Below are 53710 nucleotides of genomic sequence, written 5' to 3' on the forward strand. Positions count from 1 at the left end.
GTTCAGCCAAAGATATTCCACAACGATGAGCACTACGCAGGAGTACCGGCGGATGACACATAGAAAACATCATGATCTTGTCCTTTTTGATACGATGGAGAACGGAAAAGAGGCTGCGGCGGTCTAGGAGCCACAGTAGTTCTGTTCAGAACCGGCGCCACAAATCGATTTTGAGAAACATGGTTCTGTTGTGCACGGTATGCTCAAGAACCTCTTGTAGACCCAGGCACAAATTCTACATTATAAAGAGATCGCCAGATCGCCGTGTCCAGTTCGCTCCAAAGATGCTCTCAGACCCAAAACGCAAAGGGTCTCCATAACGTAGGAGACAAGCAAATTTTGGACGAAAATGACGACAAACGCCTTGAGGACACTCGGCGTTGAAAGACAGTTCAGGCGAGAAATGACATTTCGGAGAATGTGGCACAGTGACAGATGGAGACAGATTCCGTGCGAGGTTCACCGAGGGATGAACTCCAGGATGGACTCAGATATATTCTAGCACGACACATCTCAGCGAAGATGCGGATAACTGCGTTCGAATCCAAGATCCGTCCAAGATCCAAGACGTTTCAATCAAGAGTAAATTACATACGCACGTTAAAGCATTCCTTTGTTCGTAGGGGACCTTGTTTTCGCAGTAACTCCTTTTCATTAACATTTCTGGTGCTATCAAATTCTAGTTCCTTTAGTATTTTATCCATGGTTCTGTTTTCTGCGAGGCTCTTCTGTATAAAATCCTATTCTATGTTTAAGCTTTCACGGAGATGATTTGATTAAATTCATAAAGTCCTTTATTTAGGTTTTTAGTGCAAGCAAAGGAACATATACACAGTAAAAATAGTTATTATGTAGTTATTCTCTGGGTTTTCGTAGGAAATCCGGAAATAAATCTGAAAATAATGTTATGAGTTTAATGTAAAGATCTTTCTTTTTAGCAAGAATATGACATTTCCCAGAGTACACTAGCTCCCTAACTTGTGAAAGAATTACAAGAATAATGATAACTGATCATGCGGTTCTCATTAAAGGCATCACACCACGAATTTGAAGTGGTACGAATTTCAAGTGGAGTATTCGTATACGGGATCGTAGATTATGGAGAGGTGGGTGATTCCGTCCATTTCTTCCTAATTGCTGTAGAAGACGGCCCGGAAGATGCGGTGCGTGCACAAGGCTGACGCGCTCCAATCGAACTCGTAGTGGGAAATAGCGCGCCGAAACGCTCGAAGCCGTATCTTCCGGCAATTAGGAAGAAATCGACGGAATCACCCCCTTCTCCGGAATCTACGATCCCGTATACGAATACTCCACCGGAAATCCGTACCAGTCCAGATTCGTGGGGTGATTCCTTCAAATATTTGGGTCCCCAGTAGGACCAATAGGTCCCGCCTTCGAATGAAGACAGGTAGAGGGTGTTTAAAAAAACGTTGGAAGGCGACCAACTAAACAACATACGACAGAAATATCATATCAGCTTAGAATCTCTTAGTTAGGGAATGATGGACATGTAGCTCAAGTTTGTCAAACGGTTATTGGATTTTTTCTTTGAAAGAAAAATGGAACGCACTCGTATATGAACCCGTAACCTGTGCAGCGAACGGCCACGTCATGCGATCGCATACTGGGAGACCATGAACTCTTAATGATCCAGAATAAATTTCTAGTGGTTATCATGGATTCCCTGCATGATTACAAGCTCGCCCCAGTTCCTGCGTCCATAAAGTGTCTACTCTCAACTTCAAGTCTTACTGTAGTCGGGTCCAAAACGCGATTTCAAACTCGCTGCTTTCAAACTTCTGTAAGCGGCTGCGGTCGAAGCAGCGCGAGCCCGTTTGCGATTCGTCCGAATGGGTTTTCGACGAATCGCAGGAGGGGCGGGGCGCAAAGGTTGCGCACTGCAACAGAAGCCGTCGTAAGGAACAGCGTTCGTTTCCACTGATACCAGGAGAAATGGACGAAATCACCCTCCTCCCCACAATCTACAACCCCGTACAGGCATTACCCGCCTGAAACCCGTACCACTAAGGATTCGTGGGGTGATACCTTTAACTCGAATCGCGGCGATTAGGGAGCTTTTCTTGATCCGAACTGCTACGCTCCATTGCTCCGCTTTGAGCGCAACCGCCTACGCAACGGCATCGAGCTTCAGCTCGTTTTGATCCGACAATAAGATTTAGAAAATTGCACCGTTTCTTTTACGACAGTCGTATTTCCTCACCTTTCTTTACTGGTTTTGAGGTGGGTTTCTTCGCAGGATCTTCTGAATAAGAAGTTGTGTTACACAAACTTCCTCAATCTCCCATTTTGACTTTTTTCATCAAAATTTGTAAGTTTAGCAGTGTGAAAGTTGTAGTTCTAGATTTATTTTGTGTAACTCATGTTAAAAGGCCAGAAGTTGTAGACGTTTGGAAGTTGTGTGTACCACTCACCAGCGAGTGGGGTTAATGTCTGTGTTTTCTTCGGGTCGAATTCACCTTTGTTATCATCCTCCTTCTTGTCGTTCTTCTTCTCCTCTTTCTTCTCCTCCTTCTTTTCCTCCTTCTTGTCTTCCTTATTTTCCTCCTTCTTTTCCTCCTTCTTTTCCTCCTTCTTTTCCTCCTTCTTTTCCTCCTTCTTCTCTTCCTTCTTCTCCTCTTTCTTGTCCTCTTTCTTGTCATTCTTTTTCTCCTCTTTCTTCTCTTCTTTCTTCTCCTCCTTCTTCTCATCCTTCTTCTCCTCCTTCTTTTCTACTTCCTTTTTCTCATCCTTCTTTTCGTCCTTTTTTTCCTCTGCCTCTTTCTCCTCGCCTTTCACCTCCTTCTTATCTGAGTCCTTTAGGGAGTCTTTCTTCTCCTTATCTTTGTCTTCTTTCTGAAAAGGGGGTATTAGCCTGAATTAATGTCGTTTTCCTAGTCCAATACAGTAACCTTATCCTTTGCAGAGTCCCAATCACTTTCAACATCATTGAAAGTAGGATAGTCTCCTTTATTTCGGACTTCCTTTCCTTGGGCGATCCGCTCCTGTAAAAAAAAAATTTTTCTGGATACGTAGGACACGTAGACAAGTAAATCAAGATTGGTTGCTAATAAATAAACAACTAAATAGATGCTAGAAATTCACCTCTTTTTCATTTCTTTTGATTTGTTTTGGTTTAAGGTCAATTTTCCTCCTCTCTTCTTTTTTTTCTTCCTCTTTCTCGGATTTCTTCTCCTCATCCTTCTTTTCATCCTTGTCTTTTTTGTCGTCCTTCTTGTCATCCTCCTTCTTCTCTTCGTCTTTTTTATCAATCTTTTCATCCTTTTTGTCACCTTTGCTCTACAATGGTGATTTTTGGTCGTATCAAGATGTATTTCATAGTTAGTTAAATAGTTAGTTGATCCTTAATAGTAGGGATGTGAACATTAAAACTTTTGTGACCAAGACCGTTGATACTATTGGAAATAACAAAAATCCTAGAAAAAAGTCGCATTAATATTAGTAATCCATGCAAATGCCGTACAAATTTGGCTGGGATACTGTAACTTTCCGATTTTTATCAAACGATGAGGTATGTCGCCTTGAAAAGTACAGTAACTCCTCAAAAGTGATGGTAACATCGTTATTAGTTAACTCATCTCGCGATACAGTTCCATGGGGACTCAGAGGGTGAAAAAAAAACGAAAATATTCGTTCAGTGAGTGATGGACAGAAGGTGATCGTATACTTTTTAGTTTTTAGGGACGATGATTTTATTTTTCTTGGAAATCGTCACTTTTACTTCTACTTCTCAGACAACGAATCTTCTTCTTCTTCTTCTTAGCGTTTGTCCCGCATTGTTGCAGGGTCCGCCTTTCTGCTTCTTGTCTTCCATTTGGTTCTATCCATTGCATCAGCCGCACATAAACGCGCATCTATCATACCCAGCTTCACACGGTCTAACCAGCGAATCTTTGGCCTCCCACGCAGCCTCACTCCTGAAACGTCGAGCTTCAGTGCGGTTTTGGCAACAGAATCTTCCTCTCCCCGCAAGACGTGACCGAACTATCTCAGTCGGGCCTCCATCTTCTCAGTTATCGAAAGCCGAAGATGGAGCGCACAGTGTCGTTGGATACTTTCTCTTTTAGCGTTACACCTATCGTCCACCTTAACATCCGCATCTCCATAGCGTGCAAAACTCTTTCCAAGGCTTTCGTCGTCGGCCAGCACTCGCATCCCTAAAGGGCAACAGGACGCACAACCGTCCTGTAGATCCTCGACTTCAGTCGAAGAGGGACTTTCTTGTCGCACAGTACGCCTGTTGCCATTTTCCATTTCATCCATGCCGCATTAACACGTGCTCGACCTTCTTAATCAATGTCACCTGTGGAAGTCACTTTGGATCCAAGGTACTTGAAACAGTTCACCTTGTTTAATTCGGTGCCATCAACACGAATTGAACCATCCTCTATCCTTGGTCCGCACTCCATATACTCAGTTTTTGATGTGTTGAGGCGCAATCCATATTTCTGCAGCCGAATCCTTCCAAGACTGTACTTGTTTCTGAAGATCACCTCGAGATTCCGACGCAAGCATGCATCATCGGCAAAGAGTAGAGTCCACGGATGCTGCTTCTGGATTTCCTTCGTTATCGTGTCCATGCACAGTATGAACAGCAGGGGTGAGAAGGATGAACCCTGGTGAACCCCTACATGTACAGGGATTGGCCTGCTTGTTCCAGCAGCACATCGGACAACACTGGTAGGCTTCGCATAAAGCAGCTTTGCCCACCGCACATATCCCTCTGGTACTCTATGCGACCTCATGGACATCCATCACAGCTCATGTGGGACACGGTCGAAAGCTTTCTCGAGATCGAGAAAAGCAAGATGCACACTGCGGTTCTTCTCTCGATGTTTCTCCAGAAGGATACGGACAGCATGGATAGCATCTATAGTGCTGCAGTCCTTCACAAAACCGCACTGGTTGAGTGAAACGCTGACAATTTTCCTCAGACGAGCCTCCAGGACACGCTCAAAAACCTTCATCGTATGGCACAGTAGTCGTATAGGCCTGTACGAAGTGGTCGCAATGTCTCCTTTCCCTTCAGACGGCACGGTCACGAAGTTTGCCAACGTTGAGTCCGTCCTTCTGCAAGATCTTGTTAAATAGAGTTGCGAGCCACGGACCCTGATCTCTTAGCAGCTTCGACATCGCAGGTATTAATCAGGACCGGTTGCCTTGTTCGACTTCATTTTTGCGCGCACTGACATCACGCAGTAATTGTAGGACGGACCCTCGACGCTGGAACATTGGATCAGATGACGAACTCTTCGTTACAAAGTGTTGTAGACCTCCACCTCCGATCTGACCAGGGCGGCGCAAACGCCCAGCTCCTTAACGATCTTGGTGTGCTCCATATCCAACGTTGAGCGATGACCCGCTCTGACTAAACGATACACTGCCGCTGCTTTTGTATCAGATTCGACACAGCCTTTGCGGTCCACTTCGCCTTGAAGACTGCCTTCTTACCTCCTCTTCGCCGCTAGGTAGCACCCGATCTTCGCTGACGCGTCCTCCACCGAGCTTATACTTGGACTTCTTCTCACAATTGCCGCCTGAACTTCCTCGTTCCAAAACCACGTAGCTTTGTGTTTGGTTATAGTCGTCTTTCCGTGTGCTCCGCGTCAGCGTATAACGCTGAAATACGACCACTTTCTCCACACTACAGTAGGTAAAGTGCAGATAAGCACGGACGCAAAAATACCTCCTTTCGATCCTCATCCACCATTTGATGCGCTGTTTCGTTTTTTTTTACGAGATTTTAGTCGTAAAAGGATGGTTGGGACGTTTGTGATTTAATCCTGAGAAGTCGGGTCCATGAAATCTATTTGTGTTTCACGACCGCCGTTGTGTACGGATCAAATGGATTTTCTTTCCGATACTGCGGTTAATGATCGCACTTGCAAGATACCATCATCGTCGTCGTTCGAGCTCCAAACCGTATCCACTGACAACCTCAACCCGTCTTTCCAGAACCGACATGTCCGTTAAGTTCCTCATTAAGTACTACTCGCCTTCTGGATTGACGTACTGCTCCGATCTTCCCAAAGACGCCTTTTTTCTTCACTACAGCCATCTTCCAAGCAGACGACTGCAATCCACTCCTGTATTACTTTTACGCATCGCGATCCGATAGTCGATCCACCGCTGTGACGTATTTCTAAACGACTCGTTCAATATGATATCAACGCCATTGCGATTTGATATGCCGGGTAGATGAGCTTCCACCATCTCTCACTTAGCCTTCGCGAGCTCCTGACCAACATATGTCAACACGGTGTTTTCTGGGACCTCTCCTTTCCTTCTTCCAAAAACCCCCATTTAAGGTTTCCCCACCCCCCGGGGGTTTTGGGGGGGGGGGAAAACCTTTTTGGGCCCCCCCCCCCCTCCACCGGCCCCCCCTCTTTTTTCCCCCCCCCCCCGCGGGGGAAGACCCCCCCCCTCCCGGGGGGCCCCCCCCTTCTAAAAAAAAAAAAAAAAAAAAAAAAAGTATAAGGCGGGGGGGGTTTCCCCCTGCTCGCCTTCCCCCCCACCAACCCACCACCCCCCCCCCCACCACCCCCCAACCCCCCCCCCCCCCCTCCCCCCCCCCCCCCCCCCCCCACCCCCAAACCACCGATACAACCTTGTTGGATTTTTGGAAGGGGGGAGCCCCCCCCGCCCCCCCCCCCCCCCCAATGCCAGCAGAAATTGGAATTGTCTTTACAACCTGACGGTGCAGCATTCCGAGAGCGTATGCGGTACTTCGGTACAAAAAAGTGAAGTAGGACTTCACGATATCTACGATATTCTCTACGATGATGATGAGGTTGATTAGGGATTGCCCATAAATGGGTTAGTCGGCATGCCAGATCGGTATCCTTACCCTCGCAGACAGGTTGTCTCCTATCTATTTCAAACCATCGATGGTGGAGACGGTCTGGAACCTGTTACCACTGAGCTAAACCACTCTAGTACATATATTGCCACAAAATCATCCACGAAATTCACGTTCCTACTCCTGAACTCTGTTTTTCATTGGCCTTAGTTAGACCTGGTAACTTCTTGCCATCGAAATTTTGAAAATTTCGATGTTCTGCTTGCCCCACGCGACACTGCGTGACTCTGGCAGGCGATCAGGACAAAGGATTTGGATTAGTGGCGCCTGCTCGGCCAGTTCGAACATCAGCGGGAGTCAAGGTGATGAAGTCAAGGTGAAGGTGAAAATTTTTTGGACTTGCATTTTTGTCGGTTCCCCTTACCACTTAAAAGATTATTGCAAAAACGAATCCGCGGCATTTTAGTGAATATAATATATCCTCAGGAGAGGTAAAATGTCCTTTAAAAAAACCGATGGTACTGCTAAAAGGTAGCATTGTTTACTAGTTACTCATAATTCTTAACAACTCTCACCTCCTCTTTCTCTCCATCCTTTTTGCCGCTTTTTTGAGCTAAAGCACCTGTTGCCGTAGAACCTGGAGCAGGTGATGGAGCCCCCTTCTGAAGTAATGTGAATGATTAGCGGGGTCATCTTTTCATCTATTCCCCGTGAGTGACAAATGATTACGCTCATTGATGAATTTTTATTCATTTGATACTGATGCTCGACGTGGTTGTTGTAAATCCACTACAGAACGTCTTTGTTTTTATGAATATTTAGCTTGATCCACTTGCCTTATCTTTTCCTTTTCCCACGCTCTTCTCAGCACTTTTCTTCCACAATTTTTTCCGTTTTATTTTCCCACATTGTTCGAGTAGGTAAGCTAAGAAGAATTGGTTTACTTTTGAATTTGTTGAATAAGTAAGCATTGTCACTATTTAGGGTACATTCCACTGTCCTTGGCAAAGAGTATCTACATTGGCGAGTTTATTTACAATACAAAGGTACTTTATATACAGTTTGGGTACATGAGATCTACAGAACTCGCAAGGCTGCGTGACAGGAGCTACTGTAAAAAAAGCACAAAGGTGTCCTAGTCCTTCATTTCAGCCAAAACCTGCATCAAATAGATAAAATGCTTAGAGGCATCACTATAGAGGCCGCGTATACGAGTCTGACTGTTACCTGCACGTGGTGGCCCTGCTTTAACTAAACGCAATCAGGCGTTCGAGTGTACGCTTTGGGAACGTATAACAATAACGTATAACATGCACTGTCATATGGCGGAAGATTCCCATAAATTGCAAAAAGGTGATGTCGTCCAGCACACCGCCAAAACCCATAACCTGAAAGGTCAACTACCTGAAGGGAGCATGGAATCTTTGGCAACAACCATTCGTTTCGTCACGCTGAACTGCCGAACACTACCGAGAGAACTCCAACAAGCCGCTCTATCCAGACTTCTGCGATATCTCTGTGTGCCTCTTGCTGTTCTGCAGGAAACACGCATGAAAGGTCGGCCTGTCATCAGCATCGAAAATTACACCATATACTGCGGCGATGCTGATGAGAACAAAGTAGATGGCTGTACGATAGCTGTGAGGATCGATTACAAGAACCTGGCGGAGCAATTTGGCTCAACAACGTCTAGATGCGCCTTTCTAGGACTGCGGGATCGCAGAGGACGTAAACTCTGGATCGTAAGTGCTAACGCACCTACGGAAATCGCTGAGGACAACAGTGAGGACACCTTCTATGACGAACTCAATGCGTTGATGTCTAAAATACCAAGCCAGCAGGTGGTCATTGTCGGAATCGACGCAAATACGAAGATGGGGCTTGAACAGCAATCCGATGCTAGGAAAATGGTATTGTAGCATAGCAGAGCGCACGTTGGACAACGGTGACCGCCTGGTCGACTTGTGCGAACAGACGGGCCTCATCATCGCTTCCACGTTTAAGAGGAATCATCGACGGAGTCAATCCTTTTAACGCCTAAAAAGCACCGCAAGCGGAAGATGAGGACTCTTAAGCTTCAGCTCGATTACGTTCTGGCGAGGAACATTCTTTGGTCAGATATCCGAAAATCTAAAGCTGTTTCGGACGTCGCGTTCGACTCTGACCACCGTCCAGTTCTCCTCAGCTTCAACATACGGTTCCACAAGAGAAACCGAGGAGTTCCTCTTCAACCGAAAATCGACATGGCAGGTCTGAAAGACGATGATTGAAGAACGAAATTCCGCCAACGTGTGTCTATTCATGTTGGAGTACGGACCAGAAAGAAGCTTAGCGATGCGGATTTATTCACAAAGTGCATCCAGGACGCTGGAATGGAAACGCTCCCGGTTCTATTGTCGCGGAAGAAGTTTGCCATTGCATCTGCGGAAACAAAATCCATATACAATTCTGTATGTGTCGCGCGCAGCGCTGGCGACTTCAACCAGGAAAAGCGTCTTAGAAGGAAGCTGCGTCGTCAATTGCAACAAGACCGCGATAACGAGTGGACGTCAAGAGCGATGGAGTTTGAGAAGGCGTGGGAGGACAGGAACCCACGGAAAGTCTATGCTCTACTGAAACAGTATAGCAGCAAAATGAAAAGATATTCTCCTGTTCTCAACACTGCCAATGGAGTAGCTGTCGATAAAGCAACCCTTCCAATTCGGATGAATCACTTCAAGACTTTGGTGAACCAGGAAGCGCCGACAGCTCTTGATCTCAAACACGTTCATAGGCCGACATATGCGGTTAACGAAGACCCACCGACCGAGTCGGTGGTTTTGGTCTGTATTCAAAAAGTGAAGAATGGAAAATCTAGTGGAGACGACGGGATTATCGCAGAAATGCTAAAATATCTTCCTCCGTCTGGGATTTCTGAGACGACAAAGATCATCCGTTCAATGCGGATAGACAAAAGGATACCTGGTTCGTGGAGACACGCTATCATAATTCCCCTCCACAAGAAGTTATCCGTCACGGACCCAAGGAATTATCGAGGAATCTCTTTGCTGCGTGTTATGTACAAGGTACTGGAGCGCATTATCCTGAACCGACTCATTAAACATCGCGGAGAAGCAACGCGCGACGAGCAAGCTGGCTTTCGTCCTGACCTATCTACGATTGACCAAGTGTTCATCCTCAGGAGAGTGACCGAAATCTGGCAGTGGTATTCGAAGCCAATGCAACTAGCGTTTCTGGACTTTGAAGCCGCGTTCGACTCTCCTCACCGAGGCCGTCTTCTCAACGCGCTCCGCGCCGACTGAGTACCAGGAAAATTCCTTCGCTTGCTTGATGACATGAATCAACGAACAACTGCTGCAGTTCGAACACCAACCGGTTGTACAATACCGTTTGAAATGGTAGCTGGAGTAAGACAAGGGGCAGCGGCAGGACCCTTCGTGTTCAATTTCGCCATCGACGACATTATGCAAAGAACAGTCGACTAGTGTCCTGCCGACATTGTCTTAGCACTATCTGCCCCTTGACTGATCTCGAGTAAGCCGACGATGTTGTTATATTCGCGGAAAGCAGTACAAAACTTCAACATGTTGTCAACCTTGTATCGATGCTGGCTGCAGCCTATGGACTACGTCTACGCCCTTATAAATGCAAGCAGATGTGGATATCTTTGAGACCTTGAACGGGAATCAGGGTGAACGGAAAACCGATAGAACTCGTCGCTGAGTTCTGGTACCTGGTCTGTACGCTGAAGAACAACGGCAGCTATGAGAGAGATGTTCAGCAAAGATGCGCTAAGGCCAATTCTGCACTGGTTTATCTCCTCAACGAAATGCTTGTAGTCTACTCCCATCACAAACGAAATCAAGCTGCGAGTCTACCTATCCGCAATTCGCCCCATCATAATGTAGGGATCGGAGACTTGGGCAGCACCATCAACGGTTATGGAGAGGCTTGTCTGCACGGAACGAAAGCTGCTTAGACGGCTGCTTGGCTACTTTTGGCCTAGGGTATACCGCAATGAAGATCTCTATGCAGAAATTGATGTGGTATACCGGCGGATGAAACGTGGAAGGCATCAACATCTTGCACCGCCATCGAAAGTGGCTAAAGTAAATCGACTTCGCTTCTTTGGTCATATATTAAGGAGACCGGTAGATCGCCTTGTTCAACGAGTTCTGAGGAGTTCGTCGGGTTCGAGCTGGAAGAAGCCACCTGGCCGAAAACGGAAGTTCTGGACTGAGGCGGTGAAAGAGGACCTGAGGACGCTCGGCGTGGATAGGCAGTTCAGGCAAGACGTAAGGTTTAAGGTTTAAGAATATGGAATAGCGACGAATGGATTGATTCTGTGCAAACTCTCGCAGAAGATCGAGAAGGTTGGGCAGAGCTGTGTTCAAGGACGGCACACCTCGGCGAGGATGCGGGTAATCGCGTCAGGCGATGACATCAGCCCGCCGATTAAGTCAAGTAAGTCAGAGGCATCACTTCACGAATCTGGGGTGATACGGGTTTCAGTCAAAATGGGTTTCCGACGAATCGCAGGCGGGGCGGGTTGCGCATGGCAACAGAAGCCGTTGTAAGAAACAGCGTTTCGGGATCGTCTGTTTACACAGATACAGGGAGAGATAAACGGAATCACCCTCTTTGATCCCGTACAGGTATGAACCACGACCAAACCCGTATCCAAATCTGGATCACCCCAGATTCGTGGGGTGGTGTCTTCAAACGATCATACAGTCGTTGGCAACAACTCTCCATTTCATCTGAAATTCACGGAAAATGTTGATACATGAAAACGCTCAACGTCAGTAAGTTGTGACGTCGGCCTGAGCAGAATAGCTAAGGACAAACAAATGGATTAAGTGCCAGATCTTGTTGTAGAACTAAAAGATTGGGGAGAGCCAGGTTCACGGGCGAAGCACCTTAGCGAAGATGCGAGCAACAGTAGTGGGTGGCAGTACCAGTCAGAACCGATTGAATGAGGTAGGTCATTTACACATTGTACAGGCGATGAGGAATTGAGCGACAGTTGCGACCGCCCGGTTCCAAACATTGTTTATTAGAAATGATCCCGGTATCGCCAGTATTGATCGTCTTTCCAAACAACAGTTATATACAATCAGTTGTTATTGTCAAGTCAAGACAACATGAAGCTCGGTGCAGTTGCGTAAACGGCTGCGCCCGAAGCGGTTCGGTGGAGCGCAGCGGTTAGGATAGAGGGCGTGGAGGTGGGACCTTTGCTAGCACCTCTCACTCAGTGTACTTCTGGATGCTCCCACCTCGACCCCATCCGCTTGCTCCACCGCGCTGCTTCGAGTGTAGCCGCTTGCGCAACTGCACTGTACTTCTTGCAGTGTTCACCCGACTATAGTTGTTGCGTTGCTCTCCCTTTCATTAATAGTGATAACTTCATGTTTCAGTAGTACTTATTCGCCAGCTAGTAGTCGCCGGAGGCGATCACATTAATCATATCAATCTATTGGAAATGAAATCGTGACGCTCTGTATTCTGTGATTCAAATGATCCAGAGAGTAACTGTGACCTATTTCTTGAAAAACCCTGATATTATTCAGGTTAAGGATATTCTTTTTTGAACTCTCGCCTGGAAATCTATCAGTTCCTATTAGACCGTATGCAAACTAGTAACTTACTTGATATTCCCAGTGATAATAGTTGCAAAAAGTAAATTGACAGTGTTTTCGTTATATTCTGAATATCCTAAGGAAAACGTATTAGTTTTTAAAAGGATTTAACTAGTAAAACACAGTGCGACAGTACCCCTTCGTTTAGAATAGATTCGGTGAGCATAGCACTCCCGACGGCACTAAAAGCTGAGAAATGAAACCTTACTCCATCCACTGCTTATATAGGGATTTTTTTCTGATGATCACAATCAACTATCAACCTACCGTACCTACCGTAGTGCTTCACATTGACTTTCAGAAAGCAGAGAGTGGTTGTATAAAATAAAAATAAAAGAGGAATACACTTATACGAGTGATATAGTAAAAATAAATCCTAGAAAAATGAAATGTTTCAGCAACATCAAAAAAAAATGAAAAGAAAAGCCATATGAAAGCTCAAAAAGTGCTTCAATAAGTCGGCCGCTAGCTCATTCATTCCGGATTGGTAGAGTATGGGTCTTCACAGTGGAATACTGTCACTTTTTTTCTAGTCGTGGTGTATTCAGAAATTATATCAAATAAGAAGAAATTGAATTAAGAGATTAAAAACCTCCTATTGCAAAACTCATAGAAAACTCAACATCAAAGTCTTTGCCGATTACGTCAACAGCTAAAGAAAAATGATAAAAATGAAAATGATAAATGATAGAAATGAGAAAAACCATACGAATGAATGTTTGGAACCATTTCGGGTCTGGTAAAGTTCAATGTTCTGATAGGGTTCAATGTTCTAAAAATGCGGCTATCTTTCTAGATCAAGAGTGGCACTTCTTGGAGATGGTCTAATACACCAATTTCTAACAACAATAACAATAATAATTAAAAGTAACAATTTCGAAGTTGCAACGCGACGAATCATGCAGAAATATGATCGTGAGCTCGAATTGAGGAGGAATTTGGGAATTGGGAAAGTGGGCGGCTCCTAGCAGCAATCCCGTTGAAGTGCTCGAGTTTAAAAGCAGCATACCACGGATCTGGGGTGGTACGGATTTCAGGTGGAGTATCCGTATACGGACGGGGTCGTTCATTATGGAGACGGGGGTAGTTCCGCTCATCTCTCCCTGAATCACTCAAGCAGCAGGCTCCTGAATGCTGTTTTGTACGATCCCTTCTATTGCAGCGCGCCACCCTTGCACGCGTGGCGTCCCCTACTGCCTATCGGGGCAGTTCGAATTGATTTTCGACGAATCGCAGGGCGGAGGCGGCGCAAGGGGTGGAGCGTTGCAATAGATGGCGTTGTACAAAACAGCATTCTGGAGGCGCGTGTTTGCAGTGATGCAGGGAGAGATGAGCGGAACTACCCCCGTCCACATAATCTACGACACCGGTACGGATACTCCACCTGAACTCCGCACCACCTCAGATCCGTGGAATGCTGCCTTTGAGCTACTCGTAATCTTTGAGTGGCAGAGGTGCGGGTAAGCGTAGGACAGACGCTTACCCGTACCTCTGCCAATCAAAGATATTGGACGGATGGAAATATTTTTGCTTTATATTATGGAATGATATTTTGGTTGGGTGGATCTAGATGGGGATGAAGATGAAAAACGACCTAACTCTCTTCGGCTCCGCAGTAGAATTCCAGCAGCTTACATTATAGGGGATATAGTGATGAAGAGCGAGAACCTCTCTTTGAGCGCTACGCTTTCGACAGCACCTTTCTTGGGACCTTCAATGGTTTCTAAGCAAGAGAGAAAATATGTAAGCATCATTGAACGCTCTATCGAAAAAAAGATGGTGCGAGGAAATATCTGCCTTTTGTAAGGGAAAGAAGAGATTTGAAGTTTTATTCCACGGTAACGACCAAAGATTAGAAACGCTCCCACATTTGGAAACGGAACTAAAACAAGTTGGGACGGATAAGTGATGAGTTTCAGCTGTAGCCCTTGGACAAGCCCCGTAGGATCCACGAGAAAGAAAACGGACGGCAGAAACACCACTTGGAGTACTCTGTCACGTGATCGAAACAAATGAAAGGATTTCTGACGTTGAAACAGACAATGCGCTAATTGTGCCTTGAGCATGGTTACGCTTTAGGAACAGTGAGTATAGTCGGGTCAAAACGACATGAAGCAGGGACAGTTCCGTAAATGGCTGCGCTCGAAGCGGTGCGGTGCGGAGGTAGCGGTTGGAATCGATGTGGTACCCCGGCGCACTGCAGAGATGGGTGGCGGTAGTGAGTATCCTTACACTATCCCAAACGCTACGCTCGGTTTCGCGTTGATCTCTTTTTCACCACTTTTACATCTTAAAGTTCATTTGTGTGCGGTTCTCCTTGACGACTTGAGTAACGAACATTTTTATTCTTTGTTGCATCAATACGACAAAGAAAATTTGAAACAAATTGAGGTCAGAAGTAGTTAAACATTTACCAAATGCAATATTTTTTATACCAGTATTTCGATAAAGTCAACAAATCACTTATTAGCGTATACATTTTTCCAGATTTCTGCTAGACAGACAGAACTATGAAACCTATAGAAAATTGTGAGAGGAGAAAAGCTTCGCACCAAAAATACCCACGATCGTTTTCCGTAGAAATCTGAAAAATGTTGTATGTGCTCACTAACAGCTCACACATCCACAATATCAAGCTGGAATTATTTTACGTACCTATGATACTCTCAGAGATCCCTGGTTTTTCACTTTCGAATAAGTTCATTAAGAATATGGAGAGATTAGCCGCAAGCAGAAACGTTATCGCTTGCTTTCCTGGTTGTTTCTCTTTGCTTGAACTTCCTACCCTCACTTTTGCTGCCAAATAAATAAGGAACGTCTGTGTTCCAACCTAAAACTAGGAAATTACATCTTTTACAGATTTCTAAACAAAATTCTCGACTCGAAAATTAACGGTTCCCAGTTTAATGTATTTTACTTCCAGACAAACATATAGTCGGGTAACAACGACATGAAGCTCGGTGCAGTTGCGTGGGCGACTGTGCGTGAAGCGGCGCGGAGAAGCGTAGCGGCCAGGATCGAGGGCGGACGCTTGCTAGAACCAATCATTGTTGCAGCTTTGCATGGTCCCACCACGATCCCACCCTTTAGCTTCACCGCCCCACTTACGCCATTGCACCAATATTAATGTCGTTCTGACTTCTCTACACAGTTTTATGATAGTTAGCTTAATCCTACTCTTAAGAAGAAATTCTTGCTCACCTGTATCAACCTGATTATGTGCACGAAAAATAAAATAAAAGCAAGTGGTTGCCATGGTCTGTCGCCAGTCAAACCCACAATTCCTGCCACAGAATATATCAGTTCACCCACAAGACCGACCCACAACAAGATTTGATCCAAAAGTTCCTGAAATTTTTCGACTAATCACCCAACTAGATTTTAGCCAAGAAAGCTAATAATCAGTAAATCGATGAAAAACATTGAAAGTAAAGCAACGTAATTAGATATAAGTAACTGAAACAAGGGGGGGGGGAATCAGAATCAACCTTTTGGCGAGGCCAACCCGAGTTCCAAAACCACAACTATTAGGAATTGCGGGGAAACGAGTTGGCTCATCCCAAATGAATTGATACGCCGGTGACTTTATCTTTTATTTTCAACTAGAACAACGTCAAAAACAAGAAAGGAAAAGCGAGTTAAACTAGGTACTTACTGTAATTCTGAAAACCAAGGGAAATCTTGCAACCGACACTGAAAGACAGTTGCAGACTCTACTATTTATAAGTTCTGGCTTCTTTGATATGGATTAGGTTTGTACTTAAGTCCCATGGGTTTTTAAGAAAAATTTTGAGAAGTTGTCAAGTATAGGCAAAAACAAATGAGAAATCAAATAAAAATGATGGATGCAATACCTGATCTTTAGAAACATGGTTATTCCGTTTGTGGATGTATATCAAACCCCTTATTTGATACAAGGCCATGACGCATCCTATCGTTGAAATGATGTACTGAAAAATCACAATGAGTTTGGAATTAAATTTGGCTCAAAAAGTGTGTAACCGTATCTTCAACCATTAAGTAACCTAAATGAATCTGGAAGCTGTCACAAAGAAATATTTGTTGCGGCGGTTAAAAACGACATGAAGAACGGTGCAGTTGCGTAAGCGGCTGCACTAGAAGCGGCGCGGTGGAGATAGCGGTTAGAATCGAGGTGGGACGACCGTGGATTATAGCGAGGAATGGTGTCAGTGAAGGTCCTCTTTAGATTTTAACCGCTACGTACAGCAGCTTCGAATACAACCGCTTACGCAACTACACGTGTTTCATGTCGTTTTGACCCTACTATGTAATCCTAAGAATCACTATCGTAACTCGCAACCATAAACGTTATGGTACCACACCTAAATTCTCCCCGATAAGGATATTTATGGGATTTCCACCTTGCTGATCACAAATCAAACATCCATTTTATAGGAGAACCGTTCTATAGTCGGGTCAAACTGAAATGAATCACGAGCTCAGCTGCGGTGCATTTGCGTACGCGCTCAAAACGGCGTGGTGGAGGCAGCAAGATGGAACCGAGGTGGGACCATCACAAACTGCAGCCTTGGTGGTCCTAGCAGGGGTTTCACCACGCTCCTAGCCGCTACGCTCCACTGAAGCGCCTCGAAAGAACCCGCGTACGCAATTGCGTACACGTGCTTCATATCGTTTTGACCCTACCATAGGTGCTGGAAATCAATGTCACAGCGGTTGTGGTTAGCACGTCCCACTGACGCGTCGCGTACCCATGCGGTTCTCGTTTGACACGAACCTAGAGCCGAGCTTGGCGTGTTATTTGCTTCGGCTTTGTTCACGTCGAACACTCATTGTTTACGTTGTTTACGTGTGATTCCTGTTTATTTCGTTCTGTTGTTGATTGTTCTGTTACTACAATAACTGCTATCGACCGATAATTTTCTTGCGATTTGGGTTTTGCCAATTTCTGGTACTTGGAGTGGTTTTTCCTTGAAATTAATGTTCTATTCACGATCGACGGCGTCAGAAGACGCCTCCGGAAAAAAATTTGGAGGCGCTACCATGAGTTGGATAGTATCCGTGTTTCTACATTACTATAGAATATGGGACCCTACCAATCTCTTAACTCTTAGGGAATTTTCAATGAAACCACGTGTGGATACATTGTCCAAAGCTTTGTCCTCACCTGCGAAATGTCCGTGAGTGCGTAGGCGAATGCAGCATTTTTACTCTTACCAAGGATTGAATAGCCGTAATAAACAATCATAGATGTAAAAGTTGCAGCAAGGAAAGCTAATCCCAGAAATAGACCTGAACGAGGAGGAGTCAGTCTGGAAAGTTCTGATGTAGTTTCTTCTTTCGCTTACCTGTTGTCGTTTTTGAGCAATCCACACGGATTCGATGTTTTCTTTTCACGTACTCGGATCCGTGTCCTGCTTTTCCGATATTTCGCCAGACGATATACATTACAGCGGCCGCTATCAACGAGTATTCGACGATTGCCGTGAACATCACCTCAGAGAGGCTGCCTACGAGCGCCGAATTTCGAAAGTTTTAAAAAATCAGAAAAAAATTGATATGGGATCCTACCGAGGATACATTCAGCCGCTTGGCAACCTCCAGTGAGTTCAATGTCCCGATGTTCGAACGCCTCCGTTGATTCCTCGTCCATCGAAGACATACTGCGATTGTTGATCGCTTGGAATACCTCTCTAAACCATCGTTCCACAGTACTTTACGTCATAGAACTGAATAACCCCTACAACTCTTAAAAAACCCTCTTCAACTCTTAAAAAATGGATATTTTGGCACATATAGTGTTTGGTTCCTTTATTCAGTTATTATGGAACAAGGATGCAAACCCGTTACTGCTAATAACTGATGTATTGTATGATCAAAATGACCTAAAGTTCGATAAGTCGCGTAAACCGCTGTGTCCGAAACGGTGCGGTGGAGTTGAAATTTAGGTGGGACCCTCATTAGCTCCACTCACGTCCGAGTGGAGCTAGCGAGTCCCATCTCGGTTGGAACCGCTAGCTCCACCGTTTTGTTACGAAAGTAGTCGCTTACGGAACTGTACCGAGCTTCAAGTCGTCTTCACCAACTGATTGTCTTTTTCACTTTTCCCGATAATTTAACCAGCTTGTAAACTTCGAAACAAAGAAAATAGTAATGATGCGAAGCTTTCTTTCTGTTTCGAATTGTTTTGGAGATCTGATCCTAGTATAGTCAGGTTAGAATGACATGAAGCTTAGCTCAGCTACGCAAGCGGGGCGCTCGAAGAGGTACGGCGGAGCGTAGCGGTCGGATTATCGAGAGAGATCTTTACTAACCCCACCCATTCATCGCATTTCGCACTGTTCTTACTACCTCGATCTGAACCGCCAATTTCATCGCTCCGCTTCGAACGCAGTCGCTTGCGTGACTGCGCGCTTGCGCGCACTTCATGTCGTTTTGATCCGACTGTATATGTACAAGAGAGTGAAGTAACTTTTCTATTGAAATTCAGCACCTTATTTCCTTCTCCATAACTCCTTCCTCCATCAATACATATCTTATCCACGTCCATAAATTTGCTGCTATCAGATGCATTGTGCCAAATCGTGCAGCAGTATGATGGCCAGTTATTGAGAGCTGAAAAATTCTAAGCTGATCTCCGAAAGTCCAAAAATATGAGCCGCAAAAGGGCGATAAGCTTTTTTTTTATGAAATATGGTCGGGGTTTTTAAACCTAACCGCTTTTTCAAATGAGGAAATGTCATAGTTCTTTAAGTATCCATTGTATTTTAAAAAAAAATATTCTTCTGCCCCTATCTAATCGCATACATCAGCGTCAATAGCTTCCAGCCAAATATTTTACATGGCAATTAATACGTTTATCTAGAGACGAACCAGATGTTGCTTTAAGATTTTTTTCTACACACGCATGAAAGAAGAGTGAGAATTAGAATTCTGAGAACAATCTGGATTATTCCACATTGGTTTTTGGTAAACTGATAATTTCACAAAGCTTGTAAGCTATAGAGAATCTTTGATTTTCTTATTTGCTCATTTTCAACTGTGCTGACTGACAGGCAACTACAGTCGGGTCGGGACGATTTGAGTTGCGGTACCACTGCGTTAACGGTTGCTTTCGTGCTTTCAACCGGACTGCGATGCTGAGTGAGGGTCCCATCACCCCTCTTCGGCTGGAACCGTTTCAATCACATCAACACAGGTTATTTTGACGTCACCGTACATACATTCAACTGCATACAGTCGACACAGAACGCTTTTAAAGGCATCACTTCTACGAATTTGAGGTGGTGCAGATTTCAGGTGGGGTACTCTTATAAGGGATAGTAGATTATGGAGAAGAGTGTGATTCCGTCCATTTATTCCTAATTGTCGTATAAAACGGCCCGGAATATGCGGCTGGCGTGCACAAGGCTGGCGCGCTCCAGTCGAACTCCTTGTGGAAAATAGTGCGCCATAAGGCCCGAAGCCGTATCTTCCGGGCCGTTTTTTACTGCAATTAAGAAGAAATGGACGGAATCACCACCTCTCCATAATCTACTATCCCGTATACGAACAATCCACCTGAAATCCGTACCACCTCAGATTCGTGGAGTGATGCCTTTAATTGAGTGAGCGCGGTGAGGTTTCGATTGGCCCAAAACAAAAGGAAGAGTGGGAGTGTGTCGAGTAAAGGAAGAACGTGGTTATGGTTGAATTATTCGATTGAACACACGTTCTAGTACTGTATGATTTTTGATGTGCCAATATTTTTGATATCAAGAAAACAATGTCGATAAAACCGACCTTGGAATTACAGAATATAAAATGCATCTGAGTAAATATAAATACGATAGCACAGATATCAAGTGCGGTGGAGAAGGTCGGACACATCTTGTCAGCGGTGCACAGAAAAACAAGAAACGCATAGTATACAACACCTGTGACGCCGAACACTGGAATCTAAGGAAAATCAGCGGGATATAAAGGAATTAAGTCTTTGCGTACTCACCAACACATCCTAGTCTCAGGAAAAGACTACCGGCCGAGGAACCACAATGCGTAACTTTCCTTACCGTTGCTGCAGTGGAACAAACTGATGATTCGTTGGATTTGAAACGTTTCACGTATTTCTGAAATTATAAACTAAATAACCGTGGCCGGGATAAAGTTCTTGTTCTTCGTGTAAGGGCATTAAATGCGGCGCTTAACACGAAATTGAGGATCTGGGCAACATGCCGCGTCTGCGTGCGACCGGACGATTAATGTCCCGCTGACGTCGTCTCTCCCGCTCGCCCGCAGATGCGGCGCGTGTGCTTCACCTCACTGACGTGGCATGTTGTTAGTTGCTTCGTTGGGGTTTTTCGATGCAACAAAGCCGTTTCCCACGACGTTCTTCTGGATAATTGGGGAGAATTGAGGGTGATTGCGCGCTGAACTACACTGTTGGACCTATTCGTTCGTGGAAAGATCCTCACCTTCAGTTTGATGGATTTAAAATATAATCTACACCTCTATGGATGTCTAAGGCAATTGAAGGCGATATATCACAAAAGGGCTGCGCCACGTGCCGTGTCTGCGACTGAGCGTACGACTAATGTTGACGCTGTCTCACTCGCTCGCTCGCAGAAGCGGCGCGTGTGCCTGTTAACAGATACGTCACATGTTGTTAGGTGTCTCGTCAGGGAATTCGAATTCGCTTTCCGTTTTTCCGGATAATTGGTGGGAATTGGGAGTGAAAGCCCTCATACTCACTAATTACTCCGTTGAACCTGTCTGTTCGCGAAGAGATCTCAATATCCTCAATTTCGTGGTATTCCTTCAAAATGATTACTTCAAAGAACAACACAAAGTTCAATTTCTGCATGTGTTTCATGTACACGACAAAATTACTGATGTAGAACATTTAGAGTATCGTCAGGTCAACACGAAGTGAAGTTCTTCACAGTTAGGAAAACGGCCGCGCTCGAAGTCGGTATCGAAGTGAAACCATCGCAAACTGCAGTGATTAGTGAAGCTAGCAAAGGTCTTCTCGATCCTAACCGCTACGCTCCATCGCAGCGCTTTGAGCGCAGCTGCTTACGCAGTTGAAAGGAGCTTCATGTCGTTTTCACTCGACTATAACTCCATAATAGATAAGACCTTTCAAATAGTTGAATCACTCAAAATGCGCTATGACGTAGACCTAGACGTAACGGAACGCAGACGTACGTACCGTTTGAAGCAATTACTTGAGCTACGAACTTTTAGCAATTATTTCATCGAAAGTGGACTATCTGAAAAATAGGGCTGCTCAGGCTCACCTATCCTCTTTTCAAAAATATTCACTGAGGAAATCAATGCAACTGCTGTTAAAGGCATCATCCCACGAATCTGAGGTGGTGCAGATTTCAGGTAGAGTATTCGTATACGGGATGGGAGACTACGGAGAGGGGGGTGATTCTGTCCATTTCTTCTTAATTGCCGTAAAAAACGGCCCGGAAGACACGGCTTCCGGAGGCGTTTTGGCGCACTATTTTCTACAAGGACCACGACTGGAGCGCGCCAGCCTTGTGCGGCGCCGCATCTTCCAGGCCGTTTTTTACGGCATTTAGGAAAAAAGGAAGGAAACCCCCCCCCCCCCCTTTTTTTCCATCCCGTATACAAATACTCCACCTGAAATCTGCACCACCTCAGATTCGTGGGGTGATGCCTTTAACATCATATCATGCGTAAGTGATGATCACTTTTTAATTAACGTTACACTTTAATTTCTATGAATGAGTGATATGAGGTGAAGCAAAAGGTTCGGCTGCGACTACACAGTCGGTGGTTTGGAACTACTCTGAAGCCAACTAATCTTTTTATCGTTTAGGCTTCAATAAATTGCTATTAGATTCCTCCGGGAAGGAGAAAATATATCGGGTGAGTTTCGGAAATCATTCTATACGCCACAACGTGATCATCAACCTTGAAAAATTCTGAATTGAGGTCAAACACGTCGTCGAATCCCACAGGAATAAATCGTTCCTAAGCACTTTATCTTTTATCCCATATAATTTCTGTAGGTTAACCGTGCTCCCTCGCCCAGCTCACTGCATCAATTAGCTATACGCCGGTTTGTGAAGTAGTCACGGTTGCCGGTAACGACGAAAAGCGTTAATCCACTCGCTTGTTCGTTGACTTAGTGGTCGAAAGACGTCGGCGCAAAATGTCTTGCTTTGTTGATACGGTATTATACGCAGAGGAACGAAGAACAGAATGAACGTGATGATTTAGTTGCGAGTTTAGCTTTTTTTTCTAAGTTTTGATTGAATTCTGTTCAACTGTTCCTTACCACGTCCTTCCGAGGTCTCTTAACAAACCTATAATATCCTTTCAGTAGGTTCTAATGTTGTCTTTCTATTTTTATAACATTCAATCAATTAAAACAAATAAAATGATGGTTGTTGAGCGAGAAAATAGGACTGTTTTTCCTGAGTTTTTCAAAAGTTGTCAGTTTGATTTGGTCAGCTATTTTCATCGTTTTAAATAAGAAAGCAAAATTATATCACTTACAATACAATATAATCAAATTACAGTAATCTTTTACAAAACGTTATGTATTTAATAACACTTTTATCATACAATGAGAATCAACCTGAGAACGGCTGGTTAATATTAATGATTAATTAATTAAAAGTTAGCTAATTACGTAATTGGATTTCGTCAAATTATTATTTATTTTATTTATTTTATTTCAATTAATCATTTTTTTATTAAATTCAGTTAATTAAATACTATCCCCTATGTTTAACTACCTATGGGCTCCAATGTTTCCTTTCTATTTTTATAACATTCAATTAACAGTTAAAAGAAATGAAATGATGGTTGTTGCGTAGGGAAATTTGACACTTCTCCTAAGTTTCCCAAGAGTTGTTCAGCCTAACTTGGTTAGCTATTTTCGTTCAATAAGAATTTCTGTACTTAATAACACCTGTCGTTTTATTACACAAAAATTTGTTTGGATACTCAGGGAATCAACCTGTGAACAGCTGATCATTTGTTTATTTTGTAATGCATTATATTTAATGCACGTTGTTTTCAGTCCGGTCAATATGGCTTGGTTTATAGCGCAGTGTGACGTAAGCGCTTGAGTACGAAACAACGCAGTTTGCAACCGCTGGCGGCAAGATAATCGGGAAAGAAGGCCCGGAACTCTGGTGCAGTTTCGTAAACGGTTACGACTAACGAGGGGTCCACGCTAGCTCCACCCGTCTATGCAGCCCAAATAGAGCAAGCGAAGGTCCCTTCTCGATCGCAACAGTTGTTGGCTCTATCGCGCTGCTTCGGGCGCAACTACTTCCACAACTCTTCAGATCATTCTGACTGGACTAAGTTACCGCATTTAGTCAGAAGCTCGCAGCCCGAAAACCGTCTGAAACTGGGTCCCACAACGCAAGCGTTTGCTGTAGGCCAGCTGTAGACACAATTTTCCATCCGATCTCGAGCTTCCGTTAAATGTTCGTGGCGTCCGTGAAGACTTCCGTTAAGATGTGAACTTATTTCTCTATTACTTTCCTATGCACCCCTTATGAAAATAAGTTCTTACCTCAACAATTTGAATGGACCAGTACCAACGTGGATTTAACAACAACACAACGTACATGTAGACAAAGAACAGAATTGACACACCGTACATATAAGCACCAAAAATCTGCAAATTAAAGCCGATAATCCGAAAAACACAAGCAACACACACAACACAAGAAAAACATGAAAGAATGGAAGAAAAATGGTTTACCAGATCTTTTGTGTTGATTTCCCTTAGCTCCTCTCCAGAAAGCAAATGAGAAAGTTCGAGCACCAAGGCAAAAATGGTCAGGAACAGACTATAGAATGCGGTTAGGGCCGTTAGAAGAACAGCTCTGGAATAGGGCGTAAAATGGGTGGTCTATAACTTTCTTTTAGTTATTGTCGTCCTGTTCAGTTCCTATTTTTTGTGAAAATGTTAGAAAACCTTGTTGTATGATTGAACTCATTCTTTTTTTTTGGCAACTATTGTTATTGTTCCAGAAAAATTTCTGGATTTAAATCTGTGGACTAGGTCTGGCCGTTCTTCACAAGTACCTCTTCAAAACTTTTCAACCCATAGTTTAGAACCTCAGGAATAAGAACTATAAGTTGAAGTTTGTAAGTTCGGACGAAGTCCGCAAAAACAGATTCGCCGAAATATACTGAGCGTAAAAAAAGTAGGAAAAAATCTCGCGATCGCATTTTTAAATCACTCTACTGACGGATTAGCAGAAGATCCTATCGCTCCACTGTGACACACAGTTTCAATTTGGTAACTCGTCTTCGTAGTTTTCTGAACCCATATCCAGTTGAACTCTTAATAAACTCTTAAATATCTCGCCAACAAATTAGGTCTAGGTCCCGTAACGAAGTGCCTTTGCAACGAGTTCGAGTCAGCAAACCAACCAAATAAAATTGGTTAGCACAATTGGAGAAAGGAGCCGCCGGTGGTTCTATTCTCGCACGTTTTTATACGATGTATTTTCTCAAGGACGGATATGTTGGATATGGGCTACGGAAAAATTGCGCTCCGCGAGAAGTCGTACGCATCGAGCTTACGTCATGCCTTTGACTCTGCGGAGCGGCAATGAGTGGCTTGTTGGCATTCGACGTCGAGGGCTCAAAAATCAACCGTAGCTGTCGCACGGTCCCTCTTTTCAGCGAAGCCCCTGCACTTATCATCACAAACTGTCACCCCCTCCACCCACCTATGTATCTTTTTACGGCCCGACGCGACAAAACCATGAAAATGCCCTGAGGAAGCGGCGGAAGTCATTCTATCGGACGCGCCATGGCGAAAATATGTCTTCGAGTGCCCGGATCTTTCCAACTCCTGGATTTGTGAAAGGAAATGCTCATTTTCCAGCATTTTCGGGGTGGTTGTGGCGCAGTCGGTTAGGGGTCCGTTGTAGCCACACGGTCGAGGGTTTGTATAGGCCAACATGCGCTCCAAAACCTCAATGATTACGAATTCCAGTAAAACGCGTTGGCGCATCTCGAGTGGATTGATACGCCAGTGACTTAACTTTACTTTCAATGTTTATTTTTACCGATGTTATGATATTTGGGAACTACGTACCGGACGCAGCCTTCTGGTGGAGAGAGCTCAACTTCGAAAACTTACCCCGGACACTTTCCTCAATCATACTCTTTTCACTAAGGTGACAGATTTGAGTTTAAAGGGAGCACATCAAGAAAACAAAACTTTAGATGTTGAGTTGTTTCTAGGAGTAGGTAGAGTTCGATTGGTAAATTTGGAGAATGTCAGGGAAATTAAAAAAAAACAAATCCATGTGCATGTACAAATCCATCTATTTCTACAAATCCAGGAGTAGGAAACACATAGAAAACATTCGTCCACCCAACTAGACAACGCAGCTCTCTACATCCGTATGAGTGGTAAAATCTATCATTTTTATTATTTATATTTTATTTTATAATACGTGTAGTGTAGCGGTTAGAGGTTCTGCTTCCTGCAATCCTGATCGATCGAAGGTTCGAATCCGCCCTCGAAGTGCTCACCAAGCCGTTCATCCGTCCAGGGTCGAAAATTGCTACCATAGTTGTTTGGGAGGATAGAAGCACTGACTTGATGTATCGGCTAACCCCCGCAAGCTCTCCCAAACCTCAAACGATTTTGAATTGAAGTGAAAGTGAGGGAGCATCCCAAGCGGATTGATTAACGCCAGACATTTTTTTCTTTATCCTTATGTGTCGATACATACGTACTAGTAAAAAAAAACGTCATTACTGAGAACTACATCATTGAGAACTTCTAGGAATGCTGGTGATTTCTTCTCCCTTACTACTAGTGGGGAGATACCAATCTCAAGAACCTCGAGAAAATCTTCGTTGGATTTTCTCTCTCTGTTTCTCTCTCTCTCTCTCTCTCTCTTTCCCCTCTCCCTCGCAGAGGCAATCAGCTGTTTGTCCAATATTGTCACTTCAGACGATCTTGTGCTTCGCAAGCAACTGGTCACTACGAGTAGAATGGCGGTCCGCAACGCGTTTGTGCACACGTTGCTGGGTGCTTCTGTTGCTTATTTGATTTATACTAGTTGGATGGCGACGTATCTGCTCGCGTTTTATCGCGTAACAGCTTGCATCTTTTTATTTGCATTGGTCTCCGCCCACTCGTTATGAGCCTCAGGGAATAAGAGATAGAGGGCAAAACCTCTGGCGCATCGACTGACTTTGGTTTAAGGCTAATCCTAAAGTGGATCGTCTAGGTAGAGGCGAAACTATCCATTTTTTAAATTTTATCCTCTATTTTATTTATTTTGACTTTTTGGGATGCGCCAACGCGCTTTCTGCAGTAATTCGTAACTGTTGAGGTTCTGGAATAATCCAGTCGTGGTTTTTTCCACCTAGACTTGCTTGGCACCAATTTATCGACCCCTCCGGGTCTGAGTTTGCACTAGGGCGGTTTCGAACCATCGGCCGTGAGGCCACGGGGGACTTACCCCTCTTACCGACTGTGCTACACCCGCGCTTCTCAGGAGAAGCTGATCGATAAATATTGTAGATCGCCTGGGTCTAGGTAAAACTATTCTCCGTTTTTTTTATCCTTTACCTCTACCTTCTTTTTGTGATATAGCATTGGAGGGAGCCATACAACTAAAGCCGCTTCTCACGATCGTTTTCTGGATTATAGGGCAGAATTAAAGGTGGTCAGGCTCACAGTTGTTAACTGCATCCCTACCCCCATTCATTCGTGACAAGATCCCAAATAACGTTAATTTCCTTACATGCTGCCTTTAAGCCCCGGAATAATCCCCAATTTTAGCGTGGGTAAAAGAGTGCGCAGGGAACTGTACGCACGGCAATACCAATCCCACTAGCGAGCGTATGGTCGAGTAAAAAATACAAAAATCACTAGCGTAGTTGCGGTGCATTTGCGTACGCGCTCGAAACGGCGCTGAGGAAGAAGCAATTGGGACCTAGTCGGGACAGTAGCAAAGGATGGTGCAAGCAAAGGTTTCACCATGCTCCTAGACGCTACGCTCCACCAAAGCGGCTCGAGAGAAGCCGCGTCCGCAATTGCGTACGTTCTTTATGTCATTTTGACCCTACTATACCTTCTTTTATTCCTCTCAAACTGCACAGGACATTCGGTGCACAGTTTGGTCAGAATCTCTCGATTAGTTTGCACTCTAGAAGGGTCCCACCGCGCGGATGGCCACTGTAGGTCCCAGCGAGACATCGTGCTGTAGGCTGTGTCATGCCCAATATGAATTCAGTAATTTCTGCTTATTATGGATTCATCGATGTCTCTGATGTGAAAATGAAAAAAAAAACTGGCCACTACGAACTTTGCTTCTTTGCTCTGATTCCATGTTTCTTCGGCACTTGTCTTCATATCCGAAGAGTCGTCTATACTTTCAAATGAGAGCGTAGAATCCTGCCGGCTGATTCCGCGGGCTTTTCCAGCATTCTTCGCATTGTCACTGTTGTAATCATAACCCTGGAAACGCTTCAATCAATTTCCGGATTTTTTTTTCTGATAATGAACGGACTTCTGCCATGATATGAAGCACGGTGCATTTGCGTACGCGCTCAAAACGGCGTGGTGGAGGCAGCAAGATTGAACCGAGGTGGGACCATTGCAAACTGCAGCGATGAGTGGTGCCAGCAAGGGTCCCAGTACGCTCCTAACCGCTACGCTCCACCGCACCGGTTCGAGAGGAGCCGCGTACGCAATTGCACCGTGCTTTATGTTCGTTTTGACCCTACTATGTTGTCGTCACTGTCCCCATCCCAGTACTAATTTCTCCGTGTATTGAGCAGACTTGCTCGCTACCAGAAATTCTGCATACGGTGGAATAGTATTTCATGTCAAAACGACTTGAAGTTGAAGCTCCGTACAATAGCGTTAGCGGGTGCGCTCGAAGCGGTTGAGATTGAGGTGGGACCCTAGCTTATTTCATTACAGCTGCAGCGATGACTAGTGCTGGTGAGGATCCACTTCGATTTTAATCGCTAGCTCAACCGCGCAGTCATTCATCTTTGCAGTGGTTAGCTACGGTCCCAGCGCGATCCTCAGCGCTAGCTCAGTCCCGCAGCTTACACAACTCTACTGAGGTTCCGTTCGCTTTGACCCGACTATATTATACTGCTTTTGTCGTTATATTATTTTCCATAATAATTTTATTTCTATTATTACGCTACCTTGAACGATTATTGAAACGCTAGCCCAGACCGGTCTGACACTTGACTGCTTTGGACTGAACTTCTGCTTATACTTCTAATTGGGGAATCATCCACTTAAAGGCATCACCCCACGAATCTGAGGTGGTGCAGATTTTAGGTGGAGTATTCTTATAAGGGATAGTGGATTATGGAGAGGAGGGTGATTCCGTCCATTTCTTCTTAATTGCCTCAAAAAACGGCCTCGAGCATGCGGCGCCACACAAGGCTGGCGCGCTCCAGCCGAACTCCCTGTAGAAAATAGTGCGCCAGGACGCCTGAAGCCTATCTTCGGGGCCGTTTTTTACGGGGATTAGGAAGAAATGGACGGAATCACCCTTCTCTCCATAATCTACGATACCGTATACGAATACTCCACCGGAAATCAGTACCACCTCAGATTCGTGGAGTGATGCCTTTAATATAGCTAACACCTACCAAGCTCCTAGGCACTCGGGCGAGGAAATCTTTTCAAAAAAAACTTTTTCTTTAGCTTTTCAAGTCATATGACGATTAGGAAAAAAAATGAAACTGAAGAGACATTTAGTGTCCTTCTAAGAGACCAAAAATTTTCATTTGGTGGAATTTTATAACCAGAAACTATACAAAATGATAACTCTTGACTCTTTAAGCTGTTAACGCTATTGTTCCTTGACGTTTTTCTGTAAGCAAAGAATCTATTGCCATTCTGCGAACCAATCCTGAGCCTTTTTAGCACAACCTTTAGCGCAACCTCCTTATGGAACAACATCTCAGCGACCGTACCACCAAGAGAAAAAAAAGAAAACTCAAAAACCTTACCGATTCGCATTTTTCTATGACCATTTCTCTGTGAGGGGATTCCTCGAAATTTCGAACGTCACGGACTTGTTCCTCAGCACGTAACCTAGAAAAGAATTGAAATTTTCAGGAACAGGTAGATCAAGGTAGCAAGAGCTAAGTTCAATTTCTCTAAATATTGATTTCCATGGTAAAATCAGACGTGATTATGTACGATCTGGTGATCACGTACCCGAAATTCGAAGAACTTATCCAAGAGTGAACAAGTTCTGGTCTACACGATTCTACACGATGTATTTTTGAAGAAAATCGTCGATTTCGTCGCGGGAGTTCAAGTGTGGAGAAACTGCAAGGAGCCGTAGCCCCAAGACCACCTGAAAATATAAAACACATAATAAAAAATAGTAATATATTGTCCAGACGACAATTATAGTTTTAGACGATCGAAACGAAAATTGTAGTTTCAAATGACGGGCGGAAAGTTCTTCCGTGAGAAGTGCTGAGCCTCAACGCAATTGCGTAAACGTCTATGCTTGAAGCGGCGCGGTTGAACCGAGGTGGGACCGTACCTAACTTCGCTCGTACTGCAGCGAACTGAGCGGAGTTAACGAGAGCTCTGCCTTGATCGCAACCGCAACGCTCCATCGCGCCGCTTCGAGCGCATCCGCAACTGCACTCAGCTTTCAGGCATATGTAGTTTCGACCCGACCATAACTTGAGTTTTTTGTTTAAAAGGATAAAGGATAAAGTCACTGGCGTATCAATCCACTCGGGATCCGCCAACTCATTTTACAGGAATTCGTAATCGTTGAGGTTTTGGAACGCGTGTTGGCCTATACAATGGCTTGCGGGGGCCAGCCGATGGTCAAGCCAGTGTTTTTATCCTCCCAGACGAGTCTGGTACCAATTTAAGGGATGAAAGGCTTGGTTTGCACTAGGGTGGTTTCGAACCCTCGACCGTGTGGCTACAACGGACCTCTAACCGACTGCGCCACACCTGCTCCGTTTTTTGTTTCTCACAACATATTTTTTTAAAATCTTTTTGATAGTCTAAATTCAGTATTGCCAGTGAAACAATATATTCATTTGCAGTTCCAGAAAAATCCAAAGTGCACTTTGTAAATACGGAAATCAAATAGATCTATTGTGTTCTCACGATACTAGTCCATTTCGTTCTTTCTTTATCCTACTTAAAAAGTTAGTGGACGAGAATATTTTCGTTAAAAGAGATTATTAGCGTATTTCTTAGAAATCGTTCTGCACTAGTTCTTAGTTTTTTTTTTCAAATAAAAATTGCAAAATCTTGAACGCGTCCCCCTGCTGCAGTCGTAGTTGAGGGGAAAATCCGATATGATCCATAAAATTTAATATGTAGAACTAATTCAAATTAGTTAGTTCGAAAACGATTTAACTTCACCTTCACTTCACAAATTTGCTTCAACTTTGAAAAAACGACGAAAAAGTGCTTTTTTAGGAAAGCTTTACTGAGATATTTTTAGGAACGATCCACTGGCGAAAAATATCTGTGTTCGATGTCCGCGATCCTACGACAGCGCAGCACGTGAGCCTGGTTATCGCTCGCGTAAACGCTGCAAGGGTGAAGTGGTGATCAGTGTGCTTTGTGACAAGAGGATACCCGATCCTCTCAAGTCAAGGGCAAGAACTTGTGGAACTATCATCCGAACCATAGCGATCTATGGGGTGCTGGTAATCATGGAAATCATGGAAATAAAGAAATAAAGATAGGGGTTACTGTCATTCGCCTCCACCACATCCGCGACGAAGATACGGCAGAGCACTGACGTGGCTCCTTCAGAGGCGTCACCACAGGAATCTGGAGTGGTACGAACTTCCGGTGGAGTATTCGTATACGGAATCGTAGATTTTTGAGAGAAGGGTGGTTTTTGAGAGAAGGGTCCGTCATTTTTCTCCTAATCGCCGTAGAAGACGGCCCGGAACATACTTCGAGTGTTCCGGCGCACTATTTTCTACAACGAGTTCGTTTGGAGCGCGCCAGTCTTGTGCGGCGCCGCACCTTCCGGGCCGTTTTTTACGGCAATTAGGAAGAAATGGACGGAATCACACCTCTCTCCATAATCTAAGATCCCGTATGCGAATAATCCACCTGAAATCCGTATCACCTCAGATTCGTGGGGTGATACCTTTAACCGAGAAATGTGTGAAATTCACCACCAGTGGTACGGTGACGTCTTACAGAATGGTTACTACCTTTACTGTAATATGTGAAATCCCTAGATGTGCGAATCAGCGACTAAGAGTGAGGTGAAACAGTGCTGGATTGGTTTAATCCAAGCTGACATGAAGCTGGCTGGCATCCAATCTGATCAAATACACGGCCGCCGGGTGAAATAGCGTCATTTAACCACAAAAGCGAACTCTGCTACTAGGCGGAACAAAGGCTGAAGAGAAAGAAGACACCGACGACAGCACATATTTCGATAGAGGACATCCTACTAGTTTGGTACTAGTCCTTTTTCATTGTTATTACATATTTGAAAAATCAGAACTACTGGCAAAATCATTCTTTTTGTAAAAACCTCAATGAAATAAAGAACTGCGGCGAGCATGAAAGAAGAACACGAGAAAACTGCTTTAAACAGTTGAAAAAAGATAGTAGCAAGTAAAAATAAAATCGAAAATCCTTGAACATGACGGACACTTTGTACTGGAAATATTTTTTCCTGGATTGTGATATCTGTTAATTTATTCGTTTTTTTTTTAGAAAGAAGATTAACTTTAACCACAGCTTCTTTTTGATTGGGTAAGCTGCTCTAAAAAAGTGTGAGCAGTGAAAACAACTTGATAGGCTGCCTTAAAGAGGTGTGAGGTCTGGAAAAAAATTTCTCTTATTTTTCAGTCGGGTCCGAAATTCCTAAACTGTCCATATTTTCGATACAAATATGATTTAAACTCTTTCTAAGGCGAAGAAAATTTTCGTTGAAAGAAGAATCCACTGAGGTTTAGCTTTTGACAGTAACTCTGTATCCGTGACGTTCGCGAATGTGATCTTTTTTTAAGGACACATTTGCAAAGTTTACTGAGCAGTTAATTTTTAGGGTCGAGAAACTGGATGGGAAGTTGGAGAAGCTTGAACGACAATCCGCCACAGTGCGAACACATGTAGGACAGAAACAGATTGAGAGGATGCGAGCAAACAAATTCACTTTCACGGAGCAGAACTATCTTACTGTTCAGCGCAACGCAAACAGTCAAAGATCGCAAGTTATGCGAATAGCGATTTTTGTTAGTTCGTCAACACACATATTTTCACACATATTTACACCCATTCGATAGAGCGGATGTGCCCGTAGATGGCGTGGCGAAACAGTTCGGAACGAGCAAAAGTTCTGGATGTGTGGATGGTCGCGCTCTCTTTGTGTTGTCATGCTGAAGTATCGACATAGACCAGAACTCCTCTGGGCTCAGAATAAACAACGCCGAAGACCGGATCGAGCATCTGCATAGCATGTATGCACTAATACGGATGAAAATACGTTACGTTAGAATGTTGGGAAAAAATTCGAATGCTATGGAATAATTGTGAGTGGTTTTTTTGAACGCTATAATTTGGCTTAACCTAGCACTCGGAGAATTTCGGTTGGAAAAATCCTCAGTAGTCCTGAGAAATGGAATTTCAAAACGATTGGAGACATGCAGAAACAGCGTTAAAAGTGTCAATTGCGTAGAAGAAAGCAGCGAATGGACTGAGCAAATGTGTGAGGGACAGCACATGCGATTAAGTCGGACTGTGGACAGAGCGGAGTGATCACGATCCAGTGCAAGATAGCCACCGCCGGTGTGGTTGAGCAGCGAACAAAGCAAAGAGAACAGCAGCAATGACTGGGGTGTACTGGAATAAGCGAGTCCCCTTTTTTGGGTTTGTTGTTGAGATCCACCAAAACATATGTGCATAGATCCTGGATAGTAGGTACGGTACTTCATTAGTAGTTCACTAGTAGAAATTACACTGCACAGTATACAGCGAACTTTGAGAGATTACAAGGATGTACCGATAAGTGTGCAATCGGTGATTCTATGAATTTATTGAATTATGAATTCTATACGGTATTTTCAATTTATGCGATTGGAAGAATTTTGAAAGCCATTTTGAATTTTGAATCATTTTGAAAGTTCTTTAGAAAGATAAAGGGCAGTTCCAAAAAAACAAAGGAGTATATTTTTGATTTTGGTAAAGTATTTATTTTTTAAAATCATTAGTAGTGTATAGTCTAGTTTAGTCTATAGTTTTGAATAATACAGAAACTCTAGGACATTGCATTATTCATAGGTTCTTTTAATACCCTTTTATTATAATTATTTATTATTCTTTTTTTTCTTCCTTCTCTCCCTTTTTTTGTGTACTCCTACCGACAATTTTTGCTCCAAATTCACGTCCAAAATACTGGTGACGTTCTTCGTCCCTTTATTTTTAGTTATATTGCTAACGTTACTTACTTTTACTTATTTATTTAAAAACAAAATTTTCTTATTTCTGAACTGATTCTCTTTTTTGGAAGGTTGTGGAGCAATCGAAGTATACGTGTGTATAAATAAATAACTGTATTGGAATGTGTTTATTGGGATATGACTAACTCCGCAACCATGAAAAACCGATGTTTTGAGAACTGTCCACCTCTTTTTTTTAGATTTAATAAATTCTAATTCAAAACACAACCATTCAACTTTAAAACACCAAAAGTTTAAAGTTATATAGCTTCTGTTTCTAATCAAATAACCAACAAAACAAGGGAAAAAATCTTTGAAAAAGTAATTTAATTTATTGCTCTTCAAAAGATTTCTCTTTATTGTTATTGTTATTTTTTTTTCTAACGTTCTGCTGAAAAACTGCTGATTAAGGTAATTGTATGTCCATCGATTGAATGTAACAAAAAATGTGCTTAGAGTTCTTGCTGTTGATATAGATTGTTTACCAATATTTTTGTTGGTGCACTTGAAGGTGCAGCTGAATCCTCGTCCACGAACTGTGTGCATCCTTGAATTGAAAATCAAGGGTTGAGTGCTTTTCAGGAAAACAATGATGTTTATAAATAGCTGCAAAACAAAATAAAGCAGATTTCAATTTAGTTGCACTCAACAATTCAATGCTAGCTCGAACAAATCAATAAAGCTGACCTGATCCTTCAAAATCAGGGAGGATTAAAATTTTGGAGAGAATAAGCAGGAGATTTGTTGGCTTCAGACCCTGCGCATAGAAATGGAGCCAGAATGAGATTGATGAGAAAAAACCGTGAAGGAAAAAAAAATCCACTCATCTCTCCTAGAATTACTGTAGAATTGGATTTGCAGAAAGTTGTACGGGTATGCTGTGCTTTTTTCCGTATGTATTTATTTCGATACACATTTTTTTATTCGTGGACCAATCAAATGCGAGGAAAGAAGCTACGTAAAAAAACATCTCGTCAAGTGCTAACTTCCGCGTATCGTTGATTGCTCAAAGATGGGACGAACCTTATCTGAGATCTTTCTTTTTCGTCAAAAACCCTTCAAAAGGGCAAAAATGTTAGTTTTTCGAAAATTTATGAGCATCCAAGGCTCTAGTTCAGTTCCAACCTCTTGCTAGTACTTAATCACTGAAATCCATTTCAAAAGGAGCCAAAAATCATCCAGAAGTTCGTAAAAAGTTGCACTAACAACAACTGACAAATGCACGATTTTAGTTCTTTGACATTTGCTGTTGGGAGCCTGCGTACAGTCTTTGATCCGCTCATAGTGGCATCTAAAAGAAATACTCATATGTACCTCTTTTAAATACCGAAGGGACCTTGAAAATATTTGAAGGAGGGCCTGTGGAAATGCAAATGTCCTTCCAATTAATTAAAAAATAATAATTTCAAAAAATGATGGAATTGAAGCGAAAAATTAAATGGAAATGGAAAGAATGAAAGAAAAACAATGAAAATCACAAACAATTTCTTGTGACTTGCAAAATTAAAATCGCTACAGGGTTTTGTCTAAAAATTTAAACATTTGATAGTGGCTACAATGGATTGTGCAGAGCGTTTGTAGTCTTCTTTAGGGGGTTTTTTTTTCAAATATTAAAACTTACGTCCATCTTTTACGTTGACCCTCATTGGGTCCGAGTACTAAATCTGTATCTGTACATGAATAATTGCTGCTAATTATAATAAACAAAAAAAAAATCTAGAGTTAAGAAGAATATTATAAACTGCGTTCTTTGAAAAAATGTGGCTACTGTGATTTTTCTTACTCACTGCCGACAAAAGAAATACCGTAATCTTGTGGTTCCTATGAAATTGTGCCAAATTCATGTCAACATTCAAGAAATTCGTTCTTTCTTCCGACTCAGTTTCTCTTAGTACCGTACTTTTTATTCTGCCTTCTTAACACTTTTGAAACAGTCGAAAGATTTTACAAAATATTTTTACGAAACACAATTCTACAGGGCTTGAACCTTGCTTTTCATGCTTTGAAATTTTCAGAAACATGGTAGGAGTCGATATCGATTGATCGATCCAGCAGACGAAGGTTTATAATCTTTTACCGCACTTTCCTCGCAATTTTTTCTTTGTTATTTGTTACGTTCCCCCGAGAAAAAAATCACGTCTGTTCACTTTCACAAAATAATTGTTCTGCTTTTTTCTAAAGAAAAAAACTGCAATAATTCTGAGAACGGGAATTTCCCTGTCATTTTGTTACTCTTCAAATCACTCAAATCCAAGAGGATAAAAATAGACGTTTTGTTCTCGTGGCACGTTGTTTTTGCTTTAAGGAAGTGCTTTTATGTTCAAGTGCTCATCAAACATACGAAAGGGCAGCGTTGCGGCGAAGCCTTTGTGTCTGTTGTGTTGGATATTTTGAGATGACTAAGCTTAATCCCTCCGTCACTTTCGTCTCAAAAGTTCTGGATTTTCAATTTTAAAAAATGATCGAGAGAGTTTAAATGAGATTCTAGCGCTTTGATAACCATGCAAGCATTCGCATCCTAGGTCTATTTGCTGGTCTTTTGAAAATTTTCTCTCAAATATTCCACTTGGCCAAGATGTGCACTTCTTCCGAGGTCCACTGTTTGACAAGGATTCCTCGAGGACTAAACTAATTGAAATGTTGATATTGATGTGATATTGTCCAGAGAGCCGAGAAAACCTCAAACTACCTACAAAATGAATTTTAAATTACATCGTGCTTTACTTTTGTATACTTACAACACGATAGCCAGGGGAGCAACAAAATAACTATGCAAATGTGTCGTCACATTTGTACTAATAAAAAACAACATCGGCAGAATAAGGAAAATTTCTGGAACTTTAGGAAGAACTAAAGGAAATACAGTTTTGGGAAGAATACAAAAAAAAACTTCGTATTTTTGAGCACCTGCATACGTAGAAGCTTTGCCCCCCACATAATGGAAATCATGATCATGAATCATGATCATGAAGGTAATTTTTTTAAGAAAAGCGGTCAAAATAAATTTGAAAAATAGAGCTGGACAAAAAAAAAGTCTCAGACAAAGTCCGGGAAGATTCCGAAAGACTATGTGAAAAATACGGTAACTACAGTTTTGGAGCAATAGCTATGCAAAACCAATAATTTTCTCTGGAATCGAATTCTACAGGAATCGATCAATTCTTGTGGTATTTATAGCTCGAGGCTTCCAGGAGAAAGTTGACAATTCCGTACAGTTAGTCACAACTTTACGAACATTCGTAATTGTAGTCATTTCTCCGAGGACGCCACCAAACGTACAGTAGAAGAAATTTCTGGAAAATGAACCAGGAGTCTAAAGATGGCACATCGAGCTGTCGGTGAAATATAGCTGTGTTCCTGACCAAGAAGGAACATCATCCAGTAAATCCTAAACGAACTAAAGGAAATACAGTTTTGGGAAGAATACAAAAAATATTCCTCACTTTTTTTATTCCTAATAATTGCTAATATTCCTCACTTTTTTTTTAAAAAATCCTACATACTTTGTTTTTCAGATTTTTCTTTGGAAGTGAAATCAGATCCGAGTAAAAAAGTCGAGTTGAACTTCTGCTAAAACAGAGGGAAGAAGCTTTAAAAAAAGAAAAAAAGAAGAAAAAAAGGCGTGCACAACTCTCTTTTTTGCCAGAATGCTTGATTTTCAGATAAAGTAACCCGCTATCTCGTAGTTCCTCCCTCTCCCTCCTCTTCGCATAATCCTTCTAATGTACCAAAAATTCCGAAGGAGATTCCAAAAATGACTAGACTAATATTTTTCACTTTTTAAGATTACATTTCAATTTTGAAGTTAGTCTCAGTAGAATTCAGAAGGAATTCTCTTCCCTACATTGCTGTCCAGAAATTGCTGAAAGAAACACATTTCTAGAGCTTAGTAGAGTTTGAAAAAAACAAAAGAGGATGAATTCATTCTCTAATTTTTATTTCGACAATTACAGGTGAAGGAATAGAAAGAGCCAGAGTTTTTCTATGATTGCCTGGTCGAGTGCCATGTTAATAGCCGATTCTAGATTTGTTTACTTTTTTTTCTGGACTCTTCAAGTATGTACACAAACATATGCATGTGCATGTGGATGGATTTCTTCAGCTAATCCTTAAGAGCATCTTGACCGCTCACACTTGAGAGGATGATTACGTGAGCTGCTTGGATCAGGCGTTTCTTTTATTGAAGAAATATCACTGGTTTACGTTGACAAACAAAATTATCCATAAATTGCGTGCAATTTGAAAATCGATAAGGTAAAGTATATTTCTGTTCTGAAAAAATTAGGAGAATCAGATTAGGTTTTTATCTAAATTTTTTTATATTAATTATATTGCATTATAATATTTTTATATTTATTTTTAAAAAAATTTGAAAAGTAAGCAAAACGGCCGTTTTTTTCTCTAAAGTAGATATTCCTGCATGATGCACAACAAAATGTTGGAAGTTTACATGTTTACAAACTGTAATCATAGTTGAACGCATCAGCCCGAGAATCTGAGGTGTTACGGATTTCAGGTGGAGTATCCGTATACGGACGGGGTCGTAGATTATGGAGCCCTGGGTGGTTCCGCTCATCTCTCCCTGAATCACTGCAAGCAACCGACCCTTGAATGCTGTTTTGTAGGATGCCTTCTATTGCAGCGCGCCACCCTTGCACGCGTAGCCTCCCTCACTGCCTATCGCGGCAGTCTGAATTGATTTTCGACGAATCGTAGGGCGGAGGCGGCGCAAGGGGTGGAGCGTTGCAATAGATGGCCTCGTACAAAACAGCATTCTGGAGGCGGCTGTTTGCAGTGATTCAGGAAGAGATGAGAGAAACCATCCCGGATTCCATAACCTACGACCCCGTATACGGATACTCCACCTGAAATCCGCACCACCTCAGATTCGTGGTATGCTGCTTCTAAGAAAAATATGAAATATTTGCATCCACACCTAGGTTCTGCAGAAAATCTATTATTACTATATTAGAATTTATTGAATGAAATATGAATGAATGAATGAATATTATGATGATTATGAATAAATAATTAATTTAATTAACTACACTAAACTATGTCTCGCACAAGTTCAAGAAAACGCAACAAATCCCGAAAATGTCATCTTTTGAAACCCTTCTTTCTTTCGACTTTACTTGATTTTTGCTCCATGAGCATAGTATAATATTAAGCAAGGTTTTGCCCATGAATGAATTTCATTACCATTTGTAACTGATGCGTTGTCGACGGTAACCTGTCGCTTGAATCGTACAGCCGGCGTCAATCTCCGTGGTAAGGCGGTGAGAGCTCGCGATAATGTCTGGAAAAGTGCTACCGTATGATCGAAAATTATCGACGGTGGCCATGTTTGATCACCTCAATCATCGTAACCCACTCTCACAACATATACGAGGCCTTTTCTTTGGGATATATTTTTAAAAAAACCAGCAGCTACCTGAGAAAAACCCTTGATAATCGATCGGAGTGTCGCGAGTCTACAGTGAGCTCCAAGTATGTCTATTCGACTTAGCGCAGCGCATCGCAACGCGCTGGTGGACTTACTTCCCTTTGCGCTGCACCAATCAAAAGCACATGGTACTCACCTGATTGGACATATTAAAGTTAAAGTTAAAGGATAAAGTTTCTGGCGTTAATCAATCCGCTTGGGATCCGCCCCCACGTTCACTTCAATTCAGAATCGTTTGAGGTTTACGAACGTGTAACTGGCCTATACAATGACTGCCGGGGGCTAGTCGATGTGTCAAGTCAGTGTTTTTTATCTCCCGAACAAGTCTGGCACCAATTTATCGACCCCGAAGGAATGAAAGGCTTGGTGAGCACTGGGGCGGATTCGGACCTCCGATCGATCGTGCAGGAAGCGGAACCTAGCCGCTACACCACACTCGCCCCATTGGACATATTATATACGTTAATTCATTGGAATTAACAAATTGAAAAGACCACCTTATTGCTGCAAAAGATTTCCGTCATGTAAATGGGGCGGGTGTGGCGTAGTCGGTTGGAGGTCCGTTGTAGCCACACGCTCGAGAGTTCGAAATCGCCCTAGTGAAAGCCAAGCCTTTCATCCCTCCGGGGTCAACAAATTGGTACCAGACTTATCTGGGAGGATAAAAACACTGACTTGATCGTCGGCTGGCCCCCGCAAGTCATTGTATAGGCCAACACGCGTTCCAAACCCTCAGAATTCCAGTAAAACGCGTTGGCGCATCCCGAGTGGATTGATACGTCAGTGACTTTATCCTTTATCCTTTTAATGTACCAATCTGGAGGGATAGGAAAAAATACGGAATAGAGCTCTCTTCAGAACAAGATGCCGAGGAAAATCCTAGGTAGTCTGTCTTTGCAATCAAATATCGTATTTTTGTACATTCATGAGTATTAATGGAGTATTTTTCATTTCTCTCAACTCATACGTATCCCTTACGTTTTATGAAATTGAAGTATCTTTTGACGGAATGCGTGGTGCGGCGCAAGGACCCAAGGGGATTTGGAATGGTAATTACTCGGGCATTAAAACAGCAGGAAAGTGTGGCCGTGTCATAATCCATTACCCTTCTTATAGCAATTCACTCTCATTTGCTATCAGTGGAGCCGAGGACACTGGAGCAACGCGTATTCGTGCATGATTGCTGAGTTAGAAGTGGCTGGTCGGTAACGACGGATCAGCATGGGTTCTAACAGAGATTCAGTATTAATCAGAATAATTCTGCTCCTGCGAATGACATAACCTTACGTTTCGTTAAAGGCATCACCCCACGAATCTAAGGTTGTGCGGATTTCAGGTGGAGCATTTGTATACGGAATCGTAGATTATGGGGAGGTGAATGATTCCGTCCACTTCTTCCTAATCGCCGTAAAAAAACGGCCCGGAAGATGTGGCGCGGGCGCAATGCTGGCGCGCTCCAATCGGACTCTTTGTAGAAAATAGTGCGCCGGAACGCCTTAACCCGTATCTTCCGCGTCGTTTTTTACGGCGATTAGGAGGAAATGGACTGAACCATCCCCTCTTCATAATCTACTATCCCGTATACGAATACTCCACCTGAAATCCGTACCACCTCAGATTCGTGGGGTGATGCCTTTAATAGAGAAAGAAGGGTAAATTCCTCAATGAAAAAAATCTTCTGCCCCTCAATGAATTGAGCGCATTACAGAAAACGTTGAAAGGGTCAGACAAAGGACATCGCGAAGTCCACTCCGTTCTGTTCGGTGCCGTTCAGCTGAACTTCGAGTCAGCAGTCGTACCGTAAGACATGGATGCCACATGGCGATTTAGCAACCACATACGTGAGATGAATTGAAGGAAGCGTCAACAAATCACTCAAACAGATTTCGCCGGAGATTCAATATTAACCGAGATGACTCACTTCCCGCAGGTGACGCAATTTTACTTTGGGTTTAATAATCTCAGAACAGAAGGCTCAATAATGAAAAAAAAACCGCTTCGACTCATTGTACTGGATAGCTGAAAAGAGTGGAGACCGATTTTCTTCACCGACTTCAACAATGCATCAACGAGAACGGACATCACATGCCCGATGATTTTCCTCTATGAATTATCATTTTGAATAATTTTCCGTCCATGAATAATTATTTTGAATAATTTTTTTGATTTTCCGTCTATAAATTATTAAAATGCCATTTTTTCTTACCTATGTTGTTTTGTCAATAAATTTTAGCAAAAATTAACGATTTTATTATTATTTCTAAAACACGTGGTTCAAGTGCCGCACTCTGTGCTATGTACCTTCTGTTGTTTTCTTGTTAGCCTGTTAGTCAATTAACAGCCTGATCCAGACCATATATTTTTCCTATATTTTTCCACTATCCCATAAAATAATACTTATTATGTTGGTTCTCCTAAAAGCTTGTAAGTCTTAACTAAAATTTCGTTTTTGATTCTTGTAATCTTAGTACTTCCTGTCTTTTCGTTGACATTCAATGCTGTCCCACCGAGTTCTTCGTGTTTACATAAAATAACAAAAGAAAACCCGAAGACTTTTGTGTAGTTGTCTCTTTTGAGAGGAGATTTTTTCAGATAGAGTTTTTAAAGATAACCACCGTAATCGACGAATTTAGCCGTGCAAATAGGCAGTACTAACACAAAGAAGTGATCACGTCGTTTGACCCCAGAATCATAGCCGGATTTTGTGTGCTAGGGTTTCTGAACATTGCTGAACTCACAAATTTTGTAATTGAACGGAGAAACCAAATTCAAGTTCTACAGAGTAAATAGTAGAGTGGAGAAAATAATTTCAATAATTCATGGAATATTAAAGCTATTCACGAGCAATAAGACTAAAGGACAATAGAATATCGTATCAGATACCTCACTGATGTTTATCTAAGGTAAGTCTAAAACGTTCTTCCCATGATCGATGATTGCTTGGTTCGATTCGAAACCGCTCTAGTGCCAACCAAGCCTATCATCTCTCAGGAGTCGTTAAATAAGAATAAGACTTGTTTGGGAGGATAGAAACACTGACTTGTTTTCTTGGGAATCTCAGATAAGCCTCTACGCTAATGGCGAGATCGTCTTACTTTTTACTTTTTTGAAAAAGACGACAAGCTCCTCTCATTTTACATAGTTCAGATCTGAAGAATGGCTATTAACAATAGTCGGTACCTATTGAAGTTTTGCGAGTTCTACCCCCCCCTCACCCTCCCTCTTCGGTCCTGGCTCAATGGGTGCTGAAACGGGGCTCACCCGGTCGACCACATCTGTTGCCGGCTATTTTATCGGAACGATTACTGTATGTCTGTACTGTTCCGGACCAATTCTTAAAAAAGCGTCAATGGCCATCTACGCATGAACAACCGCTTCAATTTAAGAAATACCAAATAACTATTTCTTTAAACGATCCATGGATTTTCAAACACCAGACGTTTTCTTGGAAATCTCAGCTAATCCTCTACGCTAATGGCGAGATCGTCTTACCTTTTACTTTTTTACTCTCTTTCACTTTTCTTTCTTGAACTCTTCTTTGTAGATTTCGTAGACATTGAAAAAGACGAAAAACTCAGCTCTTTTCACCAGAATTTCGGTTCACAATGTGACGACCTATTGAAATCTTAGATATTTGTTTGAAGGCATCATTTGTGACAATAAATTATGGAATTTTCGTTCTGCGTTGTCACAACTCAAACTTTTTTCTCACAGTGAAGTCACCTCACTTCAATCAAATGTGAATTTTATGCTGTTGAACTAGAAAGAATAATAAAAAATGACCACAGATACCACTTTACTACTAGGCTGGACCAGTGGCAGTTAGAAGCAAAAAAGGTAGCACCAAGTAAAAAGTACTAAACGCTTGGACACGGCCATTTTCAATGGATCCTAAAAAAATACGACAACTGTTTATGTAGAGTAGAGAGTGATTTAAAGAGATTACTTCCTGATTGATTATTCTTTCGTAAATGCCAAAGAAGAGCTTAAAGAACTATTCGGTGAGAAGTGTTATGATTGTTTAAACCTCTCAAGAAGACCTTAAGCGGTACATTCGACGAATCTGAGCTGCTTCTGGATGGCAAGTCTCGAACCCTGCAAACGAAGATTATGGGGACGGGATGATTCCGTCCATGTCGTGGTCCTACATTGCGACTTTAAAAACGGCCTGGAAGTTACGACATGAGTCATTGTACGAGCCGTATTTTTCAGGCCTAGTTTTAACGGGAATTAGGAATGAAACAGACGGAATTTCATAGCTCCATACAGTCTTCTTTTCCGTTAAGAGATACTCCACGTGAAATCCGCACCCCTCAAATAGGGTAAAGTGTCTGGCGGTACTGCACATGCTGACCGTTCTGGATGGAAAGCTCAACACTGCAAACGATGATGACATGCTGTATGTTGTGGTCCACAGGGACTTTCGGATGGGTTGCAGATGATCATTGACGGGACTACTTGTAACTTTTGCAGAATTTCATAGCCATAAGCATTTTTCCTTTAAAGAGATAAAGTGAATAAGAAGGATTAAACGTCCGGGGTTAATCTATCCGCTTGGGATCCTTAAGACACCTCAATTCAGAATTGTTTGGGGTTTACGAACGTGTAAATGGCCTATACAATGACTAGCGGGGCTAGTCGATGTGTCAAGTCACTGTTTTTACCCTTCCGGACAGGTCTGGTACCAATTTATCGACCTCGTAGGGATGAAAGAATTGGTGACCACTAGAGTGGATTCGAACCTCTGATCGATCGTGCAACCACAGCGGAACCTCTTACCGACTGCTCTACACCCGCCTATTAAAAAGAAAAAACAAAATTCTCTCCTAAATACCATCAGTCTGGAATTGAATACTTGAATATTGTTTTGTGAACTTAGAAATTTGAATAAATCATGAGTTTGGTCTAATTTCTTACCTTTATGCTCCTTGATTGATATCTTTTCTTATCCTTTTGCTCAGACGAGTTCGATCCTGGTCGCATTTGATCATCTGCCGTAACCATCTGATGATCCACCGTAACCGTAACCATTTCTGTATGAACAAATAAATAATTAAATCCGGCAATGGGGAAAAAAACAGAAACGAAGCGGCAGTTTGTATTCAATATATTTTGTCCTATCAAATAAAATAGATCTTGAGAATATGGGACCTGTGTGCTATGGACAAAATGCAGTCCAATGAAGATTTATTCACGGATTGGTCACTAGACAACGCACGATTCTTCGAACTCATTCTAGGAAATCATTCAAATCATACTAGATAGCAAAGTTGGAAAAAGGAGCTCACACTTTTTTCCATTTACATCAAATTTATCCCTTGAAGCATATTTATGGATGCGAGCATAGAGTAGAGTTGGAGATATGAGAATGAACGAAAACATAGAATTACGGGCAAAACAATATATATTTGGCAAAGGATCATATATTTGAATAATTTATGGAAAATTCACATTTTTTAGATATTCTAGTGAACTTCTTTTTACTATTGCAACCTAACTCAACTTTACCTCAACTCAGAAAATCTTCAGAATTTAGAAGAAGATTTAGAATGAAAACGATCCAATGCTGCAAGTCCATCAGGAAAATTACGAAGATCAAACAGAAAGTCACTTCTTATGTCGTACATCCGGTTTACAATATATCATAATATATTATAATATAATATTTTATAATATAACCTCGCCAGATGCCTATAAAATAAGACAAATAATTTGAAAACAACCCGCCCGATCTTCTCGAGTTATCGAGATCTTCTCGAGTTATGTCTTGCGGATTAATCGTCATTTTCAGCACCGCGATGCAATGTTCAGTCCCTACTGGTAGTTGGTGTCAACACTTAGCAATCCTAGATCCCCAGTCATCTAGTAATCCACCGGAATTTCAGCATTTAAAGCTACGTGCCACGGAATTGACGTAGAGCGAAAATTTCATGGAAATACAAAGTTTGGGGTGCAGACTATGAATACGAGCGCGGTCCTGCTCAGGTTCTTCTAATGGTCCCAGAAAATCGTTGTGAGAATGGGTGTTCATTCCTACGAGAATGTGTTCATTTCTACGAGATAAATTCGAACGTTCCACCACTGTTGCGCACGCACCGCATCCACGTGCAAGCTGTCGAATATCGATGAGGTCTACTCACAGGTCTATCCAAGTGAAACCAATGAATATGCTCCTGTGGGAACCGGAGACCCATGCAAGGATAGCACGTTCTAACGTACCACGTAGGAACAAAACCCCGTTCCCACGCTGTTTTTAGAGCGGTTAGGGGAAAATAAGTCGTGGCCACGCTTATGTTCGTAATCTACTCTTCTAACTCCAATTTTTCCAAGAACTTCCCACACTACGTCAATTTCGTGATAAGATGATTTTAAAGCCGCCGACAGTCGACCCTAGCATGTAAATGTGCTCCACATCACTAAATTTATTTGGTCTCAGTGCGTATATCAAAGAACAACGTAGGTAACCCCTATTATGATACATAGAGAAGACGTTCGTCGGAATTAAGCTACTTTTAAGTTACATTATGAGAGGAACCGAGGATGTCAACGTCTTGTAGGACCTTTTGCCTTGGTTGAACAATGTCTTTTGCATTTTCATTTGGAAATGAATGAACACTAGTGGTTTCAGTATTTTTGGAATCGTTCACATGCCATTGCACCAGGATGGTTTTCTCGGAAAACTCTATAATTTGCGAAACAGATCAGAACAGATTTCTTCCTCTACAAGATTGAGAACTCACCTCTTTCTTCCTTTGTGATTTTATCAAACTATTATTTAGATTATTATTATTGGACTACTATTTAGATTTATTATTATTATTTAGATATCAGAAACTTTCACGTGGAAGAACTATCTAATAATTGTGAAGAGTCTCGAGATTTGCTTCCGCTAGTGTTCCACACTAAGAGCGATTGTTTGCGTTGAGGCTTTAGCGTGAAAGACTCAGAGTTTGCTCGCACAGTGGCAATAAACCGAGAACGGTGACTGCCGTAGAATATAGTATTTGGATACTGACTCATACTGCAGATAAGAAAAGGATAAATCGTAAGGATCACGTCACGACAATAGGAATTGCATTAATTATTAATTACACAGTCATAATTACGGTCATACGGTCAAGCCACAATTACACAGCACAACCAAGTTAAGAGGCCAGAACAACTAGAAAAATGTTAATCTTGCTCCCTTAGACTAGTGTAATAAGAGAAAAATGCAGGCCGAAACGACCTAATGCATTTTGCACACGCGGTTGCGTTCGTGGCAGGACCACTGCTAACTCTAGTGCGGAGTTAAAAGGGGTCCCATTGCGTCATTTCAAGGGCAGGACCTTACGCAACTGTAACACAAGTCAAACCGTTTTAAAAGCAGCAAACACCCTCTAAGTACCCAATGTGCGAAAAATTCACCTCGAAGCTACTGAGATTGAGGTCTAGGTGAGGTAAGGACGAAATTATGTCACATACTTGAAACATTCGCGTTTAAAGGAGAAAAAAAATTGAATCCGCGATGAAAATGTTGACTTGGAATGTGATCGCCGGCCCGACTTCGCTCGCAGCGCCACCTCTCATAATCAAATACGTGATCATAGTAGCAAGCTGAAAGAAACGAAAAAAAAAAACCAAAAACTCATTCTGTTTGTTTTTTTTTTCAAATAAAAAAGGGATTCAAAATGGTGCAATTACACGAGAACATTCCTTCACCTGGTATCCTTTCTGTATTCCTGCATGGATCAGGAAGTAGGAACACTATGACCTTTTCTTTCTTTTTTTTAGAACGCTCAAAGGATCAATCCATTTAGGACCAGAGAGTGAATGAACAATTCAGAAGCAGAAAAATTTTCACAAGTTTTATTTGCGATGAGCAACCGATGTGTCAGTTTAGTGTCCCTCTTCTTCCAGACACTACTCTAGCAGCTATTAATCGACTTCGGATGAATCAAATGATTAGTTGGCCTTAAGCGGTGTCGAACCGTCGACTGCGTTCTCGTAGTGGTGACGTCTTTGTCACTACCCTACAATACTGTGTTAGGGTTCGGAAGCAAAAATTAAAAAAAAAGCTCCTCCAGAATTCTCTCGTGGATTTTGATAAATTGAACTGATAATAAGTTACAAATTATTTTAAATTATTTTAATAAGCTGCAATTTACAGTATACAGTATTTCGTGATTGTGAAAATGCTTGTATTTCGGCGGCATTTTATCAAGATTACCGTTATCTTTAAGCCTTATTCAACATGGCTATCCACCACTGAAATTACTGTTTTTGTAGCTCCTAGTGAGCACGTTGTGATCATTTTTAATAAATATTACTGTATATCTCCGGACCACCATCTCTTTGAGAAATAAACCCAACCTCACCACTATTAAAAGGATAAAATCTCTGGTGTCTCAATCCACTTGGGATTCGCCAACGCATTTTGGTGCAATTCATTCATTTCGCCGATGATCACGTCAGTGTTTTCGTCCTCCCAGACAAGTCTGATACCAATTTATCGACGTCGAAAGGATGAAAGGCTTGGTTAGTACTAGGGCGGTTTTGTACCATCGACCGTGCGGCTACAGTGGACCTCGTACTGACTGTCGCTATACCCGCCTTACACTATTATTATTAGTGCGAAAAAAAGCAAGCAAGCTAATTTGCTTTGCAGCAGTACACAGTTGGTTTCACTTTCCGGCGCCTGCGCACCACTCTGACGTCTTAGTTAGAGCCGTCTCACCTGGACTCATTACTTCCTGACACCAATGCACCACTCTAACCCGGTTGGACCCGTATACTTTAGTTATCGTCGACCACAGTTAGCACAGTCATCTTAATAAGGATAAAGGATAGAATTCCTGGTGTTATTCAATCGGTTTGGGATGCGCCTCCACGTTCACTTCAATTCAGAATCGTTTTGAGGTTCACGAACGTGTAACTGTCCTATACAATGACTTGCGGGGGTCAGCCGATGGGTCAAGTCAGTGTTTTTATCCTCCCAGACAAGTCAGATACCAATTTATCGACCACGAAGAGATGAAAGGCTTGGTGAGCACTAGGGCTGATTCGAAACTCAGATCGATCGTGCAGAAAGCGGAACCTCTAACCGCTACACCACACCCGCCCCACAGTCGTCTTATGGCTATCATATCTTCAATGTTTCGTGTTGGTTTTTTTTAGATGTTTTTAGGCAGTGACAAGATGTCTCGGATGTTTTTCTAGTCACCAGCGAAATCGTGAATGTATCCGGCTTCATTTCTTTTCGACTCCAATTTCCCAAAGATCTCGAGGTGAAAAAGATTATTCTAAAGGTTTTTGAGGGTTGGTGAAAGTGACTCTTTGTCAGAGGACTTTTTCCCTTCGCAGCTCACGTTTCCATTTGCATTTTCTAGGAATTTTTAGAAGCTAAACATCACTTCAACTTTTCATGTAGTTCCTCACCTTCGTAGAAATTCATAATTCATTCATTCAGAATGTTTTTCAAGCACATCGAAACTGCTGTGTAATACTAAAGGGCATACGAGTACGAGTGTTTTTTCTGTGCTTGAATCTACTCCAGATACTCGATGTAATTTGTTGACTGATGTTTTATTACTTCATTATTTTGTTTTGTCATTAGTATTTTGTTGTTGGAATTGATGAAGGTGTGGATTCATATGAAAGTGCGTCTAAAAAAAAGACAAAGTATAATTGAAAGTGTGGTAGAAAGGGACATGAAAAAAAGGCGTTAACGCTTTGATAGTCTGTAGTATACCAGTATTTTTAAAGTAGACGTCAACTAGTGGTTTAGACAAAAGTTTGGTCATTTAATCAATTAATTATTGTTTTAATTAAGCAACCCCAAAAAGCTCTTTTATGTAATCGTTTTAGAAGGCTAAGCAAGAGGCATATAAACTTATTAGCGTGTATCTCCCAGAGAATGAATAAAGAATGAATAATAATAATAACAACAATAATAATAATAACAATAATAATAATAATCATAATAATAATGTGGGCTAGAGTTGACCTATGATCCCAAACGACATCCATTTTCTTTGCAAAGACAGACCATTGGAAGCAAACACAGACTCAAGCAGTCTCGCCATTTCCTGCCCTCTAGCATTCATGGCTATAGATCCCGCCATCCAGCAATGCGACGATGCGTTCTTCACAAAATCGGGAACCCTATGGCTTCGCTTTTTAGCACTGATGTAGAACGATACAAAGATATGAGCGGCTCGTCTACGAGTTTGTCCCCTAAATTCTCTGGTCCCAGTATTTGAGGAGGGCAAATCTAGGCAGTGGTGGCAATATTTGACGACGACTCAGTAATCAGACAGCCTCTCGAGGAGCTCGTCCACTTATTCTTAGTGATTTGTAACAGCATGGAAAACAAGAGAGCGCCTTTCTGGATATTTCAAATAATTTTCTGGAATGCCACATCTATACGCCATACACCGCATCACATTCGACAATAACCTAAGCGAACTTTTTAATTCTGAAGGGTTCAGTGGTCAAAGTCAAAAGATTCTTAGCCACCTGGATTATTTCATACACCATCTCAATTCTTAGAATTGGATTATTCCATGCATAAATAATGCCGCGCTGTCCTTATTTTTCAAAAATTGAAATCAGTTCATTAGCATTAAAAAACCTCAAATAGTTGCAAGCTTGTATGTTGTCAAAATAAAAATATAACGTTACAAATAAAAAGAATCATTGGAAATTTATAGCACACTACTGCGAGCTGGTCTCCTGAGCCAAAAACGCAATTCCCAGGCACAAACACAAAAGCGAAAAAACACATCAATGGGAAGTTCAAAGAACACCAACAAAGCGAAGAAAAGGTATGTAAATTGTTTCAATAATTGATTTCTTTAATTGAGCTGGACACGAGGTTGTTATAGTCCTTTATTCGTGGCTAACGTTTCGGCAATATCGCCTTCTTCAGAGCCTGAAAGGAGTGAAATCGAACGTGACTAATCCGATCAAACGCCTTATCCGCCCAACAAAGAAAGTCCTACGTTAACCGTTGGGCCTCATAGCTAAAAGTAGAAGATAACATCGTACCTTAGCATCATCTGACTATCCTGCCTCTGCTAGATACATGTTGTGAGGTGACCAGCGCAATCAAATATCAGCCTTAAATAGGGCGCGAGTTCCCGCGTAATGCAGGGGCATTCCTCCTTGCGATTAATCTTTGGGCCTTTGGAGTGGATCCAAAAAGCCTCCAGAGCCTTGCGGGCCGCAATGCTAGGTTCGCGCGCCAAAATCGTGATCTTAACTTCAAAATCTTCTCCGTTATGACGCCGCACCCTGTGACCACCCAATGCAGTGGGGTCACATGATTTCCTTTTGCCATCCAGGTGTTCTTTGATTCGAATACATAGTGGTCTAGCTGTTTCTCCTATGTATTCGTTCACCACACTGCACACAGGAAATCATATAAACAACACATGAACCCATGCAGTCACCCTCGTTGTTATCCGGGCATATTTTGCGCTCCAATGTACTGCAAATACGATCATATAGGCGATTCCGAATGAGCATTTGCTCAAAGTTGCTAGGGGGAGCTCCACGATGGCAACAGATTATTCAACTTTAGCTTTATATAAATTGTCTTGAAAAGTTTGGAAATTCCCTGAAATATGTAAGAAGTGCTGAGAAAAAAAATAGCCGCTCCTACTAAGGTTTCAGTATCTAAGAAAGCTGTCAAGAGATTCCTTGAGCAAGCAAGTAATTACACATTTCTTCACTTGTATTCAGTAACGTATGTATGTATATACTCATTACTATTCTTTTGCTGGTGTTATTTGTGCTATTTGTTCACTGCGAACTCCAATCGTAAAGACATAGATTGTCATGTAAAGAATAAATAAATAGACAAATAAGTAAATAAAACTTGATCAACATTAATAATGTAGTTTTGTATGTAATATGTCCCTAGTTAGATAGTTGCCTATAAACATTATCCACGGTGTGCCGACATCCACTATTGGTACTCTTGGATTCTTCTCAATCAGGTTTTTGCTTCAATAACCTGTTCTATAAACTTTAAGTGCTAGATTCACAGCGTAGTTGCAAAAGAATAATAAAACCAATAACAAAACTGAGCAAAATCATCCGCGAGCTACAAAGTATATTCGTCGGTAAGCAGTAAACACTGAGTTCCGTTCATTTTTATGGGATATGAAAAGAGGAATGAAGTCTATAGCAACGTACCACCTCATCCACGCATTCCCTCGCTCCTGATCCATCGTCCGTCACTTCAGTGCTAATGGATCATCTCCCCTTCAGATATTATCTCACAAGTTTAACTGCATCTTCCTCCTCGATATTACATCTACGCGGTGTACGGTGCGAGCATATGGGGAGAGAGCAGCATAGCCGCCCTTTTTCAGGACGATTAGGGAGAATTGAGTGTGGACCACCTCATAATCACAATCCACATCCGGAACAATATATTATATTGTCCATGACCAATCCCAACATCGTCATTTTCGTGGTTTCCTAGCTTTAATTATTAAAATTTAAAGTTGTAGTCGTTACCAGACACAGTTTTGAAATGTAAGGATTAAAAATGTCGGTTGAAAAGAAATGATAAAGTGATCCTCGTCATCTTTTTCTAAACCACATCTATTCAAACGATGTAGAGATCGCCACCATACTGATTGGGATGTATATCTAGATGTGAGCGGAACTGTTGGATTTTCGCACACCTTTTTTTCCCGCTTTTAATTTTGAACTTTCTATTCTAACTTGTTTCGAGAAGTTTCTGGAACAATTAGTGGGTCATCAGACAATGAATCCCAATCTTAATGTGAAGCAACTCCAGAAGCTGGTCGACGCAGAGCGCGAAAAAAACTCCAAAGCGCCTCGAAGAAGGAATGCTGCATAACAACTGGAGGCCTCCCTAGGCAAAGGTGACGCGGCAATTTCTGGAGGGCCAGCACTGGACGATCGTCCCCACCCATCCTACAGCTTGGACCCATTTGACCATTTGACTATCACCTGTTCCGGGTCCTGGAACAGCAGCTACGCGAATGAGCTTCCAAAGACCTCGATGACCCTATAAACGTACTCAACAACTTTTTGTCGTCGCAGCCCCCTCTTCCTCTGGAAGAAGGCCGTTGAGACTTGGCTTCTTTGCTAATAATGATGATAATTACATTGTTAATCATTTGTAATCGACTTGTACCAATAAAACTTTAAAAAAAAAACTTTTTTCAAGTGGGAAAAAGGATGTGCAAAGACTCAATAGAAACACTTGTTACCGCTGTAAAAGCCCACTAAAGATGTTCTCTGCCATACCATCATTATTTTCTAGATACGGTACTTTTTTTAAAGAAGCCGTAGCGTCGTACGGATCTTCATTCACAACGAGTATAGGGTTTCTAATGCGGTGAACAGGAACTGGACATCTGTGTTTCGCCATAAACTTTGTATGGCTTTGTAGCTACGATCCAATAGACGTAAATGCGCAAAACAAGATCTTGTTCTCTATTTTTCAATAAAACTTTAAATCTTCAAAATAAAAAATGTGGAGTAGAACATGCAAGATAACAAATACAACTAACAACGTAAAATATGCGTAATCATTAATTATTACATACACTATATTTTACATAATATATAATAATCATATTATGTAATAAATTCCGAGTACGATAAGGAATAAGGAACACTTGGGCCTTTTGTAACTATACCTAATTGTTTCCTACTCTATAACAAAATATTTCATTGAAAACCATTAAGAAACAAAAAAAAATGGAGTAAAAAAGAAAGGGAAGGAAGAAGAGAGGATAAAGAAGAAAGAAAAAAAAGATCATTAATTTGTGATTGTGAAAAGTGTTTGTCTTTTGCAACCTTACCTACCTTACTAAATAAAAACTAGTCTATTCTAACAGTTATTGCAGGAATTATATTATAATTTATATTATAGAATTGTTTTATATCAAATGTGGGAATTAACCAGGCCAAATCACACTTGAAGGAAATTTATGGAATTCGGGAAAGTGTAGTGTTGAAATCGTTAAGTTTACCACATATAGTTTACAATCCATATCGTAACTCTTGAAATTGTGGTGCACGGTGCAAAACAGATGGTACATTTAGGACCGCCATCTCAAGTGCTTACACTTCATATTCATTTCAGGAAAATATTATTCGTTTTTCTCTTCTTCTTGGATTTTTGGTGTTTTTGTCGAGTATGACCTGCAAAAATTTTCCAGCATGGGGTTGCGCTGCCTTTTCAACTTTGCAAGCCTTTCTACACATTAAATAACAACATCCACAAATTATTTCCAATATTTCGCTTTGTCGACGTCCGTCAATCGAGAACAGAGAAATTCCCCCTCAAAGTGAAAGTATGAAAATGGGAAACGCACATAAAAAAGGGGTTATCTTTGAACAATAAATGAGAGTTTAAGA

The 53710-nt window shown here is 42.1% G+C and overlaps 6 protein-coding genes across 12 annotated transcripts; 3 read left to right on the forward strand and 3 right to left on the reverse strand.

Annotated features, from left to right (window-relative positions):
* Nucleotides 1-847: 847 nt before the first annotated feature.
* On the reverse strand, nt 848-8255 carry RB195_000629 (uncharacterized protein; the record flags this gene model as incomplete). Of its 3 annotated transcripts, XM_064197073.1 has the most annotated exons (10): nt 848-893; nt 1571-1641; nt 1798-1898; nt 2222-2263; nt 2433-2853; nt 2910-3002; nt 3103-3297; nt 7393-7479; nt 7654-7742; nt 8222-8255. In XM_064197073.1, the coding sequence occupies 10 exons, from the start codon at nt 8253-8255 to the stop codon at nt 848-850; spliced, it is 1179 nt and encodes a 392-aa protein (XP_064052954.1). The 3 variants fall into 3 exon arrangements, with proteins under 3 accessions (XP_064052954.1, XP_064052955.1, XP_064052956.1); XM_064197074.1 differs by lacking the exons at nt 1571-1641; nt 1798-1898; nt 8222-8255 and having other exon boundaries at nt 856-893; nt 7654-7788; XM_064197075.1 differs by lacking the exons at nt 848-893; nt 1798-1898; nt 8222-8255 and having other exon boundaries at nt 1610-1641; nt 7654-7788.
* RB195_000630 (uncharacterized protein) lies at nt 8140-9087 on the forward strand (the record flags this gene model as incomplete). 2 transcript variants are annotated; one of them, XM_064197077.1, is made up of 2 exons in its annotated part: nt 8140-8727; nt 8899-9087. In XM_064197077.1, 2 exons carry the CDS (start codon nt 8140-8142, stop codon nt 9085-9087), a joined length of 777 nt encoding a protein of 258 aa, XP_064052957.1. The 2 variants fall into 2 exon arrangements, with proteins under 2 accessions (XP_064052957.1, XP_064052958.1); XM_064197076.1 differs by lacking the exon at nt 8899-9087 and having other exon boundaries at nt 8368-8736.
* A 102-nt stretch (nt 9088-9189) lies between these two features.
* RB195_000631 (uncharacterized protein) lies at nt 9190-10119 on the forward strand (the record flags this gene model as incomplete). Its single annotated transcript, XM_064197078.1, has 1 exon — nt 9190-10119. One exon carries the CDS (start codon nt 9190-9192, stop codon nt 10117-10119), a length of 930 nt encoding a protein of 309 aa, XP_064052959.1.
* A 639-nt stretch (nt 10120-10758) lies between these two features.
* On the forward strand, nt 10759-11796 carry RB195_000632 (uncharacterized protein; the record flags this gene model as incomplete). Of its 2 annotated transcripts, XM_064197080.1 has the most annotated exons (3): nt 10759-11112; nt 11179-11281; nt 11696-11796. In XM_064197080.1, 3 exons carry the CDS (start codon nt 10759-10761, stop codon nt 11794-11796), a joined length of 558 nt encoding a protein of 185 aa, XP_064052960.1. The 2 variants fall into 2 exon arrangements, with proteins under 2 accessions (XP_064052960.1, XP_064052961.1); XM_064197079.1 differs by lacking the exons at nt 11179-11281; nt 11696-11796 and having other exon boundaries at nt 10759-11130.
* On the reverse strand, nt 11450-12622 carry RB195_000633 (uncharacterized protein; the record flags this gene model as incomplete). The annotated part of the gene is made up of 3 exons (XM_064197081.1): nt 11450-11577; nt 12466-12532; nt 12593-12622. The coding sequence occupies 3 exons, from the start codon at nt 12620-12622 to the stop codon at nt 11450-11452; spliced, it is 225 nt and encodes a 74-aa protein (XP_064052962.1).
* On the reverse strand, nt 12462-30054 carry RB195_000634 (uncharacterized protein; the record flags this gene model as incomplete). 3 transcript variants are annotated; one of them, XM_064197082.1, is made up of 13 exons in its annotated part: nt 13041-13108; nt 15112-15286; nt 15658-15804; nt 17603-17727; nt 17784-17945; nt 18007-18128; nt 18929-19050; nt 23981-24085; nt 24173-24296; nt 27756-27907; nt 29431-29515; nt 29642-29783; nt 29979-30054. In XM_064197082.1, 13 exons carry the CDS (start codon nt 30052-30054, stop codon nt 13041-13043), a joined length of 1605 nt encoding a protein of 534 aa, XP_064052965.1. The 3 variants fall into 3 exon arrangements, with proteins under 3 accessions (XP_064052963.1, XP_064052964.1, XP_064052965.1); XM_064197083.1 differs by lacking the exons at nt 13041-13108; nt 15112-15286; nt 15658-15804; nt 23981-24085 and adding exons at nt 12462-12523; nt 12593-12638; nt 16311-16406; XM_064197084.1 differs by lacking the exons at nt 13041-13108; nt 15112-15286; nt 15658-15804; nt 23981-24085 and adding exons at nt 12462-12532; nt 12593-12638; nt 16311-16406.
* Between the last annotated feature and the right edge of the window lie 23656 nt (nt 30055-53710).

The sequence above is a fragment of the Necator americanus genome, chromosome IV (assembly GCF_031761385.1).
Source record: "Necator americanus strain Aroian chromosome IV, whole genome shotgun sequence".
Classification (NCBI taxonomy): domain Eukaryota; kingdom Metazoa; phylum Nematoda; class Chromadorea; order Rhabditida; family Ancylostomatidae; genus Necator; species Necator americanus.